Below are 67948 nucleotides of genomic sequence, written 5' to 3' on the forward strand. Positions count from 1 at the left end.
CGACAAACATGAATATTACTTCATGCGTGACTTCTTTTTATTTTTTGTAAATTTTTCAAATAAAACGGATGTACAAACGTTGGACATAGAAACCCCACAACCATACTTAAAATGGGACGGATGGAGTATCAAATAGTTTCCATGCTCAACATGTATATATATATATAGACATCATGTCAGATAACTATATATCTAATGGGTGGTTTCTTCATAATAAATTTTCATTCAATTATCTCTATTCACTCTTCTTTCATCCAGCTATTCTCTTATTTTTATTCTTGTTCTTGGTTTATGTGTAGAGCTATTTTTTCCATGAGAAATGTTCTCTCTTCTCATTAAAAACTCTTTTCCACCTCAGCTTTTTTATGTGACAGTATAATTAATGCTATGGAAATTAGTTGAGGTGGAGGGTTTGGACTGTCCTTATTTATTGTTGGCCCATAAATGAAGAAGTATTAAATAAGTTATATCTTTCTATATCTCTTAAATTTTATCTGCTCATTATTATTTTTGATTGTAACATTTAGCGCATTTTTAATGGGAAATTTTATTCCGCTGATACAAAGTTTTATTTCATTGTTCTTTTCAATGGCTTCGTTCCGCTGCCTAGTACAACGCTGACATATAGTCAACCGGCTGTTACTTGCATCCGAACAAGCCCATTTATATCTCACGTTTCATTGAAGTCCATTTTTTGTTAAATAAATCTCTTGATATGTCATTGACTTACGCCGTGTTTATTTCAAAATAATTCTTCAAACTTCCAATTTCTCCATCACATCAAAACTTTTCTACACACACAAACTTCTAACTTTTCCGTTACATTGTTCCAATTTTAATTAAACTTCCAATTTTAGTGTAAACTAAATACAGCCTTATTTAGAGCCCCTTTGAATTGGAGGAAAAAAATATAGTAATTTTGGAGGATTTCAATCCTATAGGAAAATTTCTTGTAAGGCCCTTTGAAATATAGGATTGAATCCTATCCAATACTTTGAAATTTCTATGGAATGGACAATCCTATAGAGATTTTGAAGGAAATTTAGTAAGAGCTTCAACCTCTTGATAAATTTCCTTTGAGTCTATCTCTCTCATCCAATTCCTACGTTTTTCCTGCAGTTCAATCAAACGGTCATTCCCGTGTTTTCCTGCGTTTTACAATCCTCTGTTTTACACCTAAATTCCTATCAAAATCTTACGTTTTTCCTATTTCTATATTTTTTTTAATCATGCGATTCAGAGGGCCTTATATTGTATGTTATGTAGTGAGATTAAAATTCTTACCAAACCTGCTATGAAAATGACCATATATTATATAAATCAAATGTTTTCGAATGAGCAGAATCTGATACATTTAACAATTGACAAACTGATTCTGCTCGCCTCTGTCCCCTTTAAATTCAACTGCGTCGGTCGAAACAAACCCCAAAAAAAAAACAAAGAAAGAAAATCCCCCGATCCCCTTCTCTCTCCCGCGGCCGGCGGCGCGAGCGTCGGCGGCGGCGGAGCGGCGTCTCTGCTGCTGGAGCTGCTCTGAGCTGCTTGCTTGCTTGCACATTGCTGGTTGTCGCCGATGAAGCTGCTTCAGCGCGTCAACCCCACGGCAGCGGCGTCGCTCACGGCGCTCGCCGTCGTCGTGCTGCTCACGGCGTCGGCAAGCCGCCCTTCGTTCCTCCGGAGGTTCGAGCCCAGCATCGCGTCGCTGCCGAGGGCCGCCCGGCGCGCCGCGCCGGCGGACTGCGACATCTTCCGCGGCGAGTGGGTGCCCGCCACCGCCGCCGACGACGGCGCGGCGCCGTACTACACGAACGCCACCTGCGGGGAGATCCAGGAGCACCAGAACTGCATGAAGTACGGCCGCCCCGACCTCGGCTTCCTCCGGTGGCGGTGGCGCCCGGAGCGCTGCGAGCTCCCGCGGTTCGACGCGGCGGCGTTCCTGGACCTCCTCAGGGGCAAGTCCATGGCGTTCGTCGGCGACTCGCTCTCCAGGAACCATATGCAGTCTCTCCTGTGCCTCCTCTCCAAGGTAACAACAAAAACATTTTCGCACATTTCAGGATAAATTCGCGTCGAAATGTCATTTGTTTTTTTTCTTCTTTTGAAGGTGGAGAATCCGAGAGAAGTCCCCAAGACGGCGGATCCAGAGTTCAGGGCGGTGCGGTACGAGTCCCACAACTTCACCGTCGCCGTCTTCCGGTCGCCGTACCTCGTGACGGCGAACCAGTCGGACCCCGCCGGCGGGATGTGGGACCTCTACCTCGACGAGCCGGACGCCGCCTGGGCGACCGCCGTGGCGGGCTTCGACTACGTCGTCGTCTCCACGGGGATCTGGTTCAACCGCCCGACCATGTTCTACGAGCGCGGCCGCCTCGTCGGCTGCTACAGCTGCCGCCTCCCGGGCGTCCCCGACCTCACCCTCCGCTACTCCCTGCCCCTGGCGTTCCGCACCGCGCTGCGCGCGCTCACCGCCGCAAGCGTGTTCAACGGCACGGTGATCGTGCGCACGCTGTCGCCGACGTCGCACTTCGAGGGCGGCGAGTGGGACAAGGGCGGCGACTGCCGGCGCACGCGGCCGACCGCGGCGAGCGAGGCGCGGATGTCCGGGCTGGACGTGGACTTCCACGCGGCGCAGGTGGAGGAGTTCAGGAGGGCGGAGGCGGCGGCGGCGGCGAGCGGGAGCGCGGTGAGGATGCTGCTGATGGACGCGACGGCGGCGATGGTGGCGCGGGCGGACGGGCACCCGAGCCGGTACGGGCACTGGGCGCACGAGAACGTGACGCTGTACAACGACTGCGTGCACTGGTGCCTCCCTGGACCCGTCGATGTGTGGAACGAGATGCTGCTCCAGATGCTGCTGCGTCATCAATCGTGAAGAGTTTTCTGGTTCATCTTTGTAATTTTTCTCTCTCAAAATTTTCATATAGAAATAAGTTTATTTAACCCCTCAAATTCTATATATGGTGTTTAACTATGACATAGAAGTACCCTCCAATATTCACAGACAAGTGCCCTGCCGGTGCACTAGGAATTTAGTACTTGTACTTGCTTTTTTCTATCCGTGAGTTTTGAGTGGGAGCAACTCTTTTTCTAGGATGGGGTGGGTCTTTTTTTCTGGAAATGTTGTTTCTCGGAAAGGAATGCACGGTACGATCGGATGGCTACCGACGAGTGAAACCCGGCAGTTCCGTCGTATCGTGCAAAGGCGGAACAGGACGGGAGAGGATGAGCAACGAACGGAATGCACGCACGCATGGATGGATGGCGTGCGCCGGCGCGCGTCCGGTTTGCAGTGGATGCCAACTGAATGGATGGCACCAGTTTTGTCATATGCCAGCGCTGACTAGTATCACCTGGAGTACCAGGGCAGCAGCAGTGCGTCACACATTTTGGCCCAAGCTCACTTCCGCCGCAGTCACCATATTCCCTTCTCCTAGATTGTCGCCGCCATCTTCCCTTTCCTCCCAGGCCATCGCCGCCGCCATCTTCCTTCCCCCCCCCCCCCCTCCCCCCTTGGCTAGTGCCGTCACCACCCCGTCGAGCTCACCAAATCCGACACGGCACCGCTTTGAGGATGTTAACAGTGAATTTTGGCAAGCCTGGAGTAGTCATCGGCTTAGAGTCAGCATCGGCTTTGAAGTCCTGAGATTAGCTGATGAGAGTTGTCAAGTCGTCAGTCGTCGGATTCTTGCTATATTCGGTTAAGGAAATTGATCTATCAAAGGAAGCTTATTCAGAAGAGACCGAGTTCAAAGAAAATACGGCATGGCAAGTTATATATTAATTAGGAATAGTTTGTTAGTTTCCTTTTATCTTTAGGAAAGTGTGTTTGGTGGCCTATAAGGACTTTATCTTTTCCTTTTATCTTTAGGAAAGTTTCTTTCTTGTCCGACAAAGACTTGTATCAACCCATGGGTATAAATATGTACACCCGGGGTCTATGTAATCTATCACTACGATCAATATAATTCGGCGCATCGCCACCCTTTTTACTTCTACTTTTATTTTATCGTCCGGCGGGACTTAGCACCTGACGCGGGGCTACATCGGTGTTCGATCTCTGGCTAAGGGGAAAGTCCAATGTTCCGCCGGCCCAAGCAATTGTATCGTTTACATCGGCGTCGTTCAAGGCTGCATCAGTACATTCGACCTCTTGGATTGCTCTGGTTTGGATGATATATTTGCCTACCTATTTATCATATGTCTCTGTTAATCTAGTCTTAGCATATCAATTTAGCTCTATCGGCTGCTTCTCGTTTTAGGGTTTCTACCGGTATCGGCTAAATCGCGTTGCTAGATTAGATTAGCTTAGACATCTACCACCCTGAAAACTCAGTCAACGGCTTGATTGTCTAGATATTGTGTTTCTTTTCATACTTAGTACTGCATCAGTTAAGTTTGATCTACTAAGTTGTGCTTAGAACCATAATCTCTAGCCTACTTTTTGATTGCCAATAAGGGTTTCATCGGGGTTTCAACCGGTGAGTTATCTGAATATTGCATCGGCTCATAAGGATTGCATATACATATGAGTTGGATTTAGCCGATGACAATAAAGGTTTCATTGATCTATCTAATCTTGAGGATTTCATGACATCGGACCTCCAGCCGATGTGTGCTTTAACCTTCGGATCGATGCTTATTTATCATATCATTGCTAGCCGATTGGTATATATTGGATTATATTGTTATTTTATTATATAATCATTAGCTGATTGCCACTATATCATTATCTACATTGGACATATAGGATTGCTTAAACCCTATCGCTATCGGCTGGTATCGGCATTGGCTATTATCGGCTATCGGCTGGAACTACTCCATCGGCTTGTCAGCCGATCGGCTGTTTTGATCTACTATTTGCATATATTGTCAGTTGTAGGATCAAACTGACTGGCACGCCCGCATCTCATCAAGATTTGGACCTGCACTGGAGCTAAGCAGATCTCCCAGGCCGGTGTGTTCGATTTTTTCGCCAACAGAGGACAACGTGGTGGCCTCGCCGGCAACTGCCGCCGCCTCATACGGGATGCGGGGGCGTCGCATGGGGCCATGGCCTGCCTACAAGTTCTGACGAAGAACGGGTGACTTAATTTGGCTCCACGGGCTTGGATTGGGAACGCTACGCATGCATCTAGGGAGGAATATCTGACGTGGATGGTTAGAACAGAATGCCACCTCACTGCACTATGAACGCCCTCATCGAGCACCTCCCAATGATAGTCCAGTAGGCCTGGCCTGGTGTACGAACTGCGAACCAACCTGAATAGCAACACAACTCCCCATGGCGTGCGAACAACCATGAGCTCCATTTTAAAAGCAGTCATAAGTTTACATGTCTAACTTTGATCATCCGTCTTATTTAAAAATTTTTATGATTAGCATTTTTTGTTGTTATTAGATGGTAAAACGTGAATAGTACTTTATACATAACTTATTTTTTAAATATTTTTTAAATATAATAGACGATTAAAATTCAACATAAAACTCATGGTTGTACTTAAGTACTAGGATGGATGGAGTAATACTACTACCTCTCTACCAGAATCATCTTTTTTTCTGTAGGAACAGAGAAACAGTGCACCAAAAACCTGTTTACTTCCTTGTCACGTCCAACAATCACTGGCTTTGGGGCCTTAGACTTCGTGCCCACTTGCCCAGTGGCCTCGGCTAGCCGTGAAACGCGGAGTACTTCCCCGACTTCCTCGTGGACGTGTCGGGCGCTTTAGTTGGACTGGCACGGCGCGGGGTGCTCTCGCGCGCCGCGACCCACGGAGACGCAAGGATTGGATGATGGATCCTAGTTCCGGTTTAGGGGCTTATTTGTAATGTAGGAATACAAAATCATAAAAATAGAAAAAAAATGCATAAATCGGATAGAATTGTATATGAAAAACATAGAATTAAAAAACATAGAAAAAATGCACACACATTGTTCAGAACACAGGAGTAGAGCAAAACATAAGACTTTCGCTATTTGAGTATAACAAATAGTTTTTCTTTAATAATAGAATAGAATAAAACCATCCCGGCCTTTACTCCGAGATTTACAGCCAATTATTACAATGAAACACTCAACACGAATGCAGACCAATGAAACTTATAAAGGCTAATGTAGCCATTAAAGCACAAACAAACTTAAAAATAAAAACCTGTCAACACAATATAAAGAGTGTTCAATTATTGAATCCATATTTATAAACTTCCATCCAAAGTTGACAAAAAGTTGCACAACCATTGTATCAAGATTATGATATGTAACTCTTTTTTTTCGCTTGACAAGTGTTGGAATAGGCTCATTTTGAGGTCATATGCATTGATTTGTCTTGAAGTTCTCAAAGGAAAATGAAAAAGAGGTCATCGTGAATGTTCAGTTTCCTATGGAATTCATATAAAATCATAGGTGAAGGGAAAAAAATCCTCCAATATTTTCATACCCGATTCCTCCAAACTGAATGAGTGAATAGTACTTAAATCCTATAGGAACTGAATCCTCCAATTTTCCTAAAGTTCCTAACGTCAGAAAAGCCATATCCAGTTTGATCTTTCCAAATCAAAATCTATACTACCTCCGTTCCAATTTTTTTTTAAAAAAAACTCAACTTCTAAAGTTTAAATCTTGTCACATAAAAAACCAACTTTTGCCATTATACTTATCCTTAGTACATAAAACGAGAAGTTTTCTCCATTCAATATCCTTTACCTACATATCACTATTATTACTTTTCTCAATAATAAGATGTATTTTGTTTATTTTTATTCTTCACTAATTTCATCTGACATAGTAGGAATATTTTTTTATGGGATAGGGAGAGTAAACTCCGAAATGATGGAGTCAGTGTCCTGAGTCCTTATGAACTATCAATAGGAGTATACTTTTTTTAGAGGGTCAGTAGGAGTATACTTGCGACAAAGCTAATTGGTGACGTGCGTTTCAGGCTCATAAGGACCAGCATAGCCACACATTTTGTTTTTGACTTTTCTTTTTTCAGTCGGCAACAACCTTATCTTTTCCCGGAGGCGCTAAATCTTATCGTAACTAATCATATTAGTTTTGGATATAACGATAATTAAGGTAATATTTTCTTTCTTTGAAGGTTTTTTTTACTAGGAGTAACAGATTGAAAGAAATCTATACGTGAAAGAAACATTCAAATAAAATCTAAAACTTTTTATTAAAAACTAAAAGTCATACAAAAAATTTAAAACATTCAACTTAAAATTTCAAACTATAAACCCAAATTTTGAAAATTTTCAAGTCAAATTATGAACTTTCATGTTAAACTTTGAAAACTTTCAACTCAATATTTAAACTTCGAGGTCAAATTTTGTAACTCTCAACTCGAAATTTAAATTTTTAAGTCAAATTTTCAAAACTTTTCATCTCAATTTTGAAAAAGTTTAACTGATATTTGAAAACTTTAAACTCAAATTTTAAAACTTTCAACTCAAAATTTAAAAACTTTCAACTCCATATTTGAAACTTCCAATTTAAATTAGAAGATTTTTAAGTCAAGATTTGAAAACTTTCAACTTAAAGATTTAGGGTGTGTTTGGTTCTAGGCCACACATTGCCATGCTTAAGCTTAAGTACAAGGCTAGCCAGAGTTTGTGGCAAAATTAGACTGTTTGATTTATGACTAAGGTGTGGCAAAATCAATGTGGCTGTTGTTTTGGATCGTTGCCACGAATGTATGGCAAGAAGTTGTGGTAGCTGTTTGGATTCCTCTTACAGAATGATAGAAATACCTCAATACTATAGTGGTGAGAATAGTACAGTACTATAGTGCTCCTATGCATCCCTATGAAAATAGAGAATTATTTTAAAAAATGATAAATGAACATGACACCTATAGTTTATTGGAAATAGGAGTTACCAATTTAGATGTACCTGGTGTCCCTTTGCCTCCACTGCCTCCGTTGCTTCTATAGGGCTTAGAAACTACTCAGATATGCACACACATACAACGAAAACCAGAGATCAACAGGTGCCATCTATTGGTGGTGACAGGAGATCGGAAGGCAGAAGGCCAAAGGAAGACTGCCTTTGGGAGAAGGCAGTACCTCTGCCCGTGAGCTCAACGAGCACGGCGGTGTGGAATGGCAGCCATGGAGCATGGCGGAAGGAGAGAGATGTGGTAAGATAGGGTTTGTTGTGTTGAACAAGGCAAGGGGGTGAATTTATCGCGGTAGTTGGTGATTTTTTTCGCCGATATGGCGCGCTACGGATGGTTGTGGTGGGGAAAAAGCCCGCCACACTTCTGCTGGAAAATATTGTGGTGGGAGGAGGTTTGGCTTGTGACGAGCATAGCTTTAGTAGTCAACCAAACACTTTCCAAAGAAATTGTGGCAATGTGTGGTGGGCAACCAAACACCTCCTTAAAAAACACGTACGCTGAAGATTAAAAAAAAAACAGAAAAAAACGCTCCGACGGAAGGGGGTGCCAAAATAGGAGAAAAATCGTAAAAAAAAAAAGAGAAGAAAACTTGTCTGCCGGGTGGGGGCGCCATCTCAGTTGCTGGTGCGTATGCACGAGATAGCCCCGTATACTTGTACAAAAAATGTTGGATTGACCGGGGCACTTCGAGAGAATGTACGCACGCGCGCTCACATGCTCGCCACGTCCGGATCCATCAACCACGTCTCCTCCACTTTCCCCCGCCGTTGACTTTCACATCTGTGTCAGTGGAGCTCGATCGATCGGCGACCTCCCACTACTTACACGGCGACATGGCGACGCCACCGGCGAGGCCTCGTCGGTAACCGTCATGAAGCGCCTCTCCATCCGCGGCCTCCTCGCCGGGGCTCGCCGGACCCGCCACGCCGTTGCCGCCAAGGCCACCACGTCCGTCCCGGCTCTCGTCGCGCTCCTCTTCTTCTTCGCCGCCGCCACCTTCTCGGTCTTCTCCCTCGGCTCCTTCCGTTGGCCTGGCGCCGCCGATGATGGCGGTGCGGCTGCCTGCGACGCCGCGCTGGCGCGGGGGCGGGGCGAGTGGATGCGCGACGCCGGCGCGGCGCCGTACTACACCAACGCGACGTGCGGGTTCATCCAGAACTACCAGAACTGCATGAAGCACGGGAGGCCCAGCATGGAGTTCTTGCGGTGGCGGTGGCGTCCCGGTGACGGCGGCGAGGGGTGCGAGCCGCTCGGGCCGTTCGACGCGGCGCGGTTCTTCCGGCTCGTGCGCGGGAGGTCGATGCTGTTCGTCGGCGACTCGCTGGCGAGCAGCCACGTGACGTCCCTCGTGTGCGCGCTGTCGCAGGTGGAGGCGCCGGCGAGGTCGCGCGACGCGGCGGCGGGGTTCGAGCACTGGCGCTTCCCGGCGCACGGCTTCGCCGTCGCCTACTTCTGGACGCCGTTCCAGGTCCGGTGGCGCCTGACGCGCGGCCCGCCGGAGGCGGTCGGTCCGGAACGGCAGGGCGAGGTGTTCGCCGGCCCGAGCGACCTCCACCTCGACGAGCCCGACGAGCGGTGGACGTCCGCCGCCAAGAGCCACGACTACGTCGTCCTCTCCGCGTCGCACTGGTTCGCGCGCCCCGCCGTGTACTACCAGCACGGCCGCGTCGTCGGCTGCCACGACTGCGGCGACAGCAACGCCACCGCCACGGCCATTGTCAAGCAGCCAGAGCACGCGCAGCGGGCGGCGTTCCGCGCCGTGCTCGGGGCGCTGGCGCGGCTGGACGGGTTCAACGGCACGGCGATCCTGCGCACGGTGGCGCCGACGCACTACGAGAACGGCGGGTGGTTCGACGGCGGGGAGTGCACCGCGACGCGGCCGGCCAGCGAGAGCGAGGACGGGGCGGCGCCGGAGATGGCGGCGACGGAGGCGGAGTTCTACCGGGCGCAGGTCGAGGAGTTCGCCGCGGCGGCGGCGGCGGCGGCGGCGAGGAACGGCGGCAAGCGGGCGCGGCTGAGGCTGATGGACGTGACGCGGATGATGCTGCTCCGGCCGGACGGGCACCCGGACCGGCACGGGCATGGCGGCGGCGAGCACGACGGATTCGAGATCGACTGCCTGCACTGGTGCTTGCCCGGAGCGATCGACGTGTGGAACGACCTGCTGCTTCAGATAATCGCATCCTCATGACAACGCTACCTGACGTGACACTCAGCAAAGCACAGACAAATATGGAGCAATGTAGATGAAAATTTCCCTTGGATTTGCTTTTTTTTTTTTTTTTTTTTTTGTCTTTGCCTCGTTGAGTTGCGGAATCAGATGCTTAGATATATTGATCTGAGTATAGATTTTTTTCAGTTTATGATCGTTTTGCTTCGGCACAATGGCTTAGATTGGAAAGAGTGGGTGGCACCTGAGAAGCCATGGGCAGGGACTGCGGTCCCGTGCAATCATCTCGACGAGGAACTATTTGCGGCAACAGCAACCATAACAGTTGGGGATGGCAAACAGTGTGCTTTTAGAGCTCGAAGTGGCTAGAAAATCAAACCCCACGGAGGATTGCACCTGCTATTTTCGCAGCCTCAAAAAAAAAAAAGAAAGCAATTGGATTCGAGACATTGACATCCTGTGATTCACAGAGAAGGAACATTTGCAACAATTCGTGCGACTTTGATCTAGCGTCAGGATAATGACCCCTCTAAATTACGAACGGAATGGCATTCGGTGGAACCTCACGGCAAATAGACAATACTCGTCAAATTTCGGCAAATTTGGCTTACAGACTTCGGTTCCTCGGGGCCACGAGAACTGCTTTCAACCAATCGATCTAGAAATCATGGGCCCCTTCGAAGTGCAAGTTCTTCTCCTAGCTCATTGTCCAAAATAGAGTGTGGACAGCGGACGGGTTGGAGCGAAGAGGGTGGAAAAATCAAAAGATCTACCCATTGTGTTGTACTGTCGACAAATATGCAGTTCACCTACCAGCAAAATGTAGGGCCACAAAGAGAATATGGGCAGAGATCCAGAGATGGACTAGCACGTACCTACAATGAACAAGTGGAATGATTGTCACTCAGTCAAACAATAGTGGAATCTTGTGCTCGAGTCCCCCAATAACCCTCACCAACCACTTAGAACTCTGGTGATTCTGGTATCTTCGGAAGTGTGGTGCGAACGTAATGCAAGAATATTATGCCACAAAGCATCAACGTCAACCTCAATCCTAGCCAAGATCAAGGAGGAAGCAAGAGCATCTAGACTCTAAGAGTTCGGAATTTTGGGAGATATCTTCTAAGAATTCTCTTTTTCCAGGTATGTCGTCTTGACAGACCCTATACATAACTTTTTATAATTTTCTTCTACTCTATCGATATACGAGGCAAAGACGTAAAGCTTTTGCCATCCCTTCAAAAAAAAATTAAAGGCTCAACCCCATATAGCACTAGCACACTGCACACTTTGACCACTAAATACGTCCTCATGTTAAATCTCAAGGTAAATACAAGTTTCTTGCCGAGTCTAGATCTTAAATCTGGAGTTTTATCACAAGACTCTAAGCTCAGTTGGCGTCTCAGTTGGTTGTTTTGACGCCAAAAGCATCGCATTGTTTGAACGACAACCTGAAATTTTGACATTCAAAGTCACTCAAGAACTGCGGACCAAGAACAAGAAGTGAAAGGCCATGGTTTAAAGCCAGCCGGTCAAATCATTCTTACGCTTTAAGCTCACCCAGACAACAGTCAAAATGTAAACCATTTCACTCATCAGAAGTAAACAAATTTGTCAAAAGAGACCACGTCCAAACGAACTTCTTTTATCCAAAAAGACAACACCATATCAATATTCTGGATACGATTTAATGGGCTGGAGATCTATAATATGGCTCGAGTTCTCCTTTTCACATATACTTACTATACACAGAAATATTTGCCTCAATCTCACACAAGTACAAGCATATATGTGCATGTTGAGATCTCACCAGTATTCTGTTAGGGCTTTATGGCACATGAGCTACTAGCATTCAACAAAGTATTCAATGAACCATCACAGCCGCGCTGCTATTCAGTGATCAGACTTCAGCATAGTTTGGATTGAGAAGACAGATACAATAGTGAAAAGAACTGCCGCTGAATAGCAGTTGGTAACCAAGAAAGGGATTTAGCACTCAAGAGTCAAGACTCCAACAAATCCATGGAAAAAGGCTTAGCCAGGTTCGATTCTACTTGCCTCAAAGGATTGCTTTATGAATTCATCTTATATTGTATCAAAGTCAGCATCCAATAACCAGTTGCCGAACCAAAAGTCACGTTAAATTTTCTTGCGCAATTAACTGTAAACCACTGAAAGATGGATGCCACATGATAAACCGCTGGAAAATACAATGCCAATTGTCGCACAGTTATCCTAAAAATAAACCCCTCGCATCTTCCATTGGAAACATGGTGAAACAAATACCAGCTTCTTCCATGCGACTAGAGAGGCCACTACTCTACTGAAAAGCCGCATCTTTATTACTCCTTTGATGTTATAACCAGTAGGCCCAGCGCGCCGATCAGAAGGTACTGCAGCAAGAGAAATCGTATATCAGTCAGTCAGAAATGCTTCCCAAGTTTTAAGAGACCTATCGAGCTGCAATGGTACTGCTTAATTTTTGTGCTATCATTGATAGAGAGAAGGAGCGAAGAGTTATATGACGGAACAAATTGTCGCCTATGAACAGGCATTCATTGTTTAATCTCAAGGTCAATCAGTATACTGAGAAAGGATGAGCATACCTTAATAATTGGCTTCTCAGTCATGATAATTGTAACCCATCCAACATATGGCAGAAAACTGTTCTCGCATAACAAAACATAAGATCAGGCAAAATATATTTCATTAAGTGTGAAGGCACATAAGTGTTGTCAAAGTCGAGGACACTCACCCAACAGCTCGCCCCATAATATGATGTTGCTGAAGCCAAAGCTGCCCATGTGCATACAGAAGTCGGTCATCCCCAAAATTGTTATCACCTGAAAGGCAGCTCATCAGTTACAAACAAACATTGCTGTATCCACGGTATGTTATACATTGTTAGCAGGTGATTACTACTGCCAATGCTTTACCAGTCACCACTATAACCACTGGTGAGAAACTTATGGTGTTCAAATAGAAAATGATGGATACCTTTTGTGAGGATGTCAACTTCTGCACTCTCCTGGCGTTCATGAACCTATACCAAGAGAATGATAAGCTCCATTGTATAGGGGAAAGATCATAAAAGACATCTGAAACAAATGGGATAATATAATGACTTGAAATTTATTACCTTGATCACACGGTGAACAATTGGAATTTCACGGCCCTACATAGAAAGCAGAAAACAGCCAAATACAATACAATGAGATATAGAAATACAGTAAATTCATGATGTACAATGTACAATGTTTCAGTAAGACTTACATCAACATTAAAAACAACTATTTCTCCAGTGCGGATAGGGTCTTTGCTCATGTGCAAAAACAGGATGTCACCCTGAAAGCAGATAACAATTCATTCATGAACAATGCTAAATGCATACAGTGCATTAAAGGGTAAAAAGTGACTTCTTGGTGAAAGTTGAACACAGATGGGAATAAATTGCTGTTTAAAGAAAATTTTGGGAAATGAATGAACCCGAAGTTTTAAGGAATGTAAAATAAGGCAACAAGGCATTTGTTCACCATTTGCAAACCAATATAAATTACAGGAAACCATATATCGTCCTATCTTATTAAAAAAAGGAAATTCCCTTTTTTATTTGTTGCAGATGGAACTTCTGAAATTTAGATTTGTCCCTTATAACTGAGAAATTCAGCGTATGCACAAAAAACAAATATTACTGTAAATCCCCGTATGTAAAGACCAAAGATTGCGAATGCACAAATATAAGTATAATATGGCTCTTATATTGTCTAAGGAAGCAACTTACTCTTTTAAATCCAGGTTCCATGCTACCAGAAAGAACCACCACCACTGGAGATTCACTACCTGTTACAACTATTAAACCCTTCCATATGATCAATGCAGAGGTAACAATCATACCTGCCAAGAGAAACATTTGAAGCTATCATATATGCTGTTGCATCAACAATAAATATATATAACATAAGAGCAGCAGAAGTCTAACCTAACTGATAAAAACATACTAAGCAGTACTACCTCCGTCCCAAAAAGAATTCATTTTTAGCCTATCTCACACATACCAATATAAAACCAAAAAGACCATAATACCCTTCACTTTCTCAGAACTCTAATGTATTCGTTCCGCACTTTGTCAAACTTCAATGCATATGTCCCTCTTTTTTTCTCAAACTCCAAAATGCACTGACTGCTTCAAAGATGAAGTCTTTGTGGGGCAAATGAAGAAGGCAAAAGGTGAAGCTTTGTGGGACAGAGTGAGTAAATTCTATGTGCTCCTTTTGCCTAATATCACATTTTGTAACTCGATCTTTTGTCAGTTTTGTAATGAGGAAGAATCAATTCAACACTTGTTCTTTAACTGTCCAATGGCCAAATTGATTTGGAATGTAGTAATTAATGCACTCAATCTGAAACTTGGTGTGAGTATACAACACCTGTTTGGGCAATGCCGCAATGGTTGAATGGTTTTGAGAAGAACATGAAACACTCAGTGGTTGTAGGGGTGGCTGCAGTTATTTGGGCCATTTGGAAATTTAGGAGCAATGCTTGTTTTGAGAATAAACTCCCAAAAGACCCTACTGAGGTAGTTTTTCTGACTTGTCACTGGATTTAAACCTGGGCTGTGTTGCAGACATTGGAGGCAAATCGAGAAAAACTTCTGCTGGGGGCCAGATTAATAAGGCAAGTGGCAAGTGACATTTTCAACTCCAAATTCGGTTGGGGGACGGGGATCATAAGACTAGAGGGCTAAAGACATCAAGTGAAAGATGGGTCCTGTGGTGTGCACTGCTGAATAGGAATAGTTGTGTGTTTTGCTGAATATTTTGCTGTCATGCCGGGAGATCCTTCAGATCTTAAACTGTAACCCTAGACCCTTTTGTTTTTCCTTCTTTATCTTCCTTTCGCTTTTTGTTTTCTAGGCTTAAGTAACTCAGCAAGAACTTGTAGCACTATCTCATTTCTGGTAATGGAAATGGGGGCCCTGATGCCCTAGCTTTAAAAAAAAGGAATAAGAAGTTTCTAAGGTTAAAACCCACTCATATGTGAAAAGATTCCTCTATAAAACATGCATATTTTTACAGTTAACATTAAACAAGAGTTGTTTCCCGAATCCATTTTTGTTACCCAGATCCGTATGATTCCTTAGAAAAATCTACTCCCTCCATTCCATATTATAAGATGTTTTGGGTTTGTCCTAAGACAAACTTCTTTAAGTTTTACCAACTTCATAGAAAAGTATAGCAGCATTTCCAACACAAATCAAATATACTACAATTCAATAGTGGATTTAATTAAACTAATTTGGTGTTATAAATGTTGCTATGTTTTTATAAAAGTTTAGTCAAACTTAAAGTAGTTTGACTTGGGACAAACCCAAAAGTCTTATAATATGGATCAGAGGGAATAGTTAATAGAGCTCATAGAACTAGATCAAGAATCCCAAAAGACTTCCCTACCCCAGCGTTACCAGCGAAATCAAACCCAACAGAACTAAGAATAGACCACTCCCAAAGAAACTCTCCTGGAATCACAAGGTAAATACCCAAGCCTAAATCAAGAAGTAGTGGACCCAATCCACTTATCTGTGAGCAAAATAATCACTGAGGCAAAAGAGGCAAGGTTGCACCTAAGCTGATGATTTGCGCCAGCACCTGGCGGACCTGCATCGAGCGGATTGACTCTATCGTGTCGCCGATGAACCCCATCTCTCTCCAGCAGGACTCTGCAGTTGCTAAGTGTCAAGGGCAGGCTTCAACACACTGCAGAAAAACAAAAAAGTATTAGAGAAAACTGGAAATAGATGTCCATAATTAATATGTATTTATGTCATATGGAGTAATATCTCCATAATCCATTATATCTCAATGTCTCAACAAGTAACAAGCATTTCATCTAATTTTGATATGATTGCTGACTACTGTTGCCCATGCTAGGAACAAAAGAAACTGGAAGGAACTAGACAGCTAGCCAAACCAACAGCATCACTTTCTTTACCAACAACTGGGAGAGCAGAAGCATCAGGAGCTTCATAATACGTTTCGGCCAATCATAGGAAGATTCAACACAACTGCTAGCAGAACAATAAGATGTTGAGCACATGATCTTCTTTTACCCAAGTATGCAGCTTGATTTATCTGACGCACGAAAGAATGAGCAATCATGAACTCATCTTGGTTGGATTGATTTTCTAGTTCTGCCCATGGGACCAACACATGTGATTATTGTTTGTTCTAGGAGCTGATCAAAAGATTATTTACACTCTTGGTGCAACGAGGATCACTTCTTCGCAATGTTTTTTCTTCACTGCTGGTACGTTGTCACCTCGAATCTGAGCAAACACCAACCGAACCCAACAGGAATCAATCAACCGCAGATACGGGGGCAAGCCAACGCGTGGGTGGTGCTTGCTACGATGCGTCTACTTCCACAACATGAACTCCAGGTCATGAGCGCGCGATGCGAATGCGAGCGGTACAAATCCTGAGTGGAGAGGGCGAGGCAAGGCCCTCTGCTTCGCTTCGATCTAGGGCTTTGGCAGTGGCGCTCGTCGGCGGCGGCGGCTGGGAGCGAGGCGAGGTGGCGTCGGCCGGTGAGAGAGGATCCGGTAGGATGCGGAGGAGGGGGAGTTGCGGGGTCGCGCGGGGGGGGGGGGGGGGGGGGGGGAAGTTTTGTGGGGGAGGGCGCACCTGGGGGGGTCGGCCGATCTGCAGCTTGGAGGCGCGCCGGAGATCGAGGAGGAAGCTGAAGCCCGCGGCGAGTAAGCAGCCGGCAGAGACTCCGGGTTGCGCGCCACCCGCGACCGGCGACGACCGGCGACGGCGACGAGGAGGAGAGCGACACCCGGGCGGGGAGAAGACGGAGGAATATGCTTCGCTTGTATCCAAAAGAAATGGTTAAGTGACATTATTATAAATTTGCTGATTTTAAAAAATTTATTCAAATAGAGTAAATTGGAATCATGCCAATGTAACATCCAAAATCATATATATGTCAATTTATACATCTGAAACTAAATCGTTTTGTTGTTACCGTATTTCCATATGGACCAAAATACATATGCCCCTTACAAATCAAGCATTGAACAACAACATGACCTTCCTCCTATCAACTTCACAATTTGATGCTTTAGATCTAATCAAAATTTCAAATCTAAAGTATGAAATTGTTATACAAAACTTGTGTACAAAATGATTGAACTTCGTGTAAAAAAATATACATGAAAAAGAAGAACAAATGTAGGGGAAAAAAAAAGGGCGATGGAAGAGTCGGGTTGTTGTTCATGACCACCGGCAGCCACCGTACTCAGCATTGCTCATCGGTGCCACCCTCCAAATCTGCTCCCTCTGTGCCACTCGATCTGTCATCGCCGAGCGCATCCACAGTAGCGGATGGAGCTGGTGAGGAGGGATCATCATACACGATGACTGCCCGTTCCAGTCAACTGCTGCCCATCCCCTCCATTGCTAGCATCGGCAGCTTCCACCGACACGAGCAATGTGGAGCTTGTCGCTACCATCGGACCGCACATCGTAGCTGCCGGACACGCCGTCCTCTATGCCGAAATCTTACCGTCACCACTGCCGCAATTGGAGCTTGCTTAGCAGCCATCGCCATTGCTGCTAGGCGCTAGCATGGGGCGATTAGGGGATCGATTTGGGATAGGGTTGTTAGATTTGGGGCTAGGGTTAAAAGATATGCTAGGGGTATTTTGGTCCATATAAAAATACAGTAGACAAAAAAAAGATTCAAAACACGTATTAGATGTATAGCAAGGCATGGGTACAACTTTTGTAGTGTCGTGAAACCGAATCCTCTTACATATATACGTGCTGTAACAATGTTACGAATCTTAAAACAAATATATGGTTCAAAATTATGTGAAAGCTACATTCAGGTTACATATAAATTACAATACAATTACACTATGATTATATTGTATTTTTAAGAATAAATTCACAGTTATCTATACTACTTTAAATGATGCTAGTGGTGGTGTCCGAGACTACCTCCAATACCACAAGTTGAATGCTTTTGCTTTGAGCATAGCATTATATGCCTAATCAACTAACTATGCGATAAACTTATAAGATTTTGCTTTTGCTTTTATCTCTTATAATATCCGTTGCAACGCGCCTTCTTGGCCCATGTGCCGCAGGCCCACTTTCGAAAACCCCCAACCCATATCGCGCAGTTCCCACTTCCATCTCGCCACGAGCGGATCTGCGCCTGCGCTCTCCCCCCCTCGCCGGCGGCAAGCCTATGGCGGCTCCCGGCTCCGGCTCCGGCGGCATCCCCATCAAGGTACACCTCTCCCTCCCCGCTGCCACCCTCCTCCCCGCCCGTTGCCGTCGCCGAGCGCTCGAGGAAGACGATTTTCGCCAAAATTTCTTGGAAATGGGGCTGCGCATCACACCCGCCGGCTGGTTCTTGCTTGAATTACGACCTGCCCGCCTGCCTCTGCGGGTTGCGGGATTAATTCCTCCTCCGCATCGTGTGGCAGCTGCTCGGGCTGTGGGCAGTTTCTGCATTTGGCGAATGCGGCGTGGGCAGTTTTAGGTTTCCTCGTGCTGGCGATTCTTGGCTACCGAAGATTTGGTGCACGCGCAAAGCAGATTGCATCTGTATACATAGTGCGTAGCTGTAATCCGTGAAGGACTAGGGGATGGATGGATCAGCTGTTTGTTTGTGTTGTTTCGTGGGATGGTATAATTGTGAATTGTGATGCGTATGGTGGCATACTTGGGCTGACGATTGTGGTTAGGCTTGCCGAGTTTGCTCATTTCATCCCATTCCCTCTTCTAATGCAGGCTGATCAGGACTCGGATGGCTCGGCGCAGAGCACTGCTGATATGACCGCTTTCGTGAGCATTAAGATCTTGCTCTGAGTTCACATTTTCTTTGAGCTATATAAATTGAGTTGTTTGTTGTTGCTGCTGCTGTACTTACTAGTGCATTTCTTGACAACTTATTTATTTTTGTTTTGCCCACTATTTATTTTGCAGGTGCAAAATCTTCTGATGCAGATGGTGAGTAACTTTGTTCACATGGCGGGGCGATGCGAATTTCATGCAATCACTTCACTTTTACTGAATTGTAACTTTCTTGCAGCAAACCAGGTTCCAATCTATGTCAGAGAACATCATTTCAAAGAATATCCTTCTAAACCAGTTCTCTTGTGCACTTTACTTCTTTAAATACATTCATTTAAGAGGAAGAATATATTCATTTAAAAGGAAGAATATTAACATGGTGAACCTTTAGTTCTGAGTGTGTAAGAATACTCTTGGGCATTTAAGATTATTGATGTGTGACATCTGTCCATTAGTCACTACACAAAAGAGGGACAAGTCCAAAAAGTTCCTGATTTTGGTAGTAACTTGAAATCCTTAAAAAGTATGATATTTGTGCCTTCAATCAGTACACTGGAACAGTTCTGATCGAGTATCTGAAACAGTTTAAATACATATAACTGGGAAAAGAAATTGCTGGGTTTGGGAGTTCCTGAGGCTTTTGCCTTTTTCGTTGAATTCCTGACATAAACAAGATCGTACTATCAACATATCTACCTGCTTTTGTACATAGTCCTTAACTAGTGCTCACTAGATGAAATGGGCGCAAGAATTGATGAGTTGGAGCAGAGCATCAATGACCTCAAGGTTGAGATGGGCACTGAAGGTATTACCCCAACTAAGCCAAAGGACGAAGAATCGAAGCCTGCGGGTAGCTCTGCCGAATGAAAGAAACAGAAGCAGTTGAAATGGTAGCATGCCATTCCAGATTTGATTTCCGTATCGACATCTCCAGCCATTCATCACTGACAAATTACATGCTGTAAGATCTTAGCAGGGCACTTTTATGCATCTGAGATTTGTGGTAGCAGTTGAGAATCTCTCTTATAGATGTTGTTGCATGTTTTACTGTGAACTTCTCTGTGGATATTGTACTGTACTGCGCAGAGCAATGATCATAATAGGTTTGTTTAGATTCATGCGCTTGCTTCTTCGTTTGCTGATCACCAGATGGATGGCGTGTTTTCCAGATGAAACCATGGACTTTCTGTAGCTGGTTGCTACCTATGTCATTGATTGGTTCCTAATTTCCTAACTAATGTTACGAGCATAGGATATAGCATGATGTGTTCCTTGTGAGTTGTGATGTGCTTATTTCTTAAGATTCTTGGCAATCTTAATATCGATTAAGTTTGGGTTATCTTCACTTTCCTGAGCACCCATCCGTGATGAGCTCGGGATCTAGTCTTGCATGGTCATTTATCAAATGAGTAAATTACACTTTACATTAGGGGTTGTTTTGGTTTGAAGCCCTACCAAAATTTTGGTAATGCCAAATCTTGGGCAAGTTTTGGCACTACCAATATTTTGATAGGGTTTTGTTCGTTTCTAACCCTATTGAATCGGTAAGATTTGGCCTCAATCCAAATAGCTAACAAGTGCTACTCAAAACTATCAAATAATTGGTAAGGTAAGAATTGGCTTCAATCCAAAGATGCCCTAGGTTTAACACATTTTTTTTTCAGTTTACACCAGGTTGCCTTCAAATAAGTTACATACACCATGATTTACATTGTCAAACCTATAAATATTTCATTAAATTTGATAAAATATGGATAAAACTTTGTGAAACATGATCTAAATTCAAAAAAAAAAAAATCAGAAGTTCGACTCATGATTAGGCTGTGTTCGGGAGCATTCCCCGGCAAGCAAAATGAAGCAGCGTTTAGCGTGTGATTAATTAAGTTTTAACTTTTTTTTCAAAAATGAATTAATATGTTTTTTAAAACAACTTTTGTATAAAAACTTTTTGCAAAAAACACACAGTTTAACAGTTTGAAAAGCATGCGCACGGAAAAAAGGAGGGGGAGTTAGGAATGGGAAGGAACGCAGCCTAAAAGGATTTCCCTTCAGTTATTCTCAAAAAAAAAAATCCCTTCAGTTATATGACACAATCTAGTGTCAATTGAAAATTGTTTTGATATACTACTCTTTAATGTATGACGCCGTTGATTTTTTAACCAACGTTTGACCATTCGTCTTATTTAATTTTTTTATGCAAATACAAAAATACTTATGTCATACTTAAAGAACATTTGATGATAAATCAAGTCACAATAAAATAAATGATAATTACATAAATTTTTTTAAATAAGACAAAAGGTCAAACGTTTGTTAAAAAGTCAACGGCGTCATACATTAAAATACGGAGGGAGTATATACTAAACCCGGTACGAAGTGAAACAATTTACTCTATCGATTAAGCTCTCATGCAAAACAAATGACTTGCACTCATGTCGACTGGATCTTGGGAGCAGCTCATCAAAACCAAAACACAAGGTTTATAAATTTCATGAAACAGAACTCCGATTGACCTGAAAGCACTGAACGGGTGGACCGCTATGAAAAAATTTCCTTGCCTTCTTTCACGAACCAAACATATGGATACAAACAATACACCATCCAACACGTCACATGAACACACAAATGGCAAATTTTTGCTTGTATTTTCTAAGTTGGTTCACTTTCGGATCTAGACAAATTTGGATAAATAAACCTACACTAACAAAACCACACACCACCAACTCCTGCCTTCGAGGACTCGCCTCACATTGTACACAGAACTCTTAATCAATAAACCTACACTAAGCATCAAAGCTCACCCAATGGCTAATGTGGAATAGGACCAAATGTAGATATCTCAATCATGTATGCGCTTTATTTCCTCAAAACTTTGTCCACAGCAGTCCTCTGTGAATCTGTTAGGGCCTGCAAAGGATAATACAGTACAACATTGATGTAGTATTCATATATGGGATTTATAGCAATTAGCATTCAGCAAAGCAAAAGAAGAAAATTAATACACCCATGAAATGTTATGTTTTCATTGATAATGGAAATAAAACAGCCATTTAACATTAGTTTTCAAAGATAATGAAAGAAAACAGCAAAGGAGTGTTACCTGGCAAAGATATTCAAAAAGCAGCCGATCACTCTCCCACAATTTGACAAAGATGTTTGTTAGAAAGTCCGACAGCTTCACCTGTAAGGGGAAAAAAAGAATTCCTTTACTTGATTGTATGTGTATTATCTTTATTTATATTAGATGGACTTTGCTGCGAAGGCAAACCTCATTAAGAGAGTCAGCTTTTGCCAGGTCATCATCATAACTTCCGTCGTCATCCTATTGTATGTAATTAGGGGTAAATATAAAGGAATTAATACAACAAAACATTACAAAGTAGCATGACAAGCCACTGACTTACCTCATCAAAAACTTTCGCCATTGCATTTAGATGCTCAACTGATGGCTTAGCATTTGAAGGAACTGATGCTGAGTATATCATATCATGTGGAATACTAGAATCACCATTCTGAATCTCTTCCCAGTCACTATCCTGTATTGACAACCAATGTTAACAAAAAAAAAACAGTCCAGTTTAAAATTTTCAGTGTCAAGAGAAGTATAGCAACCTCTTCACAATCGTCTTCATCACCAACAACTTGTTCCTGAATTTCAGCTAAGGTATCTGCTAACAGTGAGAAGATCTGCATAATCCATGTTCAGGTATGCTTAGGTAAATATTTTCATTCTTGCTCGATAGATGGCAATGACTTGACCCTTGAGTAGTTTATACCAAAAATAAAGGAACAACTAAATCTTACCTTGTCTCTAAACTAACTAATGGACTCTAGCCAATGCTACAGTACCATGCGAAAAGAAAATTGAGGTCTGACTCAACAGTAGACATTATGTACAAACAAAATATATTAAAACGATATTTGTGCAGATTCATCTCCTTCTGGAATTGAAAATTGCTTTGAAAGCTCTTTAAGAATTGAATTTTGGACTTTGGAGGAATTATTATGGCAAATAATAATTGTTTACCTTAGCTGGGAGTGGAATCTTGGTCCAGTGATCAGGAGCCACCCTAGCTTTTGACCGTGTAGTTATACCTGCGCTAGTCTGAATTTTTGTGTGTAAGACACCCATGGACTGCTAATAAGCAGGTAGGAACTGTTGCAAACAAAACTTTTATGGTATTACCTTAATAATATGCCCTTGGACTTCAATCCTAGATAACTCAGGATGACGAGTAGATATGAGAAGAGCTAATGCAGTGGTTGTAACCTTTATCTGATAGGCTCCTTGAATTTCACCTACACAGGATGTTGAAAAGCTCTTACTATACGAACAAAATAAAAAGGTCACATTTGTTTGATTCAATGATATTCTGTTTTATGAGCTCTTACTTTGTAACTGTGACCATTCAGACATGATATAAGCAAGTGAATTGTTATAACCCTGAGCAGGAATTGCAAGTAAGAGGTTGATAAACTGATCAACATTTGGTGCACTCAGATGTACCTGTAGCAGGTGATAAATGTTAGAATTTCCTGAAGCACCACCTCCCTCCCCTTCGCTCAAAATACAAGAGTAAATTTCACTAGCAATCCTTAAAAACTTGTCCCACGGCGTCATTATGTCCATGAACTCCGAAGATGCATATTCTAATGACCCCAAATTTGGTAAGTAATTCACCAGAATCCAAATAAAAATAGCTTCAGATGCTGATGTGGCATACCCAATACATGTTTGCCCGAGTCTTTCACTATAACATCTCTGACCACCCGCTCTCCTATCTCCCAAACCCCACTGCCACCGCTTCCTCCATGCACCATCTCCACCATCTCTGTGCAACTAAAAACTGACCATCGTTGACCTCTCTAGGATGTTTTGCACACATCAGTTTTGCCCAAGCACATTGAGCTCTAGGAGTTCAGCATAGCACGACTGTCCTAAGCTCAAGGACCCACCACTGGCACAGCACCAAGGAGGCGACGACTGCAGGTCCTAGAGCCACAGTATTAGACTTAGCAGTTCACTCATACCCATTACACATTCAGATTTGTACCAGGTCAATTACAAGGAGGTGCAACACGGGATCGGGCCTGGAGATGTTAGTTAGATGACCACAGAAGCACAGTCAAACGTGCCACATGGGTGAGAGGGGATATTGACTGGGAGGTTTAGACATTTTGTGAAACATATAACAAGTTCAGGTGGTCTGGAACTGAATTATCAGAGTTTAGGGGCCAAGATGACACATGGGACAAGTTAAGGGACTGGTAATGCACTTTACTAGAAAACATAGGGTGACAGTTATTAGGTAATGATGATAGGAACATAATCCTACTGCGGTTGGGTAGAAAAGAGACCCAGGACTAAAACAAATAATAACTAAAATAATAACCATGTAAGATACTAAGATAACCAAAACACTAATTCAAACTTAGTCTAAAGTGAAAAGTGAATATATCGAATTATAATCCACCATGGGTAGTAAGAAATCCAAACAACTTAACCAGGGGAGAGAGAGAGAGAGATGCAACTCACAAGTCTTGCTACTATAACAACAAGAGAGCTCTTCAATCCAGTAATGCTGCTGGATTGCATACGTCTCACAATAGCAGCAATAAGCTCAGGAAAGTGGGGAGATAGGTGTGAAGGCAGATGTATAATAAGTTGTAAAATATAACTCCCGACAAATAGTGATACTGAACTTTCCAACACAGGATCTAAAAGCCTGCAAAGACATTGAAGAGGTGTTTGTATGGTTATGCCTTCCAAGTACCAAAACAAATTTTAAGGCATAAAGCAGGGGTGTACTCCAACTATTTACCCCCTTCTTCTTTCTCTGTGTGTATGATAGAGAGATGGTGTTGCACCTCCTATTATAGGGATAGCATGGAAATATTCAACAAAAGGGGTTGATTGGTTCATCAAAAGGAAGCAATGTATCCAAACAAGGCACATGAAAAATCCTGATTGCTGCTCTTTTTAGTACATCTTTGTCAAGTCCACAAAGATGCAGGTACGTTTACTGGGGAACTACATTTTAGTGTAGGAAGCGCTTAATTGTTTGCATTCGCCTAATGGCACGTTTTGATTCAGCTTGAAATTATGCTTGGCTGTTAACATGCAGATCAAATTTCAGAGAGAAGCATATATGAGCTCCTAGCTCTGGACAAAGATTGATGCCATGTTGTTAATTTTTTATGCATTCCTTTTGACAGATGGTGAAGTTTGTCAGGATGTACAGATTGAAGCCATTTGATTCTTATGTACTCTATAATGCTAAATTTGATGACAGAAATGAATCAAATATCTATAGTCTTGACGTTACCTTGAAGCTGCATCGAGTAGCATCTTCAGTGTACGTCCTTGTCCACCACCCCAGAGAAGCAACTCTTGCCGCCCACCCGATATAAATGCTGCCAAACATTCTGTCGCATTCTAAATTGACAAAAAATTGCCATATTAAAGGTATATGTCCACAAAAGTACCATCAATTATGACTTCAATGATTGAACCACATGTAAGCATTTACCTGCATCTCTCCATGGTCATCACTTTCAAGAACGATTTGAATAATAGATGTAAAACATGTATCAAAGATCGCCTTAACCACAGTAGTTGGAGCATTCTGAAATATGAATTGCAAGATGCCGATTAGAAGCTTCAGGCACTGCTTATAAGAAATATTTGGTCTTGAACTTTATGGAACTTAATAATGTGTCGACATACTTTCAGTATCATCGTCAACAGGTCCAGTGAGCCTGCAGCAAGACCGTTCTGCTGGATCTTGGGCTAGGATATGAGCCATAAATTAGATTCGCATAACACTGGTAAATGAAGGAAGGAAGGTAATAATAATGTGAAACTGGAATTAAGTGTCTTACCTTTTCTAAAATGGACCCAATTGTTGGCAGAATCCGTGATACAAGTGGTTCTAAACATCCAGGAGCATTCTTGATGGCCTAAAAACTAGAATCCTGTTTAGTGGGTTGTAACTTTTAAGGTAATCAAGAACATTAACAAAAAAGTTCCAAATCCAAACTTCGGCTGTCAAAAGGTAAAAATATTTAATTTACCCCTAAAATCAAGTAAATAATCCGCAGAACAATCCACTCAATAATCTGTTTCAAACTCAGCCTACCCTAAAATTATTTTTGGTTGCTTTAAAGAAACATTCATTCATCCAATAAAATATTATTTTCATCATCTTTCGCAATCTTGCATACCTCTGGAAAAAACAAATATATGCCAGACCTATATTGATACACAGAAATAAAAATCTAAATGTTTTCTGTTGTACATCAGTTATCATGTGTTCAGAAAATGAAGTAAAATGGTGTAAAATTTCAACATGAACTAAAAGCATCGATTCCTGCATTCAAGAAAAGTCATGTGTTGTACTGCCCAAGTCTGACGATAACCTACCTCTAGCACTTCAACAGCATCGATGCTGATGAATGGATCAGCAATATGTTGGGCCCAAACATCTAGGATGATAGGAGAGATGACTGGCTCAATTAATGTTGACTGTTCACCACCTACATACCAAGCAGATAATTATCAACCAAGAAAAAGGCAAAATGTGCAACACAAAACATAGTTTGCCACAAGATACATTGGAACACATGCTGACATACAAGATTTGATGGTTGATTGGAGGGTTTCTAGAACAAGATGCAGCGTTTCATCAGATGCCTGCCACAAAATAGCATGTCTTCATTTCAAAAAACTCAAGGCAGGTAATGTTTTCAATTTTAAATTAAAATTTACCTTCCCCAGAAGATCAACAAGAGATGAGAGTATGCCCATAATGTTGGGCACATTCAAGCTCTGGTTAGATTCTGGCAGAAGTTGCGCCAGTGCCCTACAAGCACCAACTTTAACTGGGGGAGGTCTGCCAAACAAATATGTCAGACAAATATCATTCGCCCTTGAGTCAAGAAATATAAGACGAATAAATTCATGGCCTTACACATCTGAGGCAATTGCATGAGCAGCACTGCATAGATACTGTTCGCAGATTTCCTTACTTATCTGATACGTTTTCCCAAATCAGCTTGCTGGACATATAGGAAAATAAATACATAAAAAAAAGGAAACTTACCACTGAAGAGAACTTAGACAGAATGGAGAATGCACGTGCATGAAGAAACGGGTACTGGTGCACCTCTAAAAGTCATAATATTAGTAATAGCACATGAACAAACAATTCTTCATTTCAGACTAAAGAAAGATACCTGTTCCCACAGTGTCAGTTACCATCTGCTCAAGTAAATCTCGCACGTTGTAACCAGAATCCTAAACAATCAGAATTCAAATGGTGAATAATAAAATGCCATAAATCCTATCAATGTGTTTTCTCAATATGTAAGTATGTTGCAAGGGGAATCTTGTTTTAAGTTAGGAAATCATGGCTGCTTGTTAAATACATCAGCTTGGACTGCCATATGAGGTAGTAAAACATACATTGACTTATGTTAAGAGAATGGTCAACATAAAGCATTCCATGATCCAAAGTCCCAGTCCCCATTAGCCACTTCCTGTAATGTTTGTTATAAAGATAGTTCATGACAAGGGGGACAAGGGGTAGGGCCAAGAACCCAAGCTACATGGTGGAAATGGAGGCATCTCAGGAGAAATACCATGGATCCTTATATAGATGTATAACTTGATCCTCAAAACAAGTAAATAAATTACAATCCATTCTTCCCTTATCTCTAAAACAAGAAACCTAAGTTTCAGCTTACAGTAATGTGTGGGTACTGTCTGCACGGGTGAAAAGTGCACGAATAGTAATCCTGCAAGACGGCAGGCTTGGAGGTTGAACATTTGGAGGGCCTATATTAATTCATTATTGTTGCTTAATTCTAAAGTCAGTGCGTCAATCCTAACGATTCCATCAAAAAGATAATCATATAGAAAACAACCCACTCGCGTGAACTAAAGGAGCATGGACATATGGTGAATAGTTTCTCTTCGTCCTCCAACCCTATCAACTATCTGCCATGAGCACAAGTTGCTTTGCTTAAATACAGTCAGATCTGAGGTTGTCTACCATGTATTAACTTTGGCTTGATGTTAGTTAGCATGACAATGCGATAGGATATTTAAAGTTGGCAGTATATACTGAACTGAATCAAGTGATTTGTTAGTATTTCCCTCAGATTCAGGATGTCTGCCCCCTCTCTTTTTTTCAGCTCTAGTGCAAACAATACCATCATACCACATTGGAACACTCCAAAATCCAAATCATACCTACAGTAGTCAAACTGATGGAATAGCTGAATTACGATATGTTAAGCTCTTAGATAACAAGTAGGAATGTGATGCCTGGTCCAAATGGCACAATTCTTTATATATGCAAACTAGAGAAAATTATAGGGCACATTTGCCAAAAGAAAAGGAGTCAATGAAATTGCTGATTATTATAAAATTAAAAACCAACCTGTGCTTCACAGAGCTGTTCGGAAAGTGAACCTAGAGCAAAAAATGATGCTTCATGCAGCTGGAACAAAAAAAAAGGGGTAAATCAGATAAGTCAATTAAGGACACTATGAACATACTTGGGATTTAATATTTGTTAGGAAATAAATTCAAATATGGCCGATTGCCAAACAAGAAATAATCAAAGAAGAATCATTGAAGGTGCTTCTTCTGTTTTTTGAAAGTGCAATAATCTAAAATCAAGGCACATAACCCAGAAGGTAAAAGTACCGAGGAACATGATAAGCAGAGTAACATTGTTTATAAGCAGCAAGTCCAAAGTTTTGATTTCTTAGTAATTTAAAAAATCAAAAACTTACTCTCCACCAGTCAGTAGAACCCGCTTTCTTTAGTTCACGTGATTCATGAAAACGCATCTGTGAAGCCTCCAAAACTGACTCTATTCCGTATTCATCGTAAGCAGTAACTATCTCTTCCAGCAAAAGAGATCCTGAAAACCAAGACGAGGAAAACATGTTACATTTCGAAAAAAATATCTGTCGAAGAGTAAACTGTAAAGAAGAATGCGAGTCTTGCAAATACATCAAGAGAATATTTCCCGAGTACCTAATCGGAGGCTCAGAGCATATAGCTTAATACTCCCTCCATCTCATAATAAGTTCATTTTTGGCTCCTCCCATTTGTTCCAAAATAAGTTCATTTTTAAGTAATCATTGCATCGGAGTTTGTAAAAAATAGGGAATAATGGCATTGGGAGTAGATAAAATGGAGAATAATTGCATTGGGTTTAATAAAGGTATTCTAGTCTTTTTGGTTTGTATTGGTATGTGTGAGATAGGTGAAAATGAACTTATTTTGGGTCTGAGGGAATATATGCAGTACTACAGTAACAGTACTCTATTTTGTTATTTGCTTAGTTTAACCTGTTCTGTTTATGAATCTTATGTTCCTTTAGACTTTACACAGCAAAATACCGGTCGGCACATCGCACTGTTAAAATCCATCCAACCAAGTTAAGAAAAATTAAACAATGTTAAAGTTCATACCAGATACGCGACAGCTATAAGTCACATCGTCCTCATCAGCAACATATTGGTTAGCATCACGTGACCAGTTTTGCAACTAGAAACAAAAAGAATAGAGAACACGTAAGCGTTTGCAAGCAAAAACAACCAAAAACACAATTTGCCAAAAGTAAGATGAATTAATGATGATTCAGCCAGCTCATACCTGTTCTTCAGTTATCTGTTGATACGCTATAGTATAATATGCTAGCTCTTTAATGTTCCCAGCAATGATCTAGTAGAACAGCACAAAAAATAGTTAGTACTCCCTCCATCCAAAAATATAACTTTTAGCCTTCAACGTTTGTCCCACAAAATAACAACTTATTCTCTTCTCAACCAATCACATCCTTCCACCTCTTAATTTTCTTACCTACCTTCTCTTCTCAACCAATCACAACCTTCACACATTTAATTTCACCTACTTTCTTAATACCCGTGTCCAACCCTAAAACTCCTTATATTTTGGGACAGAGGCAGTATTTGTTTTTTTTATAAAAATGAACATAATATTCATTGAAATGTCATACCTTTGCTAACCGTGAATTCCCCACAATTGATATCCATAGCTCAAATAACTGAAAAGGACAAGAACATATTGAGATATGAAAGCAAATGAAACAATGGAGTACAATAAAGGGAATTATGTCATTGTTGCCGTGATGAATAGTCTGTAATAACTATTTGGTGGGTCGATCCTCCGTAAGATCGACCATCGCATCTGGCTTTTTTTTTCTATCTTAATACAAAGGTGTGCAAGTCTTTTGCGTATTCCCTAAAATAACAGGAATGGTGGCAGTGAAAGAAATCTAGAGTCTGAAATTCAGTGATAAGTAATAACAGGATTGTCTTCTTGTCACATTTCATTATTAGTATGCACATTTGCTTTTGCTTCAGTTATGAACATTGTAATAAGTGGTTGTAGCTTCTTTTGAAGTAAAGGCTGGATTATCCATTATCTAAAAATGTAACAACAGGAAAAGGAAGTTTCAACAAAACGGAAATGCAAGATATTACCTGAATCCCAAAAGACTCCAGACTTCTTTCACTACCATCAGAATCATACCCAACAGAATCCACATCTTCCGAGGCTTGAATCATTGACAATTGATAGACCTTGAAGGATGAGACAAAGGTCTGCCATAAAGGGGCAAGAACAGCTGCAAAAAATTGCCCCATTCGTCATAAAAAAAGGGAGAGGGGGTAACAAATCATAACAAGTCATTTGCACTTGCCAGAAATTTTGGCTTCAGGCAACCCAGGAAAGTTCTGGACAAGCTGAAGTAAACATTTAAGCACCTGGTCACAAGACAAGCAAAAAGCTTCAGCGACTATTAACAATGCATGCTTACAACCTCACAACACAGATTATATGATGTATACCTCCATCTGCATGTTCCAGTCATCAGGATTATGGGACTGCACCGGTGAATTCAAAATTGCAGAGAATTGCTCCATGAGTGGATCAAGCATTGAACTTATCAAACTGACTGTTTCTCTCTGCACCAACAGATCACCTTAGTTTGTTTCCTACTAATATGTAGAAACAGCAGAAAGAGTAATAAACAAGACAATCCACCTTATATACACCAGTCATTGATCCAAGCATGGAAATACATGAATGGACTATTGCAAGGGCCTTCGCACGAAGAGAATTTTCGTACAGCTGCTTTTCAAAATTGGATAAACAAATAAATGCCTCCATAGCAGTTAGATAAAAGAAATTTAACAGACATTAAACAGTATGAGACTTACATGAGGAGATGATATTATACTGTACAATGAAGGGAAAAGTTCTGGCACCAATTTTGGAATGCATGTATCATCCAAATCATCCGATAAAAGAGCTAGACATCTTAATGCTCCACGAACTACAGACAGTAAGTTGAAAGTTGTAATAGGTAATTACTAAATTCATGTAACTGATTTCAGAGAGAAAAAGAATGTACAAATTCCAAAATTAGAATATTTTCATCATCTTAGTAGTCAGTGTTAGGGCCATATGAGCATCCTAAGATGTTTTTTTTCTTATTTAGACTATGTAGCACTAAAACTAGAATTCTAGTAGTGTAAGCTAGGTACTAGTGTCAGACACTGACACAGCCACCAACATGGCGAAGCATAAAACAGGAGAGCTTAAAGAAGATGCCAGAAGTGGATCTTTTTGTTCAATTCGTAACCATTCTTTTCAAAGGAAGGAAACACTATAACAACAACAACAAAAGTAGACGAGTGCAATTTTCATTTTATTATAAACACCTGTAGTTTTTGGTGGAGGGACAAAACTGTTAAAAAATTACAACTTTTCCTGATAGTGTTGAATAGAACACCATTTATATAAGTCAATCCAGAAACAAGAATTCTCATACTATTATCAATCCTACATATATGTAGTAGCCTGTTGCGTACCATACCCATGTTTGTACCATGCAACATAGAATAGTTCGCTTTAATGGATGCCATTTGAACTTCTTTAGACAAATAAGTTTGTGGTTGTTTCCTATTGCTTAAGCTTCAGATGAAAGACATAGCAAGACAAAACCCTCACAAAAGGGGCAGTTTCTTAAGGAATCTTACACCTCTCCACCAGTTTCTCTTAGAAGCTAGCTATTTAAAGAAATTAAACCTGCTGAAATCTCAGCCAGGGCCTACAGCTTGTCCAGGAAATTGTGACAAAAACAGCTTATTTGGAAGAGCTATGCTGGAAGGAATCCAGCAGCTCTAAGTTTAAGCTCAATGACTCTAAAAAGGCCTCTAAAATAGCTGCACACCCTGGTTTCAAAAATATTGGGAAGCAAAAGAATTCTCTATACCTCCACAACCATTGCTTTGATCAGAAATTAACTTTAAGAGATAGGGAAGTAACTCAGGCCAGTCTTCAGGCCAATCTTGCTGCCCAATAGCTGCTACAGCCATGCCAATAGCAGTACGAATCTTCCCGTGAGAATCATCCAACGATGTAAGGAGGAGTTGCCGTATAATCACCTAATGATAAATAAGGAGAAGCAAAATAATGCGATAAGAATATATCATATTAGAAAACAATAATTTACATAGTAAGCCCATGTGTCAGTGTCACATGCTAGAATTAGATTGCAGTGAACTATTAGAATTAGATTAATGTGTCTTTGGTTAATTCTTGTTTGTCATACAATGATCTGTCAGCAACCTGAAATAGAGATGGAATGGCCCTACCAAACAGTATTATGCTTAATTAATCAAATAACTGATCGTATCCAGAAATGGCTTAAGGCCTAAGAAACAAACTAAACAAATAGCAAGTAGGAGCTTCCCTGTCCACAAGCTGCTGGGCCTGACATGCAGGCTGGCTGTACCATGACATGCGACACCCTATTGCCATGACACCATGGTCCTTGCAATTTATACCATTTTTTAAATTTTTTTTCATTGATTAGAACAGTAAGGGATACCATGCATCAAAAAATATGAGCAATTCAAGCTATGCATGTGGAATATTTGTTGTAATAATGTGGACCTCTTGTCTCATTAATCATTACTCACAATCTTCTGACATGAGAAGTTTTCAAGCATGAAAATAGTGCTTGCTGCGAGAAGATAACACCACGCACATGAATTACAATTTGTATTGACAATCCAAGGGAGAAAAGAAAAGAATGGCACCATGGGCCTGTTACGGACTGAGTCTAATTAGTGTTATCCAGAGGATTGAAAGTGCATGATGGTACCTTTTCCGAGGCAGAAACAACAGGAGGCATGAAATTCTCTTCGTCTTCCTGCCAATGCTGTTTGATGAACTGCTTTAGCAAGACAGCAGCAAGGTACTGAGGAGTGAAGGACGAACAAACAACAATTGGAAGTAGAATGTGTGAAAGCCAAATCTAACAGAGAAAGGGTATGCGCTACAAATTTTGGGCATAAAATAACTTCATTAAATGGTTTAAGGATATCTGACGTAACCCAAATGGGATTTCCTTGTTCGTTGTGACTTTTGTGAGGGCAGCTCCATATCCTGAGTAAAAATTACAATAAAAGCAGGCCTTGTTAACTGATTGTATAATAAGATTAATCTGTGGGAATAGGCACTTTATCCATTAAAAAAATGGAAGAATAACAAACAATTTAAAGCATTTGCTCCAACAGCTGGGTGGTCAAAAGTTTACTTGCTTTAAACTGATAGGCCAATTACCAATAGAGCAAAACCCATAAGACGCTACCAAGATTGAGCATGTGGACTGGATGCTATAGAGCCAGACTATATGGTTCTGTTTTTGTCATGCATGTAATAAAATGGTCTGATCAATCACTTCTGATGTGGCCAAAACTAGGAAAAATTGGTTTCAAAGCATCGAAAGTTCACGTTTTTGGTTCTCTAGCACCGAAAGTTACCGGTTCACTTTAATAGCACCGAAAGTTCCCTTCATTCCTCTTTTAACACTTTCGTCACTTTTCTGTCGTTTGCCGTTCACTTTGACCACGATTGACTCAACCACGCACGCAAGCAGAAAACAGAGGGAGTTAATCGAGCAAGCTTCTGTTTCTGTCGCCATCTGTTCGTTCTTGCATTGCTTGTGTGCACCGCCGCCTGCCCGTACGCCTGAATCGTCGGTGCTGGTTTCAACTTTCAAGTGCACATGAACAATCGGCAACAAAAAGAAGCTTAATCTGCTAGTTAGTCTAATCTCCTCTCACATGGAAAATCGATAAGGGCATTCTTTTGCAGCCAGCAAATTATCAATTTGAACAGCAATTATATTCTGTTGCAGGAAGGAAATAAACATTTCAAAAAAGAGTTTGGTGATCGATGGGGTGCTAGCTAGCAGGAGGTGCACGCTGTCGACTGACGGATGATGTCGCCAGATTGCTGTTGGTTGGAAGAGGGGCTCATGCTAGGCATGGACGCAGGAGCCGTGTTGATAGGGCAAGGTTGCTGGAGACGTAGGTGCTGCTGATGGACTGGGTGGCGGCAACAGCATGAGGCTGAAGCGACGAACGGGGCAGTAGCGTCGACGGGGCGAGTGAGGCCGCCAGAGACACCCTCCCGCCGTCCACACCTTCGGCGCGATAGAGCAGCGGCGGCAGTGGTAACGTAGGCGAGGGCTGCATCGCAGCAAGCAGAGGGGACAGGCTGGGACTGGGAGGCAAGAAGGCCATACAAAAGGGCAAGGAGTTCAATTGGCGCAGTTTGCAGAATCAATCCTGGTCAAAGTGAACAGCAGAACAGCACAAAATTGACGGAAGTGCTAAAAACGGAAACGGCGAAAACTTACGGTACTATTAAAGTGAACCGGTAACTTTTGGTACTATAGAAACAAAAACGTGAACTTTCAATGCTCTAGAACCAATTTCGCCAAAACTAAAATAGCATCAATCACTTCGTGTGCTTGTGCGCAGCCATCGAAGAAGAATGGTGGCTAAGTTCATGGAAGTCGGCAGAGTTGCTAAGTTCATTGTGAGTATCGACGTTTCTGTCCCTGTAACTCGGCCCCTGTAGCAGTAGTGGGCGCCAGGGGCTCCTTTACCCTGGCTGGCGTGTGTATGGTAACCTGTTGTAAACTATCTCTTCCTTCTTAGTAAAAGTTCAGCTGGCATATTCGCCGGGCCAGCAAAAAAAAAATCTGGCATTGGGTACTAAATAGTTAAAGGCTACAATGAGATTGATGTTTAGTGCAAATAAGTTGCATGAATCTTTTAACATGTACAGCAAGCCAACAAGTTTACAATGTTTATGCTAAAAAACTGTTTTCTGTTTATCCAGCAAGGAAAACAGTAGTTCTCTATAGTTCTTTCACTAAAGAGAGTGAAGCCTATCCAGGACAACAGAGCAACAAGAACACCACTGATCATTTCAGGTTTAAAAAGAAAGGCGGATGTATTCCTTCACGTTGCCACAAAGAAACAACATTTTGACATCCTCTAAAGCAATTAAGGACTGCAAACATCTACAACGGTCTCAGTTAAAATTGAGCTCAGCTCCCTTCATGTCAATCTGCTAACAGAATTTTTGGAGCAATAGTGGCGTCAACCACGCAACCGGCGCCCATTAGGCGCACACAGTTCAAGAGAAGGAGATGGCCGAAACAACTCGAAACAAAATTCATCTTCAGCCCGATAATCAAACGCCCAGACACACACGGAGAGGGGAGTGGAGGGAGAGGTGGCGAACCGGGGAGCAGGGAGGCCTGGCGGAGCGACTCCTCGGCGAAGGCCCGGACGTCGCGGGCGGTGTCGAGCGTCGCCGTCAGGCACTCCACCAGCCACCTCTGGTCGCCGTCCCCCGCGCCCGCCGCCATATCGCCCACCGACCCACCTACCCACCACCGCCTAGGATTCGAGCTCCCTCCTCCCGCGCACGCGCGCGCGCTCCCCTGTTTCGCTGGCTTCCCGCGCAACCTTCACGGGGATGGATTTTGGTTTCGAATGGGGAGGGATCACGCGGCGAGGCGGCGGGATCCGCGCGGGTTTTGGCTAGGGTTTTTATAGGAGATGGGGAAACAAACGAGGTGGTGGCGGCCGAGAAGAAGAGGGGTAGCGACTAGCGAGTCAAGTGTCGGGAGGAAAGAAGGTTTTGTGTGGGCCCACCGCTCCGGTGTTCCGTGGCCGGTGGGGCCCATCACAGGCTGGCGGCAGGTCAGGTACAGCCTTAATGGGCCTAGGCACCATACGGGTAGGACTGCTAAGGGAAAAAGTCCAGATTTAGTCCCTCTAATTCGTGTCTCTGAGTCGCAAAACCACGAAACCGGGTATATCGACTCCTCAAAGTATTGCACAATGACTCTCTCGACTGTTTTGAGGATGGTTTTATTGACGTTGTCATGTTGACTTAATCCTCCTACGCTGACGTGGCAGTTATATATAAGAAAAGAAATAAAAAAATAGTTATGTGACCCACACATAAGTGATAGGAGGAAAAAAATAAGAACAGCATAGACCCACATGTTCCTCCCTTATCTTTCTTTCCATGGTGATCTCGTGCTTGTATTCGCTTGGCACACAGTGGTGGCCAACGAGCCCCTTCGAGCTCGAGCTCACCCGCCTCCCTCCTCCCCCGTCTCTCTCTCCACCACTCAACCATGGATCGAATAGCTCTAGTAGTAATGAACAATAGAAGGAGGCGGTGTTGCGCATGGCTATGCGAGCTCTAGCGATGTTTCAGTTGAGTAGAAGAGATGAAGAGCACCAGTGTGCCACGACAGAGATGATAATTGGCGGGGATGGGCTTTAGGCAACGCGACACAGTGGCTCAATCAAACCATCTCCGCGCTCACCCACTTTTGGAATGGCAGTTCCAAAAAAACGTACTTCGATGTCAAAAAGGCGTATTCGTAAAAATCTTTGGAAGAAGAAGACTTATTTTTCCATAGTACAATCTTTTTCTTTAGCAAAATCAAGATCATTTTCTGGCGTCAGGCCTTGTTGAGGAAGATGGTGCTCGATCTAACATAACAAGCAACAGCTCCACCTCTATGCTTCAGCCCCTCGATTTGTCCTATCATCGGGAAGGTTCCCGTCTCGATCTCGTTGCCCATCGTCGGGGGGTTGGCGGCGGAGAAGAAGCTACGCGGAGACGAGATGGGAGGCCGACAGTGGTGAGAGGGAGAAGCTCGAACAATTTGGAAAATCAATAACCTCGACCTCCATTACATGGGTCTCCTTCGCACTCGCTACTATCTGTGGGTCATTCTCCCAGCGGACGATGACGACAAGGCGGAAGCTGTACCACTGCCCCTCTGGCCCTCTGCTATTGATGTGTGTGCTACTTGCAGCTGCTTGCCATCGCCATACCATCGCCCCGTCGCCACTCTGTTGCCTCCACCAATCTCCTGCAGCCCTATTGTTGCCTCCTTGTTGTCAAGAGGAAATGGGGGGGGAGGGGGAGGGGGAGGAGAGGGTAGGGAAGGAATTGACCGATTGCCATGTCATTTAATACCACCCATCAATGCTGTCCTAAGCCTTATCTTAGAGCAGGTACAATAGCAGGCTATTTGCCGGCTATAAACATATTTTAATGATATAAATGATGAGAGAGAAGAGCAGCGGGTTACAGATTTGTAGCTAGCTGCAGCACGGACTCCAAGACACACTGTGTGTATGACATGTGGGACTATATACTAATAGTATAGTAAGCAACTATTGTATGAATTGGCTATTAGATTGGCTATAGATGAATTGGAGCTGGTAGTAGGCTGTACTATTAGACTTGCTCTTATACAGGTTTAAATAGCTGGAGGAATCACTATACCGGTTTTACGGTTGTGGGTACGAATTAGTAGATCGAATGTATTTTGGAGGGAGTCAATGTGGACTTTTTACGACTGCTAATCGGCCTGAATGAGGCCCATCTATACAAAGCCCAAGCCCAGAGCTAAAACCCACCAATCGGTGGCCCCACAAGTCGGTGAGAGCAGGGGCTTGCTTTATAAGCCCCTTGGCCTTAAACCCCTCGCTTGCTCGAGCCGCAAAAAACCCTAGCCGCCGTTCCAGCTTGCGGAGAAGAAGCGCGCGAGCCAGCAATCTCGGGCGGCGGCGGCGGCGAGGAGGAGGAAGTAGCCGGAGAGGAGGGAGATGGGGAGCGACACGGAGGCGGAGAAGAAGAAGACGCCCGTGGCGCTGGCGCCCATCGCGAAGCCGCTCGCCGGCAAGAAGCTCTGCAAGCGAACCCTCAAGCTCGTCCGCCGAGGTCCCGAATCATCATCCTTTCCCCGGCTCCGTTTGCGCCTGCTGTTGGTTTCGAACGATTCTGCGGTTTCTTTTTTTTTTACAATTTCTTTCCTTTCGATTTGCAGCGTCTGAGGCCAAATGCTTGAAGCGAGGAGTCAAGGAGGTCGTCAAGAGCATCCGCCGCGGGCAGAAAGGGTGCGTTGGTTTCTTCTTGTGCTATTCATCTCGTTTTTTACTTATCGATTTGTAGTTTAATGGTACAATAGAGCGAGTAGTTTGGCTAAATATACTATGGTTGAAATGTAATTTCAGAGGAACCTTGCTGTTAATCGAATTCTCGATATGAATCCACTATGTTGTTTGTTTCCCACAAGTTCACTTACTTAGTTTTATCGACAAGCTCACTAACCACTTTGTTTATGGCTTTGGTTTGCAGATTGTGCATCATTGCTGGCAACATTTCTCCCATTGATGTGATAACACATGTTCCCATCCTTTGCGAAGAAGCCAACATTCCTTATGTATATGTTCCGTCGAAAGAGGTATTTTTGTAATGCCCTTTAACTTCAGACTTCTCGACATCAATCCCTTGTAATCTATTGGCAGGGAACAGCACAGATAGCCCTAGCAGCAGCATATTTCCCATTGGTTACTTTGTATAGACTAAATGAAACAAGTCATGTTCAATTATAAAAGATGACAATGCTGCAGCCTTTCACATGTTGATTATTGAACGACAATGGGGAATATGCATTTGCTGGTGCTTTACAGTGAGCTACCCTGAGTACGATTAGCTTGAATTTAAACAGTCTTTGTAAAATTAGAGTTATTTCCATGAACACCTAGGAATGAGTGAAGACTCACCTTGTTGCCCATTTGCACATACCATGTACTGAAATTCTTCTTTTCTTTTAAGAATAGAAAACATTATTACCGTAATCACTACATGTAGCACAAGACACCATGTAGGGATTGATAGATAGGAGTTGAGAAGTGTTTTGGATACATGGGATCTCCAAAAACAAACCAACCACCATGAAGGTAGTTAGAAAAGACTTCCATGAGTATTGGATTTACATTCTGACTAGTTTCTAATATGATTATCTACAGTATCGTGAAGTCTTCTTTTAATGCAATAAATATTTGCTCCCTCCGTGCACTGACACCAAGATCCCTGCCTGAGAAGGTCTGGAACAAAATTATTCTGATATCAACCCCAGATTAAAAGCGTGTGTTGCTTCAAGTATCCCCTTGAAAAATACAAATGTTCATTAATTTGATCAATGCAGCTCCTAATAAGACCTGTATTGTCCAATAAAGCCAACATCTTGTGCCACAAATCACCAAAAATGGGAAAGGAATTAAATAATGTAGAAATTTGTAATGCTTTCTGTAATGTTTGCACTGCTATAAGTTAGTGACCGCCAACTATGCTCACGAAGCCAAGGGGTAACTTGAGATACTGATGTTTTTTCCCCTCATTGTGTTAGGATCTCGCAACAGCTGGGACTACCAAGAGGCCTACCTGTTGTGTATTGGTTCTGACCAAGCCAGCCAAGGGCGAGCTTGAGGAAGATGTCAAGGAGAAACTTAAGACGGACTACGATCAAGTTATGTCTGAAGTTGCTGAGGTCACGTCTTCAATGTTCTAAGTTCACACTTGTACTTGTAGCTACAAAATCAGAATCAACATCCACTTCCAGCACACAGCCCTGTTTTGTACTGTGTCAGCATGACATCAACCTGTGGCGGATGTTTTTCGAGTGCCTGTAGGAGACAATAGTTCCTCTGCTAGATTATCTATCGGATGTTGTCTTTTTGGACTAATTGATTCCCTACCTGGATCATATATAATTAGCTCCTCTATAAATCATTTTGTGCGAAACAACCAGATCTTGGCATGTTGCATTTGTTTCTAACAAAAATATGCTGTATTCCTGTATTTGGTGGGCGCGCTCACAGATCATGGATCGATGGGTCGGTCCTGCGCAGGTGCAGCAGCTGAGAGGTGCAGATCAAAGCACTGAATGCAAAATTTGCAGCGTGTTTGATTGGGACTTGTCTAGGACTGCACTGTGACTGAATTTATCCTCTTCTGGCGAGGCTGCTTTGCTTGCTTACGAATTCTTTGTTCTTGTTTGCGTAGTACCTTGTCTTCAGGTGCTTGTCCTTGCAGGAATATGTCCTATTTCGTACGTGCAGGCAGGAAATGGTTCAGATTTTGCATCTGGTCGTGCAAGCTGTCTTTGGATGTGTGATATCGGCAATCTGTCTGATGCATACCTCAGCAATTGCTTCTGACTTTTGTCGTACATCGATACTCTGATGGTATGTCGATACTGGGAACGTATATCGATGCCTGTTCTTGGAAGTTGGCATTGCGAATTGCCAAGTAAATACAGATTCTGAATTCACCTTTTGATTGATTATGAATTTGATTTACTATGCTGGTAAGATCTTCAGTTTGTTTAGTCCGGAAGCCAGTTGTAAGTTTGGTGTGTTATTTGGTATAAACTAGAAAACAAACTCGCCACTTGGCACGCAGCTAGTTTATAGCCTATGCATATTCTTTAGAGCTCATATATAGGAGATTAAAATACTTATATAATTTTTACACAAGTTAAATTAATGCCAATAGAAATTATACTTTCAAAGGGACGTATTAGTGGATTTGAATTTTGTGCTTGTCGAGTTTTTAGACAAATCGCAGTAAGATGGTAATTTATTATTTGTAAATAATTTTGTTGAGTGGAAGCTGCATTATTTAACTTTAACAAATGACTGTGGATTCTATTATGAAAAAAATAAAAGAAAAAAAAAGGTATTTTTCCGGAAAATTGCAATGGTTTCATAAAGTTTTGCATATGATTACTTAGAAATTGCAATATTAGCAAAAAGTATATATTCTAAAAAAAAAATCTTTGTGAGGATTACAAAGTTTGATCCAATATTTTGTACTCTTAGGACAAGATTTTGACCAATAATTACTTTATTAATATATTTATTTAGGTGATAAAAACATAATCATGACTATAAGTATTTTTCAATATCGAAACAATGACGTCAATTTGTGTCAGAAAATTATATCCTCATAGAATAATTCTTGATCAAAGCCTTGTCCCAACGAAGCAAATTAAATATTTCTTATATTTTTCGATGGTTGGAATACATTCAGTTTTCTCTAATTAATATTTTTTTAGTAATATAGGACATCAATGTGGCCAGGATACTTTGCTTTGTTTCAATATCTGGTTCAATCATAATGTATTGTATTTGTCTGAAGATATTTTTAAAATATTTCTACTTCTTTCTTATATATTCATTTCCTCCTTGTCTGTTTGGCCGAAGCGCCCGTAATTGAGCTATACAGCCCAGCTTTGTGCCTAACCAGCGCATGCATCAGGGTACTTTTTCCTTTCTATCTTTTCCTTTTTTGGCGTACTATCCAGAACTCCAGATTAATTGAGAAGCCGAACCAGGCGCGACGATTACTTTATGAGTCGTGCTAAATCAATCGTAAATTACTGCACCACATGTACCAATCAAATGAGGGCGGTTCTGACGGCTTTAGAAGATAAGATATGGAAGATCACTTGCAATTGATCTTTTTACCATTGAAAGTACAATAGAAATTAGTATATAAAAATGCTGGCAATGTTAAAATCAATTCTGAATCAACCACTCTCTTTGAATAAAAATGTTACTCTTACTAGATTCGACAAATTTACATTTTTCTATAGCTCCATTGTTTGTTCTACGTCTTATTAGACGCAGCTAATTTTGATGTTTTTTTAATCGTAGTTTGTTTTCAACATTGGCTTTTGAGCCGCTAAAAGTACATATGTAAAAAAGTTTTACCCATAAATTAACTTTTGTCGCTAATATACGTTAGCTTATCCTATCTTACTATAAAATCATATCTTACTATAAAGTTGATGTTCACTAACTCTTAAAGCTTAACATGCAAGTATGCCACATCATTACTCACTAGCAATTATTATCTAGAGTTTTTAATATCATTCAAAAATGACATTCATTTATAATTTTGTCATATTTTCAGGACTCAATATGCAAGTAATATCAAATCATTATCCCCATATCATTTTTATATTATTTAAACATGTACATCTACCATTCCTACAAAGTATGGCATCTGTTAATCCACATATCCCACAGCAAAACACGAGATATAAACTAGTGTTTTAAGGGTGTGTTTAGTTCACGCCAAAATTGGAAGTTTGGTTGAAATTGGAACGATGTGACGAAAAAGTTGGAAGTTTGTGTGTGTAGGAAAGTTTTGATGTGATGCAAAAGTTGAAAGTTTGAAGAAAAAGTTTGGAACTAAACTCGGCCTAAAATGAGTGGAACCATTTGTCAAATAAGGACAAGTAACTCCGAAAGGAAAATTTTAGGTTCTGATTCTAGAAGAGGAATACAAGAAAGTAATCATATTCGGTCAACTGTTGCAAAAAGTGGCCTACAATAAACTAAAAGCGAGAAATCTAATATTGAATTATTTGAGGCCTTTGGTGGGGGGAATGGATTCTTTGATTTTGTGTAGTTTGCAGTTGAGTCACTGATTACTCACTTTGATATGGCCCACATGTCAACGCAACTGCAAATTGCACAAAGTCAAGGAAGCTGGTCCCTTTGGTAGTGAAAGAATAAGATTTTGGAACAAAGCAAAAGTTAAGGGTTTCTGTAGGATTTGAATCATATGGATAGAATTCCTTTTTAGAGCCCTTTGAAACAATGAATAAGTTAAGGTCTCATGTTTTTCTCTTTTAGTGTCATGTATGCCATGGAAATAGCTATTTGGAGCTTTCATGTGTTTCCTTTGTCTCTAGGAACCTCTCTCAGAAAAAAAAAAGGTTTTGTAGGAATACACAGCTACACAAGGTGCAACATTCTACTACTCTCATTATTCTAAAATATAACAATCTAGTTCCATATTAGACACATTATAATATTACGAATCTAGACAGATAATACTATGTTGTTATATTTTGGGACGAGGATTATGTTTTTTTTTCTATTTCTATGTTTTTGAAATATTGTGTTACAAAAGAGTCCTTAAGTTAGCTGCCTCTAAACTTTACTAAAGAACCCTTTGAAAAGCATAAGTTTACTATGAGAATTGAGCTATTTCCTTTACGGTCCATCCATATTATTCTGTGATTCTGAGACAACTGACAAATCACAATAGCTACAGGCACTTTGGTTAAAAAAAAAATTCCAGTCCTTTTTTTTAAAAGATGAACTTGACCTTGACCTTGCAGAATCAAATTCGGCGAGCTCGCATAGAGAGAATAATAATTAAAAAAGAAAAGCAAAACCACCAACTCAAGTGTAGAGCATCTGGACAAATTAATCATTATATGCTTCACAAGAACTGAACATATTTTGCAGTACTAGTGCTTCACAAGAACTGAACAAATTAATCATTATATGCTTCACAAGAACTGAACATATTTTGCTTCACAAGAACTGAACATATATTGCTGGACAGAGGGAGTATGAAGATATCAAATTTTACTATTCCCTCCGTTTCATATTATACGGAGGGAGTACCAAGATATCAAATTTTACTATTCCCTCCGTTTTATAAAAAAAGTCGTTTTACTTTTTTTTCCTAGTCAAACTTTAAGTTTGACCAAATTTATATAAAATGTATTTGTATTTTCAACACAAAACAAACATATTATCAAAATATATTCAATGTTGAATGAAACTAACTTGATATATTATTAAATTTTTCTATAAACTTTGCCAAACTTAATAAAATTTGATTAGATAAAAAGTCAAACGACTTGTGATATGAAACAGATGGAGTACTTATTTGAGGCAGGCACAGCACAGGCAGTCCTCTCCTCTTCCACCCAAAGAAAGAGCTCACCTTGATTACCCTTACCCTCCTCCCACTAATCACGCTAATTTGCTAGCTCGACTCCTAGCTACCTTCATCAGCAATGGAGGCGCCTTTCTTCTTCTTCCTCCTCCTCCTAGTCTCCTCCTCCCCTTCCACCGCCCGCCTCTCCGCCTATGGCGTCAACACCGAAGGCCAGTTGGCGATTGTCTCTGCTCCAATTCTTGCATTTGGTTTGGTATGAGCTTTGCCTGTGCTGAATTAGTGATTAGTGGTGGTGAATTGGTGGTGATTTGCAGTGCGAGCTCTGATCGAGATCAAGAACCTGCTCGAGGACCCCCATGGCGTGCTCAAGAGCTGGGATCAGAACTCCGTCGATCCCTGCAGCTGGGCCTTGATCACCTGCTCCCCGGACTCCCTCGTCACTACCCTGTAATTAAGCACCAATTAAGCAAAGCAAAGCAAGCAATACATAGTTACATATTGTTGGCGCCGGCATCCTCTCATCTGCTGCTTGTCTGAATATTATCTGAATATTTTTCAGGGAAGCTCCAGGCCAGCATCTCTCTGGCCTGCTCGCGCCAAGCATCGGCGACCTGACCAATCTTGAGACTATGTGAGTAGTGTTTCTTCCTCACATCAGTCCATGGATGTGCATTGGCACTATAGCCTTGTCATGACCAGTTTTTGTTTGAGTTGAAACTGATTTTTTTTTCCTTTTTTTGATCTTTTGATGGTGCAGTCTCCTGCAGAACAACAACATAAGTGGGCCAATCCCAGCAGAGATTGGCAAGCTGGCAAACCTCAAGAGACTTGATCTCTCCAGCAACCAATTCCATGGTGAAATCCCCTGCTCTGTGGGCCACCTCAAGAGCCTCCAGTACTTGTGAGTGCAGCTCCACAGTGCAAACTGCAAACTGCAAAGCCTTTGAATGCTGCCTGCTCCCCTTTTTAGACAATTTTCAAGCACTGCTGCACTGTTCATAATGATTTGGAATTATGTACCGAGGTGGTTTTTTTTTCCCTCGAGTGGATGCTCTTCTCGTTTCTTCCACATCGAAATATTTATATTTTTTTTATAAAAAAGCAAAATAAATCATCATGTGATATATCACTTTTAAAACATATAAGTTCAAATTCAACACATATAAATTTAAATGAATATAACAAATCAAACGCTTAGCTAATATATAATTTTTTAATTTTTTCAACATTTAGTTCTTATATATATTTATATTTTTAAAACAAGATTCATAACTATTTAAATGGCATGCATGAAACTAGGGATATCATCTTAACAGAGAAATTGACTTTACCATATACTATTTTGTATACATAGTTATAGTTGTTTCTTTGTTGCCATGCTAAGTTGGGAGCCTGTCCATCTATTGCTCTCTTGTAACTTTGATCAGGAGACTGAACAACAACACCCTGTCTGGTCCAATTCCTTCTGCATCAGCTAACCTGTCGCACCTTGTTTTCCTGTGAGTAAATTCGTCACCAGTTTCCCCTGCTGTTGCTTTGGTTTGTTGTAATTAATCAGTTTGCTTTGTCTCGCTCTGCACTTGGTGATTCAGAGATTTGTCTTACAACAACCTGAGTGGTCCGATACCGGCATCATTGGCAAGAAGATACAAGTAAGTTTGCAGTTTCAAGTTCATCCTTTGGAACAAAAAAAAAATGAACTTTTTTATTTTATTCAGTGTTGTTCAACAATTGCATGGTTTCTCTTCTCTTGCAGCGTAGTGGGGAATCCCCTCATCTGCGAGCAAGATTGCTACAGGATGGCGCCGATGGCGATGTTCCATTAGATCAAGAAGATTTTACTGTTCCGTCTGTTCTTCAAATGCTGCTTACTGAAAGAGCAAATGGAGAACGCCGTCTCTAAATAATTACTACCTCTATCCTTTAATATTTGACGTTGGTTAGCTCAATTTCGAACTAAGCAACGTCAAACATTAAAAAACATAAAAAAAATGTGGGACTACTTACTATTTGATGTTGCTTTTATTAGTTTGATGTAAGCTCCTAGAGTGAGCTTACTTTGAAATGTACTATTATGTAACACTACTCAATAAAGAGTCTTTCTGGACTAATGATTGCCTGTACCTTGGATTATATAATTAGCACCTCCTGTACAACCCGTTTTGTGCTCTGTGGGAACCTACCAGATCTTGGAACGTTGCATTTGTTTCCTGGCCAAAACATGCTGAATTACTGTATCTGGGTGTTGCACCCAGCAGCTAGCTGAGAAAAAGGTGAACAGATGGAAAAGAAAAGGCAAAAAACACTGAATGCGAGATCGGCAGGCAGCGTGTATGATTGGGACATGTCAAGGGCTGCACAGTGGCTGAATTTTATCCTCTTCTGGCGAGGCTTGCTTCGCTTGCTTACGAGCTGTTTTGTTCTTGTTTGCCTTGTCGTCAGGTGCAGGAATATGTCCCGAATTCGTACGTGAAGGCAGGAAATTGCTGGTTCGGATTTCACAGCTGGTTTGTAAGTTTGTCCAAGCTGTCTTTGGATATCGGGATGTCGCCGGCTGTCTGTCTGTCTGATGCATATACTCTCCTACCTCAGCAATGGCTTCTGAATCCCTCTGAATTCTGATGGTCTGGCCAAATCTCTGCATGACTGCATCGATACTGGCAAGGTTTATCGATGCCTGTGCTTGGAAGTTTGCAGTGAGTATATTGGAAGCGCTTATATATATATGTGAAAATCGCAAATATATTTTCTGAAGAATTCTCATCATTTCATCTACAACGAACTATAAGCCGTAACGCTTAATAGCGAAAAAAAATTCTGAATAAATCTTTTATAAGTGTGTTCTTAGCGACTTCAAAACCGATACTGAAAATATTACGATAGAAGAATGAAAATTAACTCTATAATTATGTTTTAAAACTTAAATTTTTGGTAGCAGCTGATAAGCTAGAGAGCAAACGGTAGATTCCGTCAGTTGTAAGTCTGGTGTGTTGGTGTGAATACTGAATACATCTTGCTGTGATTTTTTTTTACCATGAGCAATTCTACGGTCCTTGAGGAGTAAATTTTGGTACCTCATGGTTCCTTATAGTACCTAGGTAACATGATGTACCAAATTTACAATAGAAAAAATGGTACTTCATGGTGCCTCCTCGAGGACTGTAAAATTACTCTTTTACCATAGTTTGAAAGTTTAGCATAGTTAGCATTAAAAAAGGTGAAATTTCATTTGCCACTGTTGCAACCGTATGATCTCTTTGGCTATCGAAAATTTACACTTCTCTCCTTTATGACTATTCTATTAGTGTGTGTTTTTGTTTTGCCATCACCATCTAGTCCAAGGAAATTGACCATTAAGTTTGGCACTAAAAGCATAGTAAAAAAAACCAGACTGGTCATTCGAACCACTCGAGCACCTGGTTCACCGGGTCATCAGTCCTACCGCCAGTTCGTCCGGTCCAAGTGCTGAACCAGAAGAGGTTTATTTATCATGCATGACGGAGCTCGTGGCTCCTCACCGGGAGACCGCACAGGCCCCCCTTTGCCGGTTCGGCCGGGGGCTTAGGGTGAAATCTCAAGCTCTCTCGGTATGTGGAAAGATCGCCAGCTAGGAAGAAACGCGAGACACGGGCGATGTATACAGGTTCGGGCCGCTGAAAAGCGTAATACCCTACTCCTGTGTTTTGGTGGATCTGTGTATGAAGGAACTACAAAGTGTGAGCCGACCTCTCCCTCGTTCTAGGCTCTGAATCTGGAAAGAATCAACCAACCCACTTCTCTATGGGCAAGGTCCTCCTTTTATACTTCAAGGGGATACCACATGCACCCCTCCCTTTCCAAACTGGACTTTTCTTCTTTTCATAAATGGACGGAGATTTGCACGGTCGTCCTCCGAACATCCTCCTGACGGGACGGCACATACCTACCTCCACTTCTGCCTGAGGCGGGCACGTCGTGGGAAGGTGGCTGTGTACTGACGACATGAGCAGTGTCAGACCGGTCACAAATCGGTCATTCTTGTCCACCACACGTCGGCTCAGCAACGTGCATGTTTGCCCTTCTTCAAACAACATCTTGCTTGTAATGGTTAGGATGAAGCCTGGCATATATCGATCGGGGCTAACGTGTCATCTCTGGGATGTAACACGCTAGCTCCAGCCGGGGACGAGTGCCTAGAAGCTCTCGTCTAGACAGGATGGGGCGAAGCATGCGTCTGACCGCCTGTCGCCACCTAACCCGCGATTTGACCGGTCTGTGACTGGTCACAGACCGGATAATCGAGTGCACTGCACTGCACTTCGTGCGGCGTGACACGCTTAGCCGAGGCGCAATAAATGCGGTTAGGTGAGCCCTGCTGTGCTCACCTAACCCATACACGTGGAGTAGAAAACGCGAGGGGTCGGGGCGCCTCGGCCCTCGGGGGCGAGGCTGGAGTCACCCGACCCCCCCCTCGGGGAAATCAGGAGGAGGGCGGACACCTCACCCTCGGGCCCGACGTCCCCGAAGGTGCCAGGCCACGTGGGCGATTGTGTCTGCCTCAAGCCTCTAGTCACGATACTCCCGGTCCCATATCACCGACAGTAGCCCCCGGCGTTATGCCAGGGCGATCGCCCTTCTCAAGGGAAGCGGTCGGGCGTGACGCCACTCCTAAAGCTTGGTGACAGGTGGGACCGGTCTCCATGGTTGGGCAAAAACCCAACGGTCTCAAACCATGCACACCGGTAATGGTAATTTGGCTGTCAATAATGGGGCGGTCTCTTCAAGACTGCCACATCACCTGAGCGGCGCACGAATCTGGGCGAGCCGATTTGCCTCGCCTGGAGATACGGTAATGTCGCTTCGGTCGGCGAGCGTAATTAACGCGCGCACGATACGATCTATCTCGACTGCCGCAACCGCATATCCATCTCACGCGCCGCAAGCGGGCGAATGGGATTAGTGGAAGCGTGGGCGCGAGAAACGAGGGGGCGAAATAATGGGTGCGAGAAACGAGGAGCCGGGCACAGCGTTGGCAAGGGTATAAAGGCACTGAGGATGGGATTTGTCTCCTTCCTTTCGCCATCATTTCCCTTGCCTTCGCCGCTTGCGTCCTAACTCCTTCTTCCCCGCGCCCTTCTTTCGCCACACGCGCTCGCTCTTCATCTTCTCTTCGTCCGGCGCCATGGCACGGGGCTCCGCACTGCTTGATGGTAGCGTGCTGCCGCCTTCTCGCATTGTGAGCGAGAAGCAGGCCGGGTTGCCGCGCCGCTTCATGCCGGAATCTGCCACTGGCCGTGAGATAGTAATGCTGGGTGAGGGACGCCCGGCGCCAGACTACCCGGGGCGGTCCGTCTTCTTTCTCCCCTTCGCAATGGCAGGGCTGGTTCCGCCATTTTCTTCTTTCTTCATGGATGTCCTGGAGTTCTACGATCTCCAGATGGCGCACCTTACCCCCAACGCAGTGATGACATTGGGCATCTTCGCACACCTGTGCGAGATGTTCATTGGGGTGCGCCCATCTCTCCGGCTGTTCCAGTGGTTCTTTACCGTGCAGTCGGTATCGCCACCGTCAGTGGTCGGCGGCTGCTATTTCCTGCCGCGGGGGCCGGTGTTGAACCGCTACATCCCCTGCGTCCTCCGTAAAAAGTGGGATGACTGGAAGAGCGACTGGTTCTACACCCCCCTCGCCGACGAAGCGCATCTCCGACTCCCGAGCCAGCCCCCGGCGCAGGCCTCCAGCTGGCGGGCGCCGGTAGATCTGGGGGATGGCTATGACGCCGTCCTCGACCGCCTCGCGGGCCTGCGATCCCAGGGGCTCACCGGGGCCATGGTGTACGGCGACTACCTCCGTCGTCGGATTGCGCCGCTCCAGCGGCGCGCTCGGGCCGCCTGGGAGTACACCGGGTCCGAAGACTACATGCGGACCCACCAGGGAGTCAGATGGGATTGGGCCCCCGAGGACTTCAAGATACTGGTCCAACGGGTGCTAAATCTCAACTCCGTGGAGGCGTCCCTCATCCCCCACGGTATCCTCCCCCTCTGCAGCGACCCAGATCGCGCCTCCATCTTGACCATTATGACGGCGGTCGGGGCCTCAGAGGAGCAGGCTCCTAAGGGCCATGACGGCGCAGGTGGGAGCCGCCGGGGGGATCAATCTACCCCCGGAGGGGGTCGTGCTTCTGGGCCCCGCGTCGGGGGCTCGGGGAGCAACCGCCCTACCGACGCCCGGGGGAAGAGGAAACTGGGAGGAACACCTCCCCCATCTCCTCCCCGAGGGGGCGGGGCGGTGCGTGCCAGCAGCAGGCGCCCGGAGGGGGCCGCGCCAACATCGCAGCCCGAGGGGGAGCGCAAGAAGAAGCGGCTGCGCAAGATGGGGGAGACAGAACCATCCCGGGGAAAACTAATTTCCCCTCCAAGGTGGTCATTTAACCGACCCCCTCGCAGGTTCGTCCCACGCTCATTGCGACCGTCTTTTCTTCTATCCCAAAAGCAAGTTTTCTCTTACCCATCTTGTTTGCCTTCTGGTTTTTCTTTCTGCTTCAGTGATATCCCATCGCGTTCCTCCCACCATCCCAAGTCCGGCCAGTCCGAGGCCGAAGATCCGGCGGCCGCAGAGGCACGGAGGCGGGAATCTGACCGGCGAGAGGCCGCAGACCGCCTACGGGAAGCTGAAGAGGCCGCCCGGGAAGCCGCCCGGGCTCGCCAGGCTGAGGATACCGCTCGGGAGGAGGCCGCCCGGGCCCGCCAAGCCGAGGAAGCCGCTCGGGAGGAGGCCGCCCGGGCTGAGGCGATGGCGGCTTCCGAGGCAGTTCACGACGAGGCCGCGGACGCCTCGCTTGGGCCCACCCCTTCGGGCGACGCCCAGGACCAAACAGGTCCGGGGGTGGCCCGTGATGAGGCCGGCGCGTCCATTGGCGGGCCGAGCCGCGCGGCGTCTTCTTCAAGGCAGCTCTTCCCCTCGTCTTCTGTCGCCCCGCTGAGCGCCGAGCCCCTTCTGCAGGCCTTGGCCGCCGCAAACACCGCGGTGCTAGATGGGTTCAGCGCCCAAGTGGAGGCCCTGCAGGCGGAGCGTGCGGAGCTCGACGCCGCATGGGCGCGTGTCGAGGAGGGGCGGCGCTCGGTGGAGGCCATGGTAGAAGCGGGCCGCAAGGCTCACCGCCGGCACGTCTCAGATCTTGAGGCCCGCAAGACGGCACTGGCGGAGATCGCTCGAGAGGTGGAGGAGGAGCGGGGGGCTGCCCTCATCGCCACCACTGTGATGATCGAGGCGCAGGACTCCCTCCGCCTTCAGCACGGGAACTGGGAGGCGGAGCTGAAGAAAAAGCTCGACGCCGCCCAGGGGGTTCTTGATGCCGCCGCTGCCCGAGAGCAGCGAGCGACGGAGACCGAAGCGGCGCTCCGGCGGCGTGAAGAGGCCCTCGAGGCGCGCGCCATGGCGCTGGAGGAGCGCGCCTGCGTCGCGGAGAAAGTCCTGGCGGACCGCGAGGCCGCCGTCACCTCCCGAGAGGCAACGCTGGCGGCGCACGAGTCTGCCTGCGCCGAAGAGGAGTCCGCACTCCGCCTCCGCGAAGACGCGCTTGCCGAGCGGGAGCGAGCTCTCGAAGAGGTCGAGGCCGAAGCGCAACGGTTGGCGGACTCCCTGTCCCTCCGTGAGGCAGCGCTGACGGAGCAGGCCCGCCGCAATTTGGAATCCGTCCGCGCCGAGAGAGCCGCACTGGAGCAGCGGGCTGCCGATCTCGAGGCGCGGGAAAAAGAGCTGGACGCGAGGGCGTGCATCGGCGGGGCGGCTGCGGGCGAAAGCGACTTAGCCGCCCGCCTCGCAGATGCCGAACACACCGTCGCCGACATGCAGCGCGCGCTAGACTCATCCGCCGGGGAAGCCGAGGCCCTCCGTTTGGCGGGCGAGATAGGGCCCGGCATGCTTTGGGATGCAGTCTCCCGCCTGGATCGCGCCGGTCGGCAAGCGGGCCTCTGGAAAGGCCAGTCAATGACACACCCCACCAACCTGGAAGGCCTCGCTCCGCACCTCACGAAGATGGCCTGGGCTCTCCAACAACTCCCCGAGGAGCTCGAGAAGACCATCAAGTCATCCTCGAGGGACCTCGCCCAAGGAGCGGTTGAACTCGTACTAGCGAGTTACCAGGCCAGGGACCCCAACTTCTCTCCATGGGTGGCGCTGGAAGAGTTCCCTCCCGGGACCGAGGACGACGCGCGCGCGCGGGTCCGGGATGCCGCCGACCACATCGTCCACAGTTTCGAGGGGTCGGCCCCTCGGCTCGCGTTCGCCCCCAACTCCGACGAGGAGGGCGATGCCAGCGGTGCAGACGATCGTGACGACGAGGCCGGCGACCCGGGCGCATCGGACTGAGCCCCCAGGCCCCCTCCAGACTCCAGTTTTTTCTTTTTCTTTCTTCTAAGGCCTTCATGCCTCTTTTTTGTATAAATCAACTTATAATCTGCAATAAAAAATGATGAAAAAATTCTTTGTGTTAATTTTATTTTGCTATGCGAATGAGATGAGGATGATCTGTGCCGTGATCCTCTTTTTGTGTCTTAGCTTGATTTAAGGGCTCGTGCCCAAGTCCCAGTCCTCTAATGGCTCGGGTCGGGGCTAGTGCCTGGGGAGATCCACATGTCGAGACTGGCCAGGCCGGGAACGTGGTGACCGAGGGTTATGGGTGACCCGATTGTGGGTTTTTGCCGATTCCCCCCCGGAGTTCACCACGCCCCGGGGCACAGCTCGGTTCTGGGCCCCGTTTGGCGATTTTAGCTGACCGAACCGAGCCCCCGAGGGCAAGGCTGAGCACGAGTGACCTTATTTCAAGTCAAGATTCTTCAAAAGGAAAAAACGGCACAGACACAACCTTTAGGAAATTGAAACTGCTTTTATTGAAATGCTGAAATAAGAGAAATAAGAATGTGCATGCGTGGTAGCCCCCGGCCAACCCTGCACGCCCGAGGGGGGTGCGGGGTTGGCCCGAGCCAAAACCTGACACTCGACCCCCCCCTCAGGGGTAGAAGCGACGAAGGTGTTCGATGTTCCACGGGTTAGGCAGCTCAGTGCCGTCGCCCGTGGCCAGCCGTATGGAGCCCGGCCGGGGGACACCGATCACTCGATACGGACCCTCCCACATTGGTGAGAGCTTGCTCAATCCAGCACGCGTTTGGACGCGGCGTAAGACGAGGTCGTCGACGCAGAGTGATCAGGCCCGGACGTGGCGTTGATGGTAGCGCCGCAGGCTCTGCTGGTAGCGTGCGGCTCGGAGGGCCGCACGCCGCCTTCGTTCTTCCAAGTAGTCGAGGTCATCTCTGCGAAGCTGATCTTGATCAGCCTCGCAGTACATGGTGGCCCGAGGAGACCTCAGGGTGAGCTCGGATGGGAGAACCGCTTCTGCGCCGTAGACGAGGAAGAAAGGCGTTTCCCCGGTTGCTCGGCTTGGTGTGGTTCGGTTCGCCCAGAGCACCGCTGGCAACTCCTCGATCCATGAATCGCCGTGCTTCTTGAGAATGTTGAAGGTCTTGGTTTTAAGGCCTTTGAGGATTTCTGCATTGGCGCGCTCCACTTGACCATTGCTTCTGGGGTGGGCAGGTGAGGCGAAGCAGAGCTTGATGCCCATGTCTTCGCAGTAGTCGCCGAAGAGTTCACTAGTGAATTGGGTGCCGTTATCCGTAATAATACGGTTAGGCACTCCAAACCGGGCCGTGATGCCCTTAATGAATTTAAGTGCGGAGTGCTTATCGATCTTGATGACCGGATAAGCCTCGGGCCACTTGGTGAACTTGTCGATCGCGACATACAGGTACTCAAACCCGCCCGGGGCCCGCCTAAACGGTCCCAGGATATCGAGCCCCCAGACAGCAAATGGCCATGAAAGTGGTATGGTCTGCAGTGCCTGGGCCGGCTGATGGATTTGCTTGGCGTGGAACTGACACGCTCTGCATCGCCGAACCAGGTCGACCGCGTCATTGAGGGCAGTCGGCCAATAGAATCCTTGACGAAAGGCCTTGCCAACCAGGGTGCGCGAGGCAGAATGGGCTCCGCACTCGCCTTCATGGATATCGGCAAGAAGCTCAACGCCTTGTTCCCGAGGAATGCACTTCAGGAGGATTCCGTTAGCCGCGCGCCGATAGAGGGTCCCTTCTACCAGCACGTAGCGTTTGGAAATGCGTTGGACGCGTTCACTCCCTTCACGGTCCTCAGGTAGAGTCTTATCTGTGAGGTATGCTTGGATCTCAGAGATCCAAGCAATCAATCTAAGGGAGCTTGGAGCGCTCCCTTCGGGTCCCGAGGCCTGGACTCCGACGGGCCTCGGGGGCCGGTCAGGCGCATCCGTCTCCCCTAAGGGGTCGGGTCGCGCCGACGGCTGGGTAAGCCTTTCTTCAAAGGCGCCCGGTGGGGTCTGGGCTCGCGAGGACGCGAGCCGTGAGAGTTCGTCGGCAACCATGTTATCCCGTCTGGGTACATGCCGAAGCTCTATCCCGTCAAAATGGCGCTCCATACGCCGCACTTGGCGTACGTAAGCGTCCATCTGTGGGTCAGAGCACCGGTACTCCTTACAGACCTGGTTAACGACCAGCTGGGAGTCGCCTAACACCAAGAGGCGGCGGATCCCCAGTCCAGCTGCCACTCTGAGTCCGGCAAGGAGTCCCTCGTACTCTGCCATATTATTAGTCGCTCGAAAGTCGAGACGGACCAAGTATCTGAGGACGTCTCCGTTCGGAGAGGTCAACATGACCCCCGCACCGGCGCCCTGGAGAGACAGAGAACCGTCGAACTGCATCACCCAGTGGGCGGTGTGAGGCAGCTGAGAGGGGTCCGTGCTGGCCTCGGGGATTGAGACGGTCTCTGGAGCCGGGGTCCACTCTGCCACAAAATCGGCGAGGGCCTGGCTCTTGATAGCGTGGCGTGGTTCAAAGTGCAGATCGAACTCAGAAAGCTCGATTGCCCATTTTACCACTCGTCCTGTACCCTCTCGATTATGCAAGATTTGACCGAGGGGGTAAGACGTAACCACAGTGACCCGATGCGCCTGGAAATAATGGCGCAGTTTCCTCGAGGCCATCAGAATAGCGTAAAGCATCTTCTGGGCCTGAGGGTATCGGGTCTTGGCGTCCCGGAGGGCCTCGCTAACAAAGTAGACAGGCCGCTGCACCCTTCGGTGGGGCCGATTCCCTTCGCTAAGGGCCATATCCCCGGGGCGTTCCTCGTCCAAGTGGCCCCTCGGGGCGCACTCGTCTTCTGTGCCGATGACCTCGGGGTCGGAGGACGACAGGGGCGGCCTTCCCACAGTGGCCTCGGGGCCGTCCTGGGGGTCGGGGGCTCCTGGCGTCGTCGGACAAGCGGGCAAAGGGCCAACTCTGGTCGTCAGGGGCCTTAGGCCACCGTTCGGCTCGGGGGCCTCTTCTCCCTGCTCCTTCCCGGGTCGAATCGGTACAGGGTTAGCCTCGGGGTCAGAGGGCGATAGGTGCAGCCTTCCCGCAGTGGCCTCGGGGCCTTCCTGAGGGTCGGGGGCGCCCAGCACCATCTGACGAGCGGGGAGAGGGCCGACTCCGGTCGCCAGGGGCCTTAGGCCACCGTTCGGCTCGGGGGCCTCTCCTCCCTGCTCGCTCCCGGGCCAAGTCAGCACAGGGTGGGGGTGCGCGGAATGAGGATTGCCCTCATCGCGCTCCACAACCAACGCTGCACTAACCACTTGGGGGGTCGCCGCTAAGTAGAGTAGTAGGGGCTCATTTGGCCCCGGGGCGACTAGAACTGGGGGAGAGCTGAGATATGCCTTCAACTGAGTGAGGGCACGTTCAGCTTCCTCCGTCCAAGTAAACGGCCCCGAGCGCTTGAGGAGCTTAAATAAGGGTAGCGCCTTCTCTCCCAGCCTCGATATGAAACGACTTAGGGCGGCAATGCAACCGGTGACGCATTGCACATCCCTAAGTTTGCTAGGGGGGCGCATCCGCTCTATAGCTCGTATCTTCTCGGGGTTGGCCTCGATGCCTCGGGCAGAGACCAAGAACCCGAGAAGCTTGCCCGCAGGTACACCAAACACGCACTTATCGGGGTTCAGTTTTATGCGGGCGGAGCGGAGATTTCCAAAAGTTTCCGCTAGATCTAAGAGTAAAGTCTCTTGGTTGCGCGTCTTTACAACCAAGTCATCGACATAAGCCTCAACATTACGCCCTATTTGGCTACCCAAAGAAATTCGAGTAGTACGTTGAAAAGTAGGACCTGCATTCTTTAACCCAAAGGGCATTGTCGTATAACAATAAGTTCCTATGGGAGTAATGAACGCAGTTTTTTCCTCATCTTCCCTAGCCATGCGAATCTGATGGTAACCAGAATATGCATCTAGAAAACACAAAAGGTCGCACCCCGCTGTGGAGTCGACAATCTGATCTATGCGAGGCAAGGGGTAAGGATCCTTAGGACATGCCTTGTTAAGGTCGGTGTAGTCGATGCACATCCGAAGCTTGCCGTTCGCCTTGGGAACGACCACCGGGTTCGCCAGCCACTCCGGGTGGATGACCTCGCGGATGAATCCGGCCTCCAGAAGTCGCGCCACCTCCTCGCGGATGAAGGCTTGACGTTCCGGGGCCTGGCGCCGCACTTTCTGCCGGACCGGCCTTGCGCCCGGTCGCACGGCGAGACGGTGCTCAATCACCTCCCTGGGGACCCCGGGCATATCCGCCGGTCTCCATGCGAAGACGTCAGCGTTTGCCCGCAGGAAGGAGACGAGCGCGTCTTCCTATTTGCCATCCAGAAGACCACCGATCCGTGTGGTCTTGGATGGGCCGTCGCCCAGGGCAACCTCCTTGACCGGGACCTCGGCGCATGTGACAATCCGCTGCCTCGGGGCGGTGGGGGCGGAGGTGCCAGGCCTCTCGTCACCACCCTCGGGCTTGGACGCAGCAGCGAGGTGGTCCGCGCGCTGCTCCATGCAAGCGAGCGCGACTTTCAGGTCGCCATGGACAGAGATGGGGCCACCGGGGCCCGGCATCTTCATCTGGAGGTAGGCGTAGTGGACCGCCGCCATGAACTTCACCAACGCGGGCCTCCCCAGGACCGCGTTGTAGGGCAGACTGAGGTCCGCCACATCGAAGTTCACCCGCTCCGTGCGGAAGTTGGCTGATCCACCAAAGGTGACCGGTAGGTCGATGTGACCCAACGGCCATGTGTGCCCCGGCGTCACACCGATAATCGGTTGGGACGGCTGGAGCACCATCCCCGGGGCCTTGATGGCATCAAAAGCTGCGGGGGAAATGATGTTGAGGGCCGCTCCCCCATCTATGAGGACACGCCCCAACTTCACGTTGCAGATGGTGGGGGAAACCACCATCGCAATCTGCCCTCCCCGGGCGACGCACGGTGGGTGGTCGGTCCGGTCGAAAGTGAGGGCAACCTCCGACCACCGCGCCCGGCGCGTCGCCTCATGAGTAGGGGCCGCGGCCAGAAGCTCTCGCTTCATGGCCTTGAGGCTCCGGCGAGAGACGTGAGCACACGCTCCCCCATCGACAGTGGCAATGGTGGCCCCAGGTTCTTGGAAACCTAGGTCATTATCGCCATCATCGATGTCCTCGGCGGGGGCCTTCTGCTTGGCCTCACTTCGCCGACGGCCGGAAGGAACCGCCGGGGACTTGCCTTCCCGGCGCTCCTGCCTCCTCTCCTCCTCCCACTTCCTTGTCCGCTCAGCCAAGCTTTTGACTGCGCGACAGTCCGCAAGGTCATGGAGGGAGGTGTTGTGGACGGTGCACCACTTGCCGGTAGGGCGCTCCCTGCTGGGAACGCTGGCCTCCTTCTTTTTGTCGCTCGCAGGCCTCCCCTTTCGGGTGGCCCGTGAAGTGCCCTCGACGGCGAGGACATGACCCTCGTCGTCGGAACGGACTGACCTCTTCTTCCTCCTCCTGTCACGCCGCCCTGACTGAGCGGCGGATCCGGGGGCGGCCGAAGCTGCCACTCCGGAACCGGAGGGGTTCCAAGTCCAGGCCTCCTCCTTGCGAGCCACTCGGTCCGCGAGCTGAAAAAGCTCTGCGGTAGTCTGGGGCTCTTTGGAGGCGATCTTTTCGAGCATGCGGTTGTGCCGCACACCCCCCCTGAACGCGTAGATTACTGCGTGTGCAGGGATGCATGGTATGGTATTGCGGACTTGACAAAACCGCTGAATGTACGATCGAAGCGACTCATCGTCCCTTCGCTGTACAGCGTGCAAGTCCGCTTCCTCAACGGGGCGCGGATACGTGCCTTGGAAGTTCATGGTGAACTGCTGGCACAAATCCTCCCAGGAGTGGACAGACGCGGGTGGCAAGTTCATTAGCCAACCCCGTGCTTGCCCCTTCAGGGCCATGGGAAAGAAATTCGCCATGACCCTGTCGTCACCCCCGGCGGCCTCAATCCCGGTCGTGTAGACCTGGAGAAACTCGGCGGGGTTGACGCTGCCATCATATTTTTCGGCGATGGCGGGCCGGAACCTTGGGGGCCAACGGACATTCCGAAGACTCGCCACGAAGGCTCTACAGCCAACACCACCAACCGGGGGCACGGAGGGCTGATTCCCACGTCCATGTCGAGGTGACACTCTGGACGAAGAGGCGCCCTCCGTTGCGCGGGGAGTACGCCGGCTATTACGCCGGCGCTCGATGTCGAGGCGGGCATCCGGCTCTCCATGCTGATCCTCCCGAGTCGGAGGTGCCGACGAGGGAGTGGCAGCCGAATGGTGTGCAACAGCCGCCGCTCGCCGCGCCCTCCGTCTTGACGACACGGAGCCGGTAGTGGCGGCGCCGGAGGTCTTGGTGGTGGCGGACCGTCCACCAGCACCCAGGCGCTGCTGTGCCGTCATGACCAAGTTGGCCACGTCGTCCAGCCATCGCTGGGCTGGAGACTCCGGGTCAGGGACGACGGGCGGGTGACGTAGGAGCGCGCCAACAGCCTGAAGCGCGCCCTGAGGCGTGCTGCCGTTGCCGTAGACGAGGAGGCGACGCTCCCCATCTCGCCGTTCTCCTGCACCACCCGCGACTGGCGATGCTGCGGATTTTTCGACCCTCTCGAGCGCCTCCCCCTGCTTAGGATCTTGGTGTGGAGGAGGTGGGGGAGTACGAGCTCGACGGCGTGGGTTTGGCTCCCCGTCGTCGCCGCTCGCACTCGGAGAGAGGTCGTGCACCTTTGCTTGCTCGGCCATTAGGCTGAACAAGAAAAACTTGGCGCACACGGAGGAGTACGAGAGCTCAGAAAACACACACTGAGCCCCCTACCTGGCGCGCCAGATGACGGAGCTCGTGGCTCCTCACCGGGAGACCGCACAGGCCCCCCTTTGCCGGTTCGGCCGGGGGCTTAGGGTGAAATCTCAAGCTCTCTCGGTATGTGGAAAGATCGCCAGCTAGGAAGAAACGCGAGACACGGGCGATGTATACAGGTTCGGGCCGCTGAAAAGCGTAATACCCTACTCCTGTGTTTTGGTGGATCTGTGTATGAAGGAACTACAAAGTGTGAGCCGACCTCTCCCTCGTTCTAGGCTCTGAATCTGGAAAGAATCAACCAACCCACTTCTCTATGGGCAAGGTCCTCCTTTTATACTTCAAGGGGATACCACATGCACCCCTCCCTTTCCAAACTGGACTTTTCTTCTTTTCATAAATGGACGGAGATTTGCACGGTCGTCCTCCGAACATCCTCCTGACGGGACGGCACATACCTACCTCCACTTCTGCCTGAGGCGGGCACGTCGTGGGAAGGTGGCTGTGTACTGACGACATGAGCAGTGTCAGACCGGTCACAAATCGGTCATTCTTGTCCACCACACGTCGGCTCAGCAACGTGCATGTTTGCCCTTCTTCAAACAACATCTTGCTTGTAATGGTTAGGATGAAGCCTGGCATATATCGATCGGGGCTAACGTGTCATCTCTGGGATGTAACACGCTAGCTCCAGCCGGGGACGAGTGCCTAGAAGCTCTCGTCTAGACAGGATGGGGCGAAGCATGCGTCTGACCGCCTGTCGCCACCTAACCCGCGATTTGACCGGTCTGTGACTGGTCACAGACCGGATAATCGAGTGCACTGCACTGCACTTCGTGCGGCGTGACACGCTTAGCCGAGGCGCAATAAATGCGGTTAGGTGAGCCCTGCTGTGCTCACCTAACCCATACACGTGGAGTAGAAAACGCGAGGGGTCGGGGCGCCTCGGCCCTCGGGGGCGAGGCTGGAGTCACCCGACCCCCCCCCTCGGGGAAATCAGGAGGAGGGCGGACACCTCACCCTCGGGCCCGACGTCCCCGAAGGTGCCAGGCCACGTGGGCGATTGTGTCTGCCTTAAGCCTCTAGTCACGATACTCCCGGTCCCATATCACCGACAATGCATATATCCCCTTTTTGGCATGAGCAAGCTAGCTGGTTGGTAGCGGTGCTTGGTTCGGTTCACACGATTCGCAGCAGTCAAATTGCATGTCTAGTCTTTGTAGCAAACCGACCCCACAAGGATGGTGGTTCTGGTTTTTTCGGGTTCAACCATCAGCCCAGTCTGGTTTATTTACTAGGCCCGAAGGATTGTTCCAAAAAAAAAAACACTTCAAATTTTAGCAAATACCATAAAACAGCATGAAAATTTTTTCGTGAACGCAAAACATAAAAAAAATAAATTATGGGAACTTAAAATGTATTAAATTTTCAGAAAAAATAACTAAAAAGGAAAATTATATTTATTACCTCTTTAAAAATGCATCTTGGGATTGATATGTTTCTTAAATGTTTCACGAAATAATTGTACTTGGGATGTGCATCGCTATTTCATTTTTTGTTCCAAATATTGTGAGGTATGCCATGCTTACATTACATGTGGATAAGCAAAAATAATTTATATTTAAATAGTTTTTTAGCTGTAATTATAAATATTTTGAACTAACTGAAATGGTCCATCATAAATTGTTTACTCAACCTTTAAAAACTAAATATATAATTACATTTTCCTTGATATTTTTTTTGGAATTTCTTATAATTTTAGTTACATAACGGATTAAGGGTATAATAGCCTTTTTGGGCTACTCTTATGGTGAACTAACTTTGACCAATGGTATTATGGTAATGGCAAAAGAGAATTGAATAGGGGCAAAAGAGAGATGAGCAAAATTGATAGAGGAAGTGAGAGGTGGAAAAAGACCCTCCCCTCCCCCACCCCAAAAAAAGAAAGGCTGAAAATATTAAAATCAATTCAGAATCAATCTTTGTGAGTGAAGTTATTACTAGTAATCGATTCAACAAAGTTTCATTTTTTGCATGTTTTAAAATAATTAATGGAATAAGGACAACTTTGAGTGCATATGTTCAGGTTATGGTTCTAGAAGAGGAATACATGAAGTTCCAGATTATGGTCACCCTAATCCAATTTGGTCAACTGTTGCAGCAAGTGGCCTTGGCTGTTTTCGGAAGGTGAGATTGGGAACTCACCTCCCTCGCACGTAAAATGGAGCGACATATTTTCTTATGATTAATTAAGTATTTATTTTTTAAAAATGGACTAATATGATTTTTAAAGCAACTTTTATATATAATTTTTTTTTTTGCAAAATTTGAAAAGCGTGTGCGTGGAAAACGAGAGAGGTGCGTTGGAAACTCGCTGGAAAGAGCATAACCTAAGAAAACTAAAAGCGCAAAATTTGATATTGGTTTATTTGAGGCCTTTGGCGGGTAAAAAAAGAAGGGCTTTCCTTGACTTTGGAACAAAGAAAAATTGAAGGGTTTCTGGAGGACTTGAATCATATAGATAAAATTCCTTAGAGCCCTTTAAAAGAAAGAATTTGCTCTAAAAATTCCTTTAAAAATATTACAGAATGGACATTCAATAGGAATTTTGGAGAGACAAACATGTGGTCATGTCTCATGTTTCTTTTTCTCTTCTATGCCCAGATTTATATGTTTTTCGTGTGTGCCATCGAAATGGCTATTTGGAGCATGTGTTTTCTATTTCGGCTTTGCTAAAATTATGCCGACATATTTCTGGGCTAAATACAGCCAGTTTGACGATCTGCCATCTAATCTTCTTCATGATTCGTGCAAAGTACATCTGATAAGCTGATCGAACAACTTGCTCCCGACTCCTTTTTGCTTTGCATGAAACGTGTTGGTCATCAACGAATGTAATTACTCTATTTACACAGTAATTACGCATGTGTAATTTAGGACTTAGATATGTAATTTTGGTACTTACATTGTAAATACACTAAAATTACATTTGTAATTTAGATACTTACATATGTAATTTCAAGACTTACATCGTAAATACAGTAAAACTAGCATAGTGGCCCGCGCAGATTGCGCGGCTAGCATCATTATATTTTCTTTCATATAATAGCATATATGTTTTCTCATTATATTATTCTAATATATTAAAATGACAACATAATTTTAAATTTTGCAATAACTTTACGAAACTACTAATATGTAATATTCATATTGTATTTTATATACGTGTTAGTTATTAATTATGTTTAATATCAAATTTTAGTTATTTGTAAATTATATATTCCTATATGGACTCTAGACTCATCTTTTATTTTTTTTAATTCTGAATTTTTATTATTTCTAATTGTATTTCAATGTGGACTCTAAACTCATCTTTCAATATTCTTTAATTTTTAATTTCAAATTTCAGTTACTTCTAAATTGTATTCCTATATTGACTTTGAACGCTTCTTCCCATATTTTTCTTAATTTCGAATTTTAGTTATTTGTAAATTGTATTTTTATACGGACTCTAAACACTACATTTAATTTTATTATATTTATTCCAAATTTTAGTTAGTTTTAAATTCCTATATGAACTCCATACTCTACTTCTAATATTATTTATTTTTTAATTCTAAATTTCTATTTTTTTCTTAATTGTATTTCTATATGGACTCTGTACTCTACTTCGAATATTCCTTATTTTTAATTCCGAATTTCTATTATTTCCTAATTGTATTTCTATATGGACTCTAGTCTCTACTTCTAATATTCCTTTTTTTTAATTCCGAATTTCAGCTATTTCTAAATTGTATTTCTATATGGACTCTAGCCTCATCTTCTAATATTCCTTATTTTTTTTATTCTGAATTGCAGCTATTTCTAAATTGTATTTCTATATGGACTCTAGTCTTCTCTTCTAATATTCCTTATTTTTTAATTCCGAATTTCAGCTATTTCTAAATTGTATTTCTATATAAACTCATCTTTCAATATTCTTTAATTTTTAATTTCAAATTTCAGTTACTTCTAAATTCTATTCCTATATTGACTTTAAACTCTTCTTCCCATGTTTTTCTTAATTTTAAATTTTAGTTATTTATAAATTGTATTTTTATACGGACTCTAAACTCTACTTTTAATTTTATTATGTTTATTCTGAATTTTAGTTAGTTTTAAATTCCTATATGGACTCTATACTCTACTTCTAATATTCCTTAATTTTTAATTCCGAATTTCTATTTTTTTTCTTAATTGTATTTCTATATGGACTCTATACTCTACTTCTAATATTCCTCATTTTTAATTCCGAATTTCTATTATTTCCAAATTTTATTTCTATATGGACTCTATACTCTACTTCTAATATTTCTTATTTTTAATTCCGAATTTCAGTTATTTCCTAATTGAAATTCTATATGGACTCTAGTCTCCTCTTTTAATATTCCTTATTTTTTAATTCCGAATTTCAACTATTTCTAAATTGTATTTCTATATGGACTCTAGTCTCCTCTTATAATATTCCTTATTTTTTAATTCCGAATTTTAGCTATTACTAAATTATATTCCTGCATGGACTCTGCCTTTTCTTTTTCTCCGATTAATGTGAGAATTTCTAGGCTATGAGAGCGAACGTGGAGGCTCCTTTTTCTATTCCTTTAATAATATGATATATTACATATGTAATTTAGATACTTACATATGTAATTTCAAGACTTACATTGCAAATACACTAAAATTACATATGTAATTTAGGAACTTACAATGTAAATACATGCCGACTATTTTTTGGTGAATAATATGGCGCCATAAATATAGATATTCCCTTTCTATTTTTTTAACAAACCGGCACACGGTATGACATTCTACTATGTTTTATTCCTTTTAAAATCCTGCATCCAAAAAGAAGTCTTTTAAAACCCCATCACCATGATTATTGCCTCTAAACTTTAATAAGAACCATTGTGAAATGCGTAAGTTTGGTAATATTGCGTCTACGAGAATTGAGCTACCTCCTTTACGATTATTCCGTTCTATTTCGCGATTCGGAGACAACTCACAATGGCTACGGGCACTTTGGTTAAAAAAAAAATCCAGTTCTTTTTTTACAAAAAGATGAACAAGACTTGACCTCGCAGAATCAAATTCGGGGAGCTCGCATGGAGAATCAGAAAAAAAAAAAAAGCAAAACCACCAACTCAAAGTGCGTAGCATGTGGACAAATCATTATATGCTTCACAAAAACTTTTAACATATTTTTTGCAGGTACTAGTGCCTGCAATAGGGCGGCAGGTGTCTATCAAAGAGGGGTGAGAAGCAGGATCATGGGAGGATAAGGAGCCAAGTTGCAAACAAAAGAGTTTGTACAAACGAGTGCACGATTCTCATCCCACAAACCAGCAGTCATTTTCAGCTTATCACCACAAACAGAGAATGGGATCAAACTGCAACGAAATACTAGTAGATCAATAGCTAGCTACAAACATCTAGAAAGTACAATGCGTGTTCAGAAATTAGGATACGGCTTCTAGGCCAAAAAAAAAAGGATTTTAGGGTAAGACGTTTAACTTGTAGTCTTAACAATCTTAAAAAAACCTAGAAAATGGGAAAATGGAAAGAAGAAGAAGAAGAAGAAGAAGAAGAAGAAGAAGAAGAAGAGCAGCTTAAGAATTTGGCTGCGGCTTATAAGCTAAAGGCCTGTCGATGAGGTATACAACAAATATATACAATCCTATTTCAAATAGCACCATATGCAACAATTACGTGGCGAGATCGTTTCTTTTTTCTTGAGAGCTGGGCATTTTTCTCTATTGGAGATGATTACAAGGCCTTTCTTGCTCGGATTCTCCATCCACTAGGAACACATCTACTACTTTCATTTTTTAATATATGACACTGTTTTACCATTCGTTTTATTTAAAAATTTTGTGTAAATATAAAAAAATTAAGTCATATTTAAAGAATATTCGATGATAAATCAAATCAAAATAAAATAGAAAATAATTACATAATTTTTTTTAAAAAAGGATGAATGATCAAACCAATATTACAGAGGGAGTAGTAACCAAATACACAGACCAAAATTCTCCCCTTGATATCTTTCTCCATTTGGGCTTTGTTGAGTTCTCAGGGTGAGGCCGCCGGGGCCAGCGGCAGTCATCATCCATGCCGGCCGGCCCTCTAAAAAGACGCTTTTCGCTTCACCCTTTGATGATGGATGATGGCTTTTCTTCCTGGCCCCCTCCATTTCCGTAGAAACTGTGATCGAGTTTGTGTCAAGCTTTTTCTCGAGGCAAGTGTCTCAACAGCGACTCACCTTTGGCGATCCTTTTGTTGCAAAGAGAACCCTCAATTATAGGGCTTCAAACGGTACGTGGGCATGGCTACATGCACAATCCAATAAAGTTGTGCCTTTTTTCTTTTTGATAAGTTTTGCTACAAGACACTTTTGAGAATTTTGAATAATTTACCGGTGGACATCGTAAAAACATGTTATAGTTGAATAATATGTTAAAAAACTGATAATTTGCTAGAGTATATATTTTAGCCTGATTAAAAAGAAAAATTCTTAAAAGAAAAGATGAGAATATCCTTAGGGCTAAAATATCTTTTAACCTAAGGCTGACGAGAACATGGAATATGATGCATGTTAGCGATGTACTTTAGGTAATGGTAGATTTTATAATTGTATAGTTTCTAAATTTTCACTACAACACCATGTTAGAAGCACGTGGCCCCAGGGTATTCTCATATATTTGAAACTTTTCTCATTTTAATTCGCCCGAAAGTGTCCTCCAATAAATTATCAATTTTCAAGGTGTCCAGCAGCAAACTGCACAAATTTTAGACGTCTTCTAGCAAATTTTGTTTTTTTATGGGGGCAAATGGTGGTTTTGATTTTAATACGGGGGAAAATTATATTGCCATCCTGGGCTACCAAATAAGGTCTTTATGCGTGCGGTCAACTCGTGTTAATTACTTTTGGCCAAATTAACGAGAAATGATATGGTCCGCCAACTTTTCATCTCGGTCGTGACTAAAGATACCACTATATGGTAGATCAGTTTGATCTTGCACAGCAGATTTGGTAGTTCGATCTCATAGACAAGGTGAGTTATTATAGGATGCTCCATATATATAAGTGATTTACAAATCTCTTAATGAAAACCTACAATTAAAACAGAGTTAAGTGAGTCGGTCGTCGTTCGAACCACCACCACAAACACTTTGTCTCTTGGGATCTAATCACTTCGTCGTATAATTTATGTAACTACCTGTCTTAATAAGAGAGAGGATCACATACGTAATTCCTTTGTAGTCCATTATCTAAAAAAAATCCTTTGTAGTCAAATTTGTTAAAGTGGATATTTTTTTTATTTGTTGATACTTTCGGTAGAAGGAAAGGGGATGGGTAACAAGACGAGGGCAACATGTGAAGCCGTATATCTAGATGAGGGCAACATGTGAAGCCGTAGGCAAGAATGTAGAGGACTATGTGGTCAGGTGGCGGCCAGTGGATCAGGCATCTATCACCAGCGGAGATGAATTACGGAGATGTCACCATGGAGGTAAATGAAAAGAAGAAGGGGCTGAGTGTAACAACACGTCCTCCCGAACTGCACAACCCGGCCTATTCGATGGGTGGACCCATTTACACTTTCGTTCTCGTTTCGTGTGAAAAAATTAACATGGGAGTAATATGATTAGAAGGACAAATCCTTATAATTTGGTTTCACCAAAGTTAAACTAACAAATGTGGTACTGATCATGCGAAAAAAAAATTCTGCCAATTGATTAGTTGGTTAAGCTAGGTTAGTTTCAGATGACATGAACATATGTTTAGCAAGAATATGGCAACTAATCCCTGATCAAAAGCAGCAAAGGGTTGTTACCGTAGCCATAAGCCCATATCAACTACACTTTTCTTTTCCTTATAGAATACTGAGTTTTATTTGATAATCATGTGTATTTAATTTTTATACATCATTAGGTGGCTAACATTTCAATTTAAAAATTTGAATATCTAAAATACTAGTTAATACTTGCAAAAGATAGATAGTTTGTTGCTCATTTTGCCGTAATCTAGCTTTTTGTGTATTTTGTGGTTTGTCTGCTTTTACCTCGAATGGTATTATCGCTGCTTATTATCTGTTTGCTCATAAGGGTAAATTAAAGTGAATAAATATACCGGTTGATCTTTTAAATTACCATGTGTTTTTTCCGTTGATATGATATATTACCTATTGGGAACCTTGGAATTCACATATACTTTTTACGGCATTTTTTAATCAGAATCACTTACAAAATTGTCCCTCGTACTTAAATCCTGGCTTCACCACTAGATTGACAGGGGTTCATGGGTGGCAAAAGGTAGAATACAAGGTTTGACGAGTGGCCGTACCAGCTAGGAGGAAAACCGCGCCGGGGAGAGAGTATGGGACAAAATAGAGTTTTGAAAAGCTGCACGAATCTAAAATCGATATATAGAATCTTCAAAACGATCAATAGATAGTAAAAAAGGAATAAACAACCTAAAATTATATATACAAGGGATTGTCTATCAATCAATCACCTTATTTTTGGCTAACTATCTGCATATTTTGGACGGCTTGCATTACTTCACAATTCATGCTAGCGCATAACCATAATGCTCACATCTTCTTTCACCCTAAACAAATCCCCTAGCTGCGTCATGAGTTTGCGACTACGAAACACCGCATGTACTCCACTCCCTGACCCTCCGTGCATTGTCTCCGCGTTGCCAGCACCAATGATGCCCATTGGCCTTGCCCTTCCTCTGCCTTTCCTCCTTTGCGTCGAAGCCATTGCTCCGTCTTTATTA

At 44.5% G+C, this 67948-nt stretch overlaps 7 protein-coding genes and 1 long non-coding RNA gene across 12 annotated transcripts; 5 read left to right on the forward strand and 3 right to left on the reverse strand.

Moving 5' to 3' along the window:
• Positions 1-1387: 1387 nt before the first annotated feature.
• On the forward strand, positions 1388-3090 carry LOC4340736 (protein trichome birefringence-like 19). The gene is made up of 2 exons (XM_015788734.3): positions 1388-2026; positions 2105-3090. The coding sequence occupies exons 1-2, from the start codon at positions 1574-1576 to the stop codon at positions 2870-2872; spliced, it is 1221 nt and encodes a 406-aa protein (XP_015644220.1). The 5' UTR covers positions 1388-1573; the 3' UTR covers positions 2873-3090.
• Positions 3091-7630: 4540 nt separating this feature from the next.
• LOC136356929 (uncharacterized) lies at positions 7631-8154 on the reverse strand. Its single transcript, XR_010741957.1, has 2 exons — positions 7889-8154; positions 7631-7799 (listed from the first exon to the last, which is right to left on the reverse strand). It is a non-coding gene; the product is annotated as an uncharacterized lncRNA (long non-coding RNA).
• Positions 8155-8661: 507 nt separating this feature from the next.
• Positions 8662-10240, forward strand: LOC4340737 (protein trichome birefringence-like 19). Its single transcript, XM_015788732.3, has one exon. It carries the CDS (start codon positions 8767-8769, stop codon positions 10084-10086), a length of 1320 nt encoding a protein of 439 aa, XP_015644218.2. The 5' UTR covers positions 8662-8766; the 3' UTR covers positions 10087-10240.
• A 1879-nt stretch (positions 10241-12119) lies between these two features.
• LOC4340738 (uncharacterized) lies at positions 12120-16935 on the reverse strand. 2 transcript variants are annotated; one of them, XM_015789008.3, is made up of 9 exons: positions 16746-16935; positions 15686-15818; positions 13847-13959; positions 13339-13410; positions 13205-13240; positions 13063-13108; positions 12821-12908; positions 12672-12729; positions 12120-12458 (listed from the first exon to the last, which is right to left on the reverse strand). In XM_015789008.3, the coding sequence occupies exons 2-9, from the start codon at positions 15762-15764 to the stop codon at positions 12408-12410; spliced, it is 543 nt and encodes a 180-aa protein (XP_015644494.1). In that variant the 5' UTR covers positions 15765-15818; positions 16746-16935; the 3' UTR covers positions 12120-12407. The 2 variants fall into 2 exon arrangements, with proteins under 2 accessions (XP_015644494.1, XP_066167592.1); XM_066311495.1 differs by lacking the exon at positions 13205-13240 and having other exon boundaries at positions 13063-13129; positions 13319-13410.
• A 1299-nt stretch (positions 16936-18234) lies between these two features.
• Positions 18235-20047, forward strand: LOC4340739 (heat shock factor-binding protein). The gene is made up of 5 exons (XM_015786025.3): positions 18235-18360; positions 18867-18920; positions 19062-19085; positions 19168-19210; positions 19660-20047. The coding sequence occupies exons 1-5, from the start codon at positions 18319-18321 to the stop codon at positions 19794-19796; spliced, it is 300 nt and encodes a 99-aa protein (XP_015641511.1). The 5' UTR covers positions 18235-18318; the 3' UTR covers positions 19797-20047.
• Positions 20048-21460: 1413 nt separating this feature from the next.
• On the reverse strand, positions 21461-35947 carry LOC4340740 (uncharacterized). 3 transcript variants are annotated; one of them, XM_015788789.3, is made up of 33 exons: positions 35581-35947; positions 33365-33426; positions 33143-33235; positions 32249-32420; positions 31191-31306; positions 31015-31101; positions 30819-30935; positions 30671-30734; positions 30453-30595; positions 29966-30013; positions 29602-29670; positions 29418-29493; positions 28731-28861; positions 28373-28432; positions 27165-27225; positions 27032-27096; positions 26900-26961; positions 26698-26821; positions 26565-26622; positions 26353-26465; positions 25812-25889; positions 25657-25719; positions 25460-25555; positions 25256-25365; positions 24466-24655; positions 23322-23436; positions 23116-23228; positions 22957-23034; positions 22542-22616; positions 22334-22465; positions 22198-22251; positions 22030-22110; positions 21461-21836 (listed from the first exon to the last, which is right to left on the reverse strand). In XM_015788789.3, the coding sequence occupies exons 1-33, from the start codon at positions 35705-35707 to the stop codon at positions 21786-21788; spliced, it is 3084 nt and encodes a 1027-aa protein (XP_015644275.1). In that variant the 5' UTR covers positions 35708-35947; the 3' UTR covers positions 21461-21785. The 3 variants fall into 3 exon arrangements, with proteins under 3 accessions (XP_015644275.1, XP_066167624.1, XP_066167625.1); XM_066311527.1 differs by lacking the exons at positions 31191-31306; positions 32249-32420; positions 33143-33235; positions 33365-33426; positions 35581-35947 and having other exon boundaries at positions 30453-30572; XM_066311528.1 differs by lacking the exons at positions 31191-31306; positions 32249-32420; positions 33143-33235; positions 33365-33426; positions 35581-35947 and having other exon boundaries at positions 30453-30572; positions 30819-30925; positions 31015-31080.
• A 1920-nt stretch (positions 35948-37867) lies between these two features.
• LOC4340741 (H/ACA ribonucleoprotein complex subunit 2-like protein) lies at positions 37868-39963 on the forward strand. The gene is made up of 4 exons (XM_015785990.3): positions 37868-38094; positions 38201-38270; positions 38512-38617; positions 39566-39963. The coding sequence occupies exons 1-4, from the start codon at positions 37980-37982 to the stop codon at positions 39725-39727; spliced, it is 453 nt and encodes a 150-aa protein (XP_015641476.1). The 5' UTR covers positions 37868-37979; the 3' UTR covers positions 39728-39963.
• A 3899-nt stretch (positions 39964-43862) lies between these two features.
• LOC4340742 (LRR receptor kinase SERL2-like) lies at positions 43863-46037 on the forward strand. Of its 2 annotated transcripts, none has more exons than XR_010741900.1 (7): positions 43863-44135; positions 44241-44373; positions 44486-44557; positions 44684-44827; positions 45311-45425; positions 45519-45578; positions 45683-45987. XR_010741900.1 is itself a non-coding variant. In XM_015788425.3 (7 exons), exons 1-7 carry the CDS (start codon positions 44045-44047, stop codon positions 45750-45752), a joined length of 642 nt encoding a protein of 213 aa, XP_015643911.1. In that variant the 5' UTR covers positions 43863-44044; the 3' UTR covers positions 45753-46037. The 2 variants fall into 2 exon arrangements, 1 of the variants encoding a protein (XP_015643911.1); XM_015788425.3 differs by having other exon boundaries at positions 45354-45425; positions 45683-46037.
• Positions 46038-67948: the final 21911 nt, after the last annotated feature.

Source organism: Oryza sativa, chromosome 6, assembly GCF_034140825.1.
Source record: "Oryza sativa Japonica Group chromosome 6, ASM3414082v1".
Taxonomy (NCBI): Eukaryota; Viridiplantae; Streptophyta; class Magnoliopsida; order Poales; family Poaceae; genus Oryza; species Oryza sativa.

What these genes read in the sequence shown, in the direction of transcription:
- LOC4340738 (XM_015789008.3), bottom strand. Translation starts at nt 15,764, where the DNA reads ATGGGGTTCATCGGCGACACGATAGAGTCAATCCGCTCGATGCAGGTC. An exon ending in AGTTGACATCCTCACAAAAG is followed by an intron (nt 12,909 to 13,062) that starts GTATCCATCATT and finishes GCTGCCTTTCAG; the next exon opens with GTGATAACAATTTTGGGGAT. An exon ending in CTGAGAAGCCAATTATTAAG is followed by an intron (nt 12,459 to 12,671) that starts GTATGCTCATCC and finishes CTCTTGCTGCAG; the next exon opens with TACCTTCTGATCGGCGCGCT.
- LOC4340742 (XM_015788425.3), top strand. Translation starts at nt 44,045, where the DNA reads ATGGAGGCGCCTTTCTTCTTCTTCCTCCTCCTCCTAGTCTCCTCCTCC. An exon ending in CTGACCAATCTTGAGACTAT is followed by an intron (nt 44,558 to 44,683) that starts GTGAGTAGTGTT and finishes TTGATGGTGCAG; the next exon opens with TCTCCTGCAGAACAACAACA. An exon ending in CTCAAGAGCCTCCAGTACTT is followed by an intron (nt 44,828 to 45,353) that starts GTGAGTGCAGCT and finishes AACTTTGATCAG; the next exon opens with GAGACTGAACAACAACACCC.
- LOC4340736 (XM_015788734.3), top strand. Translation starts at nt 1,574, where the DNA reads ATGAAGCTGCTTCAGCGCGTCAACCCCACGGCAGCGGCGTCGCTCACG. An exon ending in TCCTGTGCCTCCTCTCCAAG is followed by an intron (nt 2,027 to 2,104) that starts GTAACAACAAAA and finishes CTTCTTTTGAAG; the next exon opens with GTGGAGAATCCGAGAGAAGT.
- LOC4340741 (XM_015785990.3), top strand. Translation starts at nt 37,980, where the DNA reads ATGGGGAGCGACACGGAGGCGGAGAAGAAGAAGACGCCCGTGGCGCTG. An exon ending in CCTCAAGCTCGTCCGCCGAG is followed by an intron (nt 38,095 to 38,200) that starts GTCCCGAATCAT and finishes TTCGATTTGCAG; the next exon opens with CGTCTGAGGCCAAATGCTTG. An exon ending in TATATGTTCCGTCGAAAGAG is followed by an intron (nt 38,618 to 39,565) that starts GTATTTTTGTAA and finishes TCATTGTGTTAG; the next exon opens with GATCTCGCAACAGCTGGGAC.
- LOC4340740 (XM_015788789.3), bottom strand. Translation starts at nt 35,707, where the DNA reads ATGGCGGCGGGCGCGGGGGACGGCGACCAGAGGTGGCTGGTGGAGTGC. An exon ending in CATGCAATTGCCTCAGATGT is followed by an intron (nt 26,822 to 26,899) that starts GTAAGGCCATGA and finishes TTTGTTTGGCAG; the next exon opens with ACCTCCCCCAGTTAAAGTTG. An exon ending in CTACTCGATGCAGCTTCAAG is followed by an intron (nt 24,656 to 25,255) that starts GTAACGTCAAGA and finishes ATGTCTTTGCAG; the next exon opens with GCTTTTAGATCCTGTGTTGG.
- LOC4340737 (XM_015788732.3), top strand. Translation starts at nt 8,767, where the DNA reads ATGAAGCGCCTCTCCATCCGCGGCCTCCTCGCCGGGGCTCGCCGGACC.
- LOC4340739 (XM_015786025.3), top strand. Translation starts at nt 18,319, where the DNA reads ATGGCGGCTCCCGGCTCCGGCTCCGGCGGCATCCCCATCAAG. An exon ending in CCGGCGGCATCCCCATCAAG is followed by an intron (nt 18,361 to 18,866) that starts GTACACCTCTCC and finishes CTTCTAATGCAG; the next exon opens with GCTGATCAGGACTCGGATGG. An exon ending in AAAATCTTCTGATGCAGATG is followed by an intron (nt 19,086 to 19,167) that starts GTGAGTAACTTT and finishes ACTTTCTTGCAG; the next exon opens with CAAACCAGGTTCCAATCTAT.